At 51.0% G+C, this 51,764-nt stretch overlaps 1 protein-coding gene across 1 annotated transcript; it reads right to left on the reverse strand.

Annotated features, from left to right (window-relative positions):
• Positions 1 to 12,257: 12,257 nt before the first annotated feature.
• Positions 12,258 to 39,074, reverse strand: LOC123345970 (butyrophilin subfamily 1 member A1-like). The gene is made up of 7 exons (XM_044983109.1): positions 38,969 to 39,074; positions 37,019 to 37,366; positions 29,119 to 29,400; positions 26,696 to 26,827; positions 20,791 to 20,811; positions 20,661 to 20,687; positions 12,258 to 12,820 (listed from the first exon to the last, which is right to left on the reverse strand). Exons 1-7 carry the CDS (start codon positions 39,072 to 39,074, stop codon positions 12,258 to 12,260), a joined length of 1,479 nt encoding a protein of 492 aa, XP_044839044.1.
• Between the last annotated feature and the right edge of the window lie 12,690 nt (positions 39,075 to 51,764).

Raw genomic sequence — 51,764 nt, forward strand, 5'->3', positions numbered from 1 at the left:
ATCACTCAATTATGAATCTTTTCTGTACCCTCTCCAATTTTTTTAACATAATCTTCAAAATGTGGACACAAGAACTGGATTCATCATTCCAGTATCAGTCTCCCCAATGCTGGATCACTTCCCTTTCCATACTCACTGCTCTATTCATCCAAGAATGGCTTTAACCTTTTTTACCACAGTTTCACATGGACAGGTTATGTTGAGCAGCTTGTCCACTATTGCCCTGAAATCCTTTTCAGTGTCACTGCTTTCCAGCAGACTGTCCCCCACTCTGTAGGGTGCTGCCTGGCTCCTTTGTGACTGAAAGTATGGGTTTGCATATGGCTTTATTAAAACCTAATTATTCAGTAAGTATTTTAGAAGAACTAGCCCCTTAGAGAGAGAATCATGAATTACTCAAAGACAATGAATGGAGAAAAGCGGCAAGAGCAATCAAACACATGTTTGGTTATGGCTTATTTCCTTGGTCTTAAAAGCGAGTAACCTGAGTCTCTTCCCTCACAATAGCACCATGCTCGCCCAATCAGCGTCGATACTCTGAGGCCTTGTCTACACTACACGTTTATACCGAATTTAGCAGCGTTAAACCGATTTAACCCTGCACCAATCCACACAACGAAGCCCTTTATATCAATATAAAGGGCTCTTAAAACCGATTTCTGTACTCCTCCCCGACCAGGGGAGTAGCGCTCAAATCGGTATTGCCATGTCGGATTAGGGTTAGTGTGGCCACAATTCGATGGCCTCCGGGCGGTATCCCACAGTGCACCATTGTGACCGCTCTGGAAAGCCATCTGAAGTCGGATGCACTGGTCAGGTAGACAGGAAAAGCCCCGCGAACTTTTGAGTTTCATTTCCTGTTTGGCCAGCATGGAGAGCTCACCAGCACAGGTGACCACACAGAGCTTATCAGCACAGGTAACAATGCAGTCTCCGGAGAATCGAAAAAGAGCTCCAGTATGGACTGCACGGGAGGTACTGGATCTGATCTCTGTATGGGGAGAGTATTCCGTGCTAACAGAACTCCATTCCAAAAGACGAAATGAAAAAACATTTGAAAAAATGTCCAGTGCCATGATGCAGAGAGGCCACACCAGGGACTCAGTACAGTGCCGTGTGAAAGTTAAGGAGCTCAGACAAGCCTACCAGAAAACCAAAGAAGCAAACGGAAGGTCCGGGGCAGGGCCGAAAACATGCCGCTTCTACGCTGAGCTGCATGCAATTCTAGGGGGGTCCGCCACCACTACCCCATCCCTGTCCGTGGATTCCGAGGTGGGGGTGGTAATCTCAGCCATGCCTGAGGATTCTGCGGATGAGGAAGATGAGGAGGAGGAAGAGGACAAGCTTGCAGAGAGCACACAGCACCCGTTCTCCCCAACAGCCAGGAGCTTTTTCTCACCCTGATGGAATTACCCTCCCAGCCCTCCCAAGCCACTATCCCAGACAATGAAGCCATGGAAGAGACCTCTGGTGAATGTACCTTTGTAAATATAACACACGGTTTAAAAGCAAGCATTTTTTAATGATTAATTTGCCCTGAGGACTTGGGATGCATTCGTGGTCAGTACAGTTACTGGAAAAGTCTGTTTAACATGTCTGGGGATGGAGCAGAAATCCTCCAGGGACATCTCCATGAAACTCTCCTGGAGGTACTCCAAAAGCCTTTGCAGAAGGTTTCTGGGCAGGGCAGTCTTATTCTGTCCTCCATGGTAGGACACTTGACCACGCCATACATGTAGCAAGTAATCTGGTATCATTGCATGACAAAGCCTAGCTGCATATGGTCCCGGTGTTTGCTGGCATTCAAGCAACATTCATTCTTTATCTCGCTGTGTTATCCTCAGGAGAGTGATATCGTTCATGGTAACCTGGTTGAAATTCAGGAATTTAATTAAGGGGACAGAGATGGTTGGGCTGTTTGCCTATGGCTTAAAAGAAATCCTTCCCTGCATTTAGCCAAGCGGGGCGGGGTGGGGTGATTGGCGCTGAGCTTTTTCGCGTTTGGCTAGCTGGGATCTTCCCTGCTACCAGCCACGTGATGCGGGGGGGACGGTGGCTAGCAGCGATCTTCCATGATACCAGCAACGCGGTGGGGGGAGGGGTAAAGTGATCATCCTAGAGAATTGGATGGGGGCGGTTCTGGTGCTGCACGTTAACAGGAAAGAAGCAGCACTCAACGGGCTTTCCTTGCTATTTGGGAAAGGAGGGCGCTGGATATATGAAGGCTGCAGAAGCCGAAAGACAATGGCTTACCATGGCCACATGCAAGCCGAATTCTGCTGCCTGGACCTGCGTCTGTGATCTCTTACACCAAAGCCTCAGGCACTCAATATTAAGATGCAAAATGCGACCTTGTAGTGAGATCACATGTGCTATGTAAGGTGAATAGTGTTGTTCACCGTGAAAGAGTATAACCATTGTTCTGTAAAATGTATCTTTTTAAATACTTCTCTCCCTTTTTCCCCTCCCTCCTGCAGCTACAAATTTTTCAAATCTCCCTCCTCCATCCTGAAAGCTATCTCAGATAAGGCGGCGGAAAAAAAAGATGCAAGACAAAATGTTCTCGGAAATCATGGAAGTGACCTGCAATGAAAGAGCTCATCTGAATGAGCGGAAGGACATGGTATCAAAGTACAGGAAAGATGCCAGTGACCGTGAGGACAGGAGGGACCAATGTGAGGATAGGAGGGATGAACGTGAGGAGAGGGTAGACGCTCGAGATGAGAGGTGGCGGCAGGAAGATCTGAGGGCTTGGCTACACTGGAGAGTTGCAGCGCTGGTGGAGGCTTTACAGCGCTGCAACTTAGTAACTGTCCATACCTGCAAGGCACATCCAGCGCTGCAACTCCCTTGCTGCAGGGCTGGCTGTAGACCTGGTCTGCTTGGGGTATAACGAGTGCAGCGCTGTTATTGGCCTCCAGGGTATTAGGAGATATCCCAGAATGCTTTTAACTAAATGACTCTTTGTTTTCTTGTGATGCCTCTCTTTGTTTTGTTGTGAACTCGGGGCTCCGGGAGCTGCTTATCTAAAAAACAAACACAGCTCCTGTTTGCTGTGATCAATCTGTAACTGACTGTGAACAATCAATTAAGATAACCCGCTACCTTGCTGTGAATGAGGCAGGCAGGGGGATGAGTGTTTGCTTGAGGAGAGAAACAGGGTCGGGGGGGAGAAAGGGAGTCCGTCGGAGCAGCTGCTTATCTGGTCTGCAGGCTATTTGCAGTTAAAAGTGAATGAGGGGTTGAGGAAATGTTCAGATTTTTGCAAGGCAAGGGAGCTGACACACAGTGTCGGCTCCAAAAATCCACTCTCTCTCTCTTCCCAGTTCCCTGTCACACTCCACCCCATCCCCCTCTTTTGAAAAACACGTTGCTGCCACTTGAACGCTGGGATAGCTGCCCATAATGCACCACTCCCAACAGCGCTGCAAATGCTGCAAATGTGGCCACACTGCAGCGCTGGTAGCTGTGAGTGTGGCCACACACCAGCGCTTTCCCTACACAGCTGTACGAAGACAGCTTTAACTCCCAGCGCTGCACATCTGTAAGTGTAGCCATGCCCTGAGGTGTCGGGATGCAACTCTGGGGCTGCTGAGTGATCAAACGGACATGCTCCGGCATCTGGTGGAGGTTCAGGAACGGCAGCAGGATCACAGAGTGCCGCTGCAGCCCCTGTATAACTGCTCTCCCCCCCTCACCATGTTCCTTAGCCTCCTCACCCACCAGATGACTAAAAACGCGTGGGGGGAGGCTCCCACCCCAGTGGACAGCCCAACCAAAAGGCTGTCATTATTTTGAAAAAATTTTAGTGGCCTTTTCCTTCCCTCCTATCCTCCTCCCAAACCCCACCCGGGCTACCTTGTCAGTTCTTGCCCTCTTTTTATAATTAATTAATAAAGAATACATGATTTTTAAACGAGAGTGATTTTATTTCCTTAGGAAGCAAGCGGTAATCGAAGGGGGAGGGTGGGTGGCTTACAGGGAATGAGTCAGTCAAGGGGGAGAGGGGTTTCATCAAGGAGAAACAAACACAACAGTCACACCGTACCCTGGCCCATGATGAAACTGGTTTTCAAAGCTTCTCTGATGCACACCACTTCCTGGTGTGCTCTTCTAATCGCCCTGGTGTCTGGCTGCGCGTAATTTGCCCCAGCCTCCCATCCTGTCATAAAGGTCTCCCCCTTACTCTCACAGAGATTGTGGAGCACACAGCAAGCAGCAATAACAATGGGGACATTGGTTTGGCTGAGGTCTGAGCGAGTCAGTAATGTGCGCCAGCATCCCTTTAAACGTCCAAATGCACATTCTACCACCATTCTGCACTTGTTTAGCCTGTAGTTGAACAGCTCCTGACCACTGTCCAGGCTGCCTGTGTATGGCTTCATGAGCCATGGCATCTAGGGGTAGGCTGGGTCCCTCAGGATAACTACAGGCATTTCAACATCCCCAACTGTTAATTTGTGCTCTGGGAAGTAATTCCCTTGCTGCAGCCATTTAAACAGAGTAGTGTTCCTGGAGATGTGAGTGTCATGAACCCTTCCCGGCCATCCCACGTGGATGTTGGTGAAACATCCTTTGTGATCCACCAGTGCTTGCAGCACCATGGAAAAGAACCCCTTGCGGTTTATGTAGTGGGTGCCCTGGTGCTACGGTGCCAAGATAGGGATATGGGTTCCATCTATCACCCCACCACAGTTAGGGAATCCCATTGCAGCAAAGCCATCCACTATGACCTGTACATTTCCCAGAGTCACAACCTTTCGTAGCAGCAGCTTAATGATTGCTTTGGCTACTTACATCACAGCAGCCCCCTACAGTAGATTTGCCCACTCCAAATTGATTCCCGACTGACCGGTAGCTGTCCAGCGTTGCAAGCTTCCAGAGGGCTATCGCCACTCGCTTCTCAACTGTGAGGGCTGCTCTCATCTTGGTATTCTGGCGTTTCAGGGCAGGGGAAAGCAAGTCACAAAGTTCCATGAAAGTGCCCTTACGCATGCGAAAGTTTCGCAGCCACTGGGAATTGTCCCACACCTGCAACACTATGCGGTCCCACCAGTCTGTGCTTGTTTCCTGGGCCCAAAATTGGCATTCAATGGCTAGAACCTGCCCCATTACCAGCATGATCTCCAAAGCGCAGGGGCCCGCGGTTTGAGAGAATTCTGTGTCCATGTCCTCATCACTCTCATCGCCGCGCTGCCGTAGCCGGCTCCTCCTTGCCTGGTTTTGCAGGTCCTGGTACAGCATTGACTGCACGAGAATGCGCGAGGTGTTTACAACGTCCATGATTGCTGTCTTGAGCTGAGCAGGCCGTGCTATGGCATCTGCACAGTTCACCCACGGAAAAAGGTGCGAAATGGTTGTCTGCTTCTTGCACGGAGGGAGGGATGAGGTTGTACCCAGAACCACCCGCGACAATGTATTTTGCCCCATCAGGCACTGGGATCTCAACCCAGCATTCCAATGGGAGGGGGAGACTGCGGGAACTATGGGATAGCTATGGGATAGCTACCCACAGTGCAACGCTCCGATAATCGACACTAGCCTCAGTACATGGACGCACACCGCCGAATTAATGTGCTTAGTGTGTTCGCGTGCACTCGACTTTATACAATCTGTTTTAAAAAACAGTTTCTGTAAAATTGGAATAATCCCGTAGTGTAGACATACCCTGAGAATCAGAAAGCTGAGAGTTCTCACCGGATGTCCCAGGTCACCACCGGAGGGAGTCAGTTTTAGAGCACTATTCCAGCCACATGTATTTGAGAGGGTCTCCTACAATGAGAGTTGGAGTGCAAAGCCCACTGCCCATCACTCCACATGCACAGACAGGTCCTGGTGGTGAAAGGAGAGCAGGGGAAAAGGACAAAGATGCAAGAGAAGAAGAGAAAGGAGGAAGAGACAGTAAAGGGGAAAACAAAAAGGAGAAATCCCAATGTCCCCAGTAATTCTAAGGGACAAAGTCCTAGGTCAGAAATAAAATGCTGCCCCCATAATCTAGTGTTTTCCTTTTCTAAAAATCAACCGGCACCTGATGGATCAGACTGAACAAGTGCCAAACCTATCGGAGGCTCTTACCTTCTATACAGGGACATCTGTTTTCTAGCAAAATCAATATAAGAAAAGGAGAAAACTTCAAAGAGGGTCCTCCTTGCGCTCACGTACGTGAAAGTGAATTCTCTCTCAGTTCTCAAGGAGAGAACCTGAGAAGGAGACGTACTGAAGCAAAGCCACAGGGATCTCCAAGGTTGCCCCTGTCCTGCACCCCTGTCCTGCCTGGCTGATGTCAAGATCTCTCTGTGAGATCATCGCCTCTCCACCACCTTTGTCCAATAGGCTGGGGTCCTGCCAAAGGCCCTTGTGATGTCACTGCCACACCCACCCCTCCCCTGCAGTGTTGATGTCCTGCCACTGTCCAGAGACATTGGATGTTTGAGCTGCTTCCCCTGGATCACCCCACTCAATGACTCTTCATTGTGGAATGACACCGACTACACAGTAGAACACGAGATGCTCTTCCCCGGGCTACGCTCAGTTTTTCATAAATTAGCAGACTTTATGGACAGAAGAGACAATTAGAGCATGTAATCAGACACCCTGCATATCACATGCTTTCTCTATAGCATAGTAGCTAGTTTTTCACTAAACACGTTCCAGAAAGGCATCTAGTCTTCATTAGAAGACATCAAGAAATGGGCAATTCCCACCACTTCCCTTTCTAGTTTATTCCTTTGCTGAGTCATCCTCACTGTTGAATATTTCTGCCCTATTTCTAATATGAATTGTTTTCTTTTGAGTTTCCAGCCACTGGGTCTTGTTATGCTTTTCTCTGCTAGATTAATGAGCCCTTTAATACCTAATATATTCTCTCCATGAAGTCAGTTCAACACTTCAGTGACGTCACCTCCTGATCTTTTCGATAATCTAAACAAGCTGAGCTCTTTCAATAGCTCACTAGCAGGCATTTTTCTCCAGCCCTCAAAATGTTTCATTGCTTCTTGCTGCCCCATCGCCAATATTTCAAAATCTTTTTCGAAGGTGGATGCCAAAACTGGATGCAGTATTCCAGGATCAGTCTCACTGATGGTGTGTCACCTCCCTGTGCTACTCACTGCTCTCTTCCTACATCTAATGATGGCGTTAGCCCTGTTCACCACAGCATCACACTGGGTTCTCATGTTGAATGGCTTGCCCAGCATGGCCCCTAAATTCTCTTCACAGTTAGTGCTTTCCTGGATACACGTTCCCATGCTGTAGGTGTGGCCTGCATGATTTGCTGCTAGGTATAGGACCTTTCATTTGGTTCTTTTCAAATTTGTTTTTTTTGAATGGGTCCAGCTTATCAAGGGATCCGATTGCTCTGTGTCACTGCCCTGTCCTCAGCATTAATTACCACTCTGCTAGTATTTTATCACCCACCAACGTTAGCGGCAGTGATTTTATATTGCGTGGCAGTTCATTGATATTTATTTTCAAGAATTAGTCCATGAGAGCCTCTTCATATCCCGAGTGCCCAGAACCTGCTCTGCAGAGCCCAGCGAGAAAAGGCCGCCCAGCCCAGCTGTTCCATAGGGGCTAAGCACAGAACAAACTTAGGAGCTTGTGTTATCCATAGGTTCTGAACAACATGTGGGGGTCATCAGCTTACAAAGACACTCTAGACTGGTAGCGTAGACAGGCCCCAAATGTATCTAAGTTTCCCGCCTTACAAAATAGGAGAGAGAAAAAACATAACCTTGATTAGCTTCATGTTATAATTGTGGAAACTGAGGCACACAGAAGCAAAGACATTGGCTCATGGTCAAAACGCCAGGAATAGAAAATGGCAGATCTGCTGATAGTCAGTCCTGGGCCCTAGCCGTGTTGATCCTGGCCTCTCTGCTTCAGCTCCAGTAACAACCCGAGTAGAGGTTTTCTTCTTCTCCATGTTCTTTAACTTCACATCACTGCAGAAGAACGATTTTTTCTTACCGGCTGGCTCTAATGCATGTAGATGTCTTTCCAGAAGATGTGCTCTGGAGGAAGCACTCGGTGATGTTCTAGGGCTGCGCCGTCCCTCCCCTCTGCTCCTTCTACCAGCTCTGCAGATGCCCCTCCCACAACCCCCAGGGCATATGCCCAGGTGGCAGCAACCCCCCCACCTGCCACTACATCATCTCCTCCGACCACCACCTCTGCTACCATCTATAGCGGCCAGGGCCCCTTCCCCACCTTGACCAGGGAGCACGGCATCCGTTGCCTCCTGGTGCCCACCTCGCCCTAAGTGGAGACCTACGTGCGGGCATTGGCAAGGGTAGTGGGGCCCACTGCCATCGAGGCGGCCTCCAAAATGTACGGAAAGGTCGTCTTCTTCCTAGCATCGGAGGTTACCGCTCAGGAGGCAGTGGAGAAGGGCCTGGTGGTGGGGGCGTGTTCAGCCCCCTGGAGCCATTGGAAGACCTGGGTGTCCTGTTAGTCCTGACCTCTGTCCCTCCCTTCCTGCCCAATGCCGCCCTGTGCCTGCACTTTCAGCCCTGGGGTGACCAATCTCTGTTATCAGCCCTCTTCCATTTGGCTGCAAAGACCCCACCCTCCATCACGTCCTCTCGTTTCACCAGCAGAGGCAGCTTCAACTGCCGCCGGCGGCGTGTGATGGAGAGGCACTCGAGGGGTTCTTCCTCATCCCCTACCATGGAGCCCACTACCAGGTGCATTATTCCACAGGGGAGGCCCAGTGCTACCTCTGCCGGGAGATGGGACACGTCCGGAGGGACTGCCCCTTGGCCCAGTACGGAGGGTGTAAAGAAACCATGTTCCAGGGCAGTCAGAAGGGTCTAATGATTATTGCACTGGACTAAGAATCAGGAGACCTGGGTTCTATTTCTGCCTTGCTGGGTAGGTCAGAAATTCTTAGTGCACAGACTGTAGATTAAAATAGGGTTGACATCTTCAGGGACAAGAAACTGTCCAGAGCTGTGGCATTTGAGGCCCTTTCCATTATCCTGTGCTGGTTCCATCAGGCAGTTTGTGTTTCCACTGCTTGGTCTGAGTCTCTCTTAGATCTCCAAAGAGACCTTTGAGTGCTCTGGGTAACGTTCTCTGGTTTCACTGGAAAGACAGCAGAGAACCCAGGGAGTTACAGAACGTTATGGTCACCCTGCTGTCTCTGTCATATGCTTTGCAGGAGTTCATACAGGATCTCATGCCAGGCAAATGTCCTGCTTGGATTGGACTTTACTTTACAACCCCTGCCATGAAGTGGACCTGAGCGGATGGCTCCCCATTAAATCAAACACTTTGCATCTTTCCCCATGTTAAATACATCTGAAGTGTTTTTAAACATTAGCATCATTATCTGTATTTATTATTGCTGCACAACAAAGCGTCTAATCATCTCTAATACAGTGCAGCAACAACTTCTATTGTCTGCTGTGCTGGCACAGTGACAGCGTATTTATGCAAGTTTTCAGTTGCAGAAGTTTGGCCTGTATTTATTTATGTCTGAAAAACACCAAAATTTAGATTCTGACTGTGTGGAGACATCAACTTTTTTAGAAACCATGTTATAACGTTTACTTTGCTTACTATAGATGGGATTATAATAAAAATGTCATAGGAAAGATCCAAATGAGAACTCCAGCCTGTGTTCTTTCACACGGGTTGTTAAAACCTGGGAACTGCTGAAAGCAAATTTAATCGGACAATATCCAGTACCACAGAAGCGATACCAGTATGTACTGACAACAACAGATGATTTTTCAAAAGTGGTAGAAGAATTTCCACTTCAAACTCTGACAGCACATGAGGTGGAGAAGACAACATGTAAAATTATATATCCACATGGCTCTGCAGAGCAGACACTGGCAGATCTAGGTTCTGAATTGAATAAGGAGGTAACAGTTTACATTTTCACTATATGGTCAATTACACAATCATGGCTGTGTGACAGGGGCTGTTAGCAGCTAGAAACTGAGCCCTTTGGAAGCCGGCACCCTGGTCACTGAGAACACCCAGGGCACCGGGTGCAGTTAGAGTAGGAGGGACTGAGTAGTTTGGGTTTGGAAGGGCAGAGGGGATCACTTGCACCTGTAGGGAGCCTGATGAGATCAATAGCTCAGTGCTGAGAAGAAATCAGCAGCATAAAATTCTCAATTGGAGCAGGAAGGGGGCTCCTCGTAACTGCTGCTATGTTGTGATGCAGCATAAAAAGTCATAAAGACGCTTGGTGGAGGTTCCCTGGCAGACTGCCTGTTGCTTCATACACTCAGAGGTCTGCCAGCCAGGGGTTGCAGGAACTGATGGGGGAGCCCATTCAGAGTTAGAAATTTAAAAATGAACATTGCCTGCAATCTCTTCATGACACTTCATGCTGTAAATTGTGAGTGACAACACATTTTTGTGTCTTGTCAGATAGTAAAAACCATGTTGTATATTAACCTATTTGCCAACATATTTCCCCATGTAATAACACAATAAGATTGGATAAGGGAACACAGTAATTACACATAATTCAGTGAGAACTAGGGAAAGGAACACAGATATTTCTGAAGGAAATTTTAAGGAAAAATTATCTATTTTTAGATTAATATTTCCCTGTGTTAAAAATTAGGAAAAAGACAAAGCTTCAGGGGCCCATGCCACCTAGACACCAGTGGACTGGATAAAAAGCACAAATGACTCAATTAAAAGATAATTTTAGGGTATTTATTTTCAAATAATCAAGGTACGTTTAGGGCACTCTGCCATGGATGGCATATTATGAATAAATCTTCAAAACTGAATTATTACATTGAAAATGTTCATAACACATCAAGTTTAAAACAAAAAGGAGTCCTAGCAATGCCATGTGATGTGTCTCCCCTCAGACTCTGCTCAGCTAGATCTTCAATAAATTAGGTTCAATAGCTAATTTCAAGGAATTAGATCAATCAGTCACTATTTTTACAGAGCTTTAGAGAAAGTGGTGGACAGAACCCAGAGGAAGTGTGATGAATTTCCTGGAGAATCTTTATTTTCTTTGTACTCTAAACCTCACATGACAACAAAAATATCACTCTTTCCACTGATTTATGGCCGAAAAGGAAGGTTTGCCAAAAAGCTTCACCAAATTTCATGTTATGTGTCATTAAGTGCCGGCGTCTTTAATACAGTTAAGTTAATGTGTGATGATTGAGTAAAGGAACACAACTCCTTCTCTATTTCTTTATCAAACTACATTTGTTGTGCCCTTATAACCAAGAACATGAAGAGCCTGGCAGTACATTGAAATCAACAGTGCACAGTGACAGTACATTATCTGCAAATAATAGGTCTAAAAAAAAAATAAACTAAAAACTGGAGATTGTAGAAGAGATTTCTATCAATAGGAAGAGAGCATTTGAGGTCGGGGACCGTGTTTTGTTAATCGATGTAAGAAAAAGAAAGGAAGGGTCATATCTTGATTACCAATTAGATGTAGCTAGAAAGTTAAAAACCACATGAATTAATGCTGACAGAAGTTCAAAGATTATTATATGATCTTGTGTGAGTTAACTTAAATATATTGCTTAATTATTCCTATTATTTTTTCAACTATTAATTTTCAAAGGTGTAGTGCAGGAGGTGGGTGTATGTGTCCTGCCATCCAGAGAGAACCAGTCACGACAATGAAGAGTGGGGGAGAGAGAGAGAGAGAGAGAGAGCAGCTGCACATGTGTGTAGTTGTGATGTCTATAACACATGTACATTGTAACTGAACAACCCAGTCTGACAATTTAATGTTTATTTTGTTAAGATAAATATTTTGGACTTCTTGAAATTCCACAATTGAAATACAAATGACGTTATTTAGAGAAGTTAAACTTCACTATAGATTTAAGGGAAAGAAAAAAAATGTAAATAATTCCACTTCTACAAATATATTTATATGCTTGCTTTTGAGATACTGTTGAAATGTAAATTAAAATATTCTTGTATTTACACCTTGTTACAATAATATTTTCTAAATTAAAATAATATTTTTTCTTTCATATTTTACACTGCGATTTCACAGGAGTAGAAAATTCTGACAGGAGTGAATGACCCCAATCCCACCATCTGCTACCCCTGAGGCAGGGGACGGGAAAGGTGGGGGCTGGGGGTTCCCAGGTGTCCGGTTTTCGACTGGAACCTCCCATTGAAAAGGGAAACTGGCAGCGTCCAGTCAGCACAAAACGTCCAGTTGCTGCAGTAACTGGCCCCCACCACAGGGGCGGGAAGAGCAGCGGGGCTGGGAGGGGCCAGTCTGTGCCACGGGGTCACTGTCAGGGACAGAGATTCCCTCCGGCCTCAGCTGGGACCGGGCAGATTATCAGGGGAGCCGCGTTTGTACCCCCAATGTTGTTACAGGGACAGAAATAAGGGCGGAGCTCCCCGGAGAAGGTGCCAGTGAAAGTGAAGAGATGAGACCTGTCAGTCACATTGTAAAACGAGACCTCGCCCACCTCATAGTCCAGGAAAATCCCCACCCGGCTGGGCCTGACGCTTATGGGGAGGGGAGTCCAGGGGGAGGTGGAGACTGAGTATTTATCCCCATTCCTCAAACTCATGGCCCAGTAGCCCTGTTTGGTTGTTTGTGTGACCTGCCCCTTCCTGCTCACAGATTCCCTACAAACCCCCACGTCCCAGGCTGTCTTATCTCCCACCTCCACCTCCCAGTAACGCCTCCCGCCCCCGAAACCCTCAGCGCTCAGGACACAGGGACAAGGATCAAATCTCTCAGGGTTGTTGGGCAGATCCTGGCGTTTGTCTCCGAGTCTCACACGTTTCCGATCCTCAGACAGGACGAGGTTGGGATTTGCCGTGACTGGATCCAGAGTCACGTCCACTGGGGAGAGAGGCACAGAGTCAGGGCCGGGAGCAGGACCTCGTCACTGGGATCAAAGGGAAATTAACCTGCATCCCCATTAATCACTGGGGGGTGGGTTGTGGCCTGAGAGGAGTCAGGGCCCCTCTGCCTGTGAGGAGACAATGAGGGGAAAGGGCAGGAGGAGGGGGGAGGGATGAGAAGGTGTGGGGGGGGTGGGGGAGGGGAGGTGACAGACTGATGCTGGGAGAGGAAAGGGGAGGGGGAGGTTACAGGAGCAGAGGGCGTGGAGGAAGGGGCAGAGGGGTGGGGCAGGCACAAGGGTTATGGGGTGACAAGACAAGGAGCAGGCACCAGGAGTACAGAGTGCGGTTAGGGGAAGAGGAGGTTCCAGGTGGCTGCAGGGGGTGGGGGGAGGGGCACAAGGGCTATGGGGTGATAAGGGAAGGGAGGGGCACCAGGAGGACAGAGGGATGTGAAGGGAAGGGCAGGTTCCAGGGGCTGCAGGGGGAGAGGGGAGGGGTGGGCTCCATGGGAGAAGAAGGGGACGGACCCCAGGAGGCTGCAGGGGGCAAGGAAAGGGGCAGGCACCAGGGGGCAGAGGGGTGTGAGGGAATGGGGGGAGCTCCAATGGGGCAGGGCAAATCAATGGGAGGGTGAGCTGCCAGGGGGTGAGATGATGAGGAGTGGGGCAGGTGGAACCATGTGGGGGGAGCGAATGAACAGGCATTAGTGCAAAAGGGGCAGAATGGGGGGTGAGGGAGCAGGTGAGCAGAAGGGGGCAGAGAGAGGGGTGTGGAGAAGGGCAGGCCCTAGGGGGTCAGAGGCTGTGCAGGGAGATGTGGGCACCAGGGGGGCAGAGGGAAGATGAAGGGAGGGTGGGGCCCAGAGGTTAGAAGAGGGTGAGGGGAGGAGTGGGGCAGTGCTGAGGTGAGGGGAAGGGCTGAGACCAGGGGTCCCAAAGGGGGGCGAGGGAAGGAACTTGCACCAGGCAGGCAGAGGGGCGAGAGGAGAGCAGGGTCAGTGGGGCAGAGAGTGGGGAGGGGTATGGGCACCAGGAAGGAAGGGGACAAGGGGAGTGTCAGGTGTTGGGGGGCAGGGGGAGGGAAGGGGCAGGCAACAGAAGGGTGCAGGGGGGAGGGGAAGGGCAGGTGCCAGGGGATTGAGGGGTTGAGCAGAAGGGCAGGCACAGGGAGGGCAGAGGAGGGGAGGGAGAAGCACCAGGGGGCAGAGAGGGCTGAGAGGCAGGGCAGGTGGGTAGAGGGAGGTGTTAGGAGAGGGGATTGGGGAGAGGCAGGTGCCAGGGGGTCAGATTGGGGTTAGAGGAGGGGTGGGCACAGAGGGACAAGGGAAGGGGTGGGTCCCAGGGGTCAGAGAGGGTGGGGAGAGGGGCAGGTGCCAGGAGGGCTGAGGGGAGTAAGAAGGGTGAAAGTCAGGACAGCAGAAGAGGGTGAGGGATGGGGTGGGAGACATGGCACAGAGGAGGGAAAGGGGAGAGATGGATGCCAGGACATAGCGGGGGTGTGAAGTGATGGGAGGGCTCCAGGGTGCAGAGGATGTTTGGGGGAGAGGGGCAGATGCCAGGATGGCAGGGGGAGAAGGGATGGGCTGTTCCAGTGGGGCAGAGATGGGTGGAGGGCAGGGGCATGTGCCAGGGAGGCAAAGTGGGAGGAGAGGGGCAGGGGCCCAGGGGAGCAGAAAGGGAGTGAGAAGAGAGGGAGGGATGTTGGTGAGGGGTCAGAATAGACGCTGGGTCCCTCACAGGGGTGGGGGAAGGGTAAGGGAGGGGCAGGAGCCAGAGAAGGGGGAGAGAGAGGCAGGCCCCAGGGAATCTCTGTTGCTTTCAGGCCACGTGTGGTTGGTTTCTCTCAGAGCAGGTCAGTGCTGTCCCCACACACACTTGGGGTGCAGCCCTGTCCCAGGGGGAGCAGCTGGGACTCTCCATGCTGGCAGGCCCCACAGGCCCCACCTTCCAGCCAGGAAAACCTCACAGCCAGCACCTCCCCTCGCCAGGCCCAGCCCCACCCGCACGGGAGCAGTTGTCTGGATTGGGCTCACTGGGGGGGCATTACAGTGGAAGATTCAAGGGGGATATAAATGCGCACTAATGGGCTGTTGCTAATGAGGCCAGGGCAGTGGGGAGGGGAGGGGGCATTTCCCCACTTACTGCCCCCTCTATCTGGGAGAAGCTGCACTGGGGACCAGTCCCAGTTCACACCTGCACAGCACGTCTGCACTAGGGGTTTGCACCGGTGCAGCTACATCAGTGCAAGGAAACCCCGGCAGACATGGCAGAGACACTGCTGTGCCAGGGGCCGTAACCCCTCCCATCACCGGGGTTATGGATCAATAATTACAGGGTCACTGGAGCAGGGGAGCTGGACTCTAGGCTCCCAGGAGGGGGCCTAACTCACTGGGCTGCAGAGTCATTCTCACTCCCACGCTCTGGCCCAGTGCCCATGGCAGTGTTTAGACACAGGGGGACGTCATCAGACACCTGGAGCCTAGCGGTTCAAGCTCTCATGGCATCACACGGGGGGATTGAACCTGGGGCTCCCAGCTGAGGGCCCAGCCCCTGGGCTAAAGGCTACAAGGGAAGTGGCGGCACCTTTTTCTGTTCATTCAAACCCGACATGGATTCACGAATAGTTTCTATTGACCCAAAATATAATTTTGTAGCAAATAAACTATTTGTCCAAAACTTTTCACCCAGCTCCACTGCAAACCTGTCTGAGCAACTTAGGAGCCCCATTCCCAGTGACCTGCAATGAGAGACTGTCAACATCCCCAGAAACGCAGTTACAGGCAGGCCAGGCTCAGGACATCAGTGATGAAACACTCCAGAGCTGCTGTTTAATTTGCCCTTTGCAGACAAAAGCCCACTGGGCACCTGATCTCACCCCCACCAATCAGGCTGAAAATGGAGACTTGGCTCCAGCCTGAACTCTCTGCCCAGAGCGATTGCCCCATGGATGATGCTAGCAGCCCAGACCCTCTGCAGCTGCACCTGGGTATCTCCCAGAGTGGATAACAGTCACAGAGACCGTCTCAGAGCCCCAGGGGTTCAGGTGTCTCCATCTAACAACTGTGCCAGCCACCCCCCTCGCTCTCATTAACCAGCCCTGGGTCAGACACGTTGGGAACTTTCACACCCAGACTCTGGAGACACTTTGGGTCCTTCTACACAGCCTGCAGCAGCGATCTTGGAACGGGGTGGACAGATTCAGGCTTGCGGGGCTCCCTCTTTGGAATTAACAATAGCCGCACAGATTTTCAGGTTCTGGCTGGAGCTCAGGCTCTGAAGCCCAGGGAGGAGCCAGGTCTGCCCCTCACAGTGCAAGAGGGGACATTGTCTGTGTCCACATCCCCTTCACCCCCTTCCTGGGATGGGGAACAGCAGCCCCAGGGCCCCTCCCTTCACCCCCAGGGCAGGGGAGTGAGAGCCCTCAGCCTCCTGGGCAGTGGGGCCTCCCAGCACAGGTTCCTGGGTGAGCGTGAAAGTGTCTCCACACAGAGAGCTCTGTGCACCCGGCAAATACACAGATGTGCCTGTGGATCAGGATCCGGGATGGTGCTCTCCCCAGGAGTGATGGAAGCTCCCTCAAAGTACAGGGGTCACCCACTCATGCCAGCCCTTCTCCCTGAGCTCCTGTCCCCGCACCCCTGAACCCTCGCTCTCACACTGCCCCTCCTTCCTGAACCCCTGCCTTCACCCCAGCTCTTCCCCCCCAACACCCTGGTTGTTCCTCTCGGGCCCCTCCCCCATCCTCGCTCACTCGTACAGCTGATAAAAAGTGGGAGGGAACAGCCCTCCCATTGGTGAAAGTGATGGGGCCATGGCCCTCTGACCCCCCTCTTCCAGTGCCCCTTATCACCCCCCAGCCCCGGGAGAAGAGGAGCCTTGGGGTAGTGTCAGTGAGTTCAGTGCTGGGGGTACGAGTCGGGTTTAGACCCCGGCTGCTGGAGCTCTGTGTATCGAGGGTACGAGGACATCACAGCAGTCGTGTGAGCCCCTCACTGTCCTGTCAACATGGCTCAGCCCTGACATCTGCCGGAGCCTCTCCCTCAGGAGGAATCACCCCGGGGCCCATTCAGGCTTGGCCTCCCTGCAGAGGTGGCCGGTGAAGCTGCCGTTAAAGTGAGTTACGATGTGAGCTCCTGTCCGCTGGGAACCGGACTCTCAGCCTGGGCTGAGATTGGTGACTAGGGAGTGAAAGGCCCCAGCTGCAGGACTGGCTCCAGGGTTTTTGCTGCCACAAACCAAAAAAACAAAAAACAAGCCGCGATCCTGATCTATGGCACTTCCGCTGCGACTCTACCACCACCGCTTCTTCCGCATCAATTCGGCAGCAGGTCCTTCCCACCAAGAGGAAGTGAGGGACTCGCTGCCGAATTGCCGGACGTGCAGCCCCCTTCCATGCGTAGCTTGCTAAGCTGGTGCCTGGAGCAGGCCCTGCCCAGCTGCCCTCACTTCCGCCCTGAGCCAGCCCAGCACTCCCAGCCATTCAGTGCAATAACAGCGATGCTCAGGCTTGGTGACACTGCCAGTGTCCCCAGTGGGCAGGGCGAGGGCCTGTCCAAGGAGCAATGGGCACAATCTGCAGCAAGGGAGGTTGAGGCTGGAGAGGAGGAAACACTTGCTAATTCTCAGGGCCGTGAAGCTCTGGACCCGGCTCCAAGGGAGGTTGTGGGATCCCCGTCACTGGAGGTTTGTAAGAACAGGTTGGACAAATCCCTGCCAGGGATAGTCTAGTCCCTGACCTAGCGTGGGGGGCTGGACTAGGTGACCTCTCGAGGTCCCTTCCAGCCCTGCATTGCTCTGGTTCTAGGTTACAGCTGTTCCTGGGGCTGGGCCCAGGTGGCTCTAAGCCTGGTGAGTGGCACGTGACAGAGTTAACACTGTTAGTGACCATGGCAGCTGGCAGCTCGGTGTCCCTGCCAGGGGCCTGGGCTGGCATGTGGCTGCCTGTACCTGGCTCAGCAGGGTGTTACTGGGCCATGTGGACAGGACCTAGGGTTGGCACCTGTCCATAGGGTCGCCAGGCGTCTGTTTTTTTATTGGGACGCCTGGTTGAAAAGGGACCCTGGCGGCTCCGGTTGGCACCACCGACTGGGACATTAAAAGTCTGGTCAGTGGCGCAGCGGGGGCCCGGGGCTAAGGCAGGCTCCCTGCCTCCCTAGGTCCGGGCACCTCCTGGAAGCGTCCACCAATTTACTTCCCTGGAGTTTGAAACTTTTCTAGTAGAGAGGAACATTTTACAGAGAAGGTCACCCCTATATTACCCTCACGCCAATGGGGAAATCGAACAGTTTAACAGACGTTTGAACGAGAGTTTGCAAACGGCTGATCTGGAAGGGCAATTGTGGATACCCTTCACTACTGATTTCTTGCCAGCATTCCGGGCTACCCGACATGCCACAACGCAAAGATCACCTGCAGAGTTACTACATGGGAAACCGATGAATACTAAACTGAACATTGCTGGATTGTTAAAGGCACGACCTGAGGCCCCTACCGAGGATGATGTGAGAAAAAACAGTTGAATGGAACCAAGCAAAATATAAGACTTTCACAGACAAGCGGCAGGATGTTAAGGAACCAAAGTTTGAGTGTGGTTCCTTCATTAGAATACGAAAACCTGGAATTTTACGCAAAGGGGACCATAAATTCACAGCTCCTCTTAAAATCATAGAGAAGAAGGGACCGTACACCTATCGACTTTCTGATGGGCGGGTATGGAATGTTTATCTTGCACCTGCCTGTGCACCAAGAGGAGATTATGCCAACACCCAGTGTGCATTGGAGGACTTCACCATAGAACTAACACAACAAGACATTGCACTGGAACCGGGGCTTGAGAGACTGCCTATCAGACCCAGACGACCATCTGTCTGGACTAGAGACTATGTTATGTAATATCTACAGTGTTTTCAGTGTAATATTTCTGCCAACAGTATAGTGTCTTGTTTCCTATTTGTTCCTGTGGTTAGAACACCAATGTTTATTTTTATTGGGAGAGTTTCTTAAGAGAGGAGGGAATGTCGTGTTTAGATGTTTGTAATTATTAGAACTGGGAGCACTGGCTGTGGGGAGTCTGAAAGGACAGGAAACAGGAGGTGGGGGGAGGAGTTGAGGAGGCTGAGTGAGAGCTACCGAGGGTGCAGCAGCAGTTTGGTAAAGAGGTTTCCAGTTTAAAACTAAAGTCCTGTTGAAGTTTGTTAGTACCTTGCCTGGTCCTACAACACCGTGGTAAGTGCTGCCGGAACCCTGAACCCCCTCCCACACCCCCAACCCCCTGCCCCAGCCCTGAATCCCCTCCCGCACCCAAGCTCCCTCCTGGAGCCCACACTACTCATTCCCACCAACACCCCTGCCTCAACCCGGAGCCCCCTCCTTCACCCCAAACCCCTCATCCCTGGCCCCACCCCAGAGCCTGCACCCCCAGCTGGAGACCTAACCCCCCTCCCACACCCCAAATCCCTGCCCTGCCCCAGCCCAGTGAAAGTGACTGAGGGTGGGGGAGAGCAAGCGACAGAGGGAGTGGGGGGGATGGACTGGGCCTCAGAGAAGAGGAAGCGCAGGGGCAGGACCTCAGGGCAGGGGTGGGACAGGGGTGTTTGGTTTTGGGAGATTAGAAAGTTGGCAACCCGACCAGTCCAGGTTTTCTCAGGATTGTCCCTTTGTCTATGTCACTCTCCTGGTAAATCTGTGAGTCTGCCCAGGACATGACAAGTCCCAGGTGTGTCAGTGGCTGTAGCAGGGGAGTTGCGGGGTGGAGCAAAGGGACCTATGCAAAGGGACTTCTGGGTGCAGAGTGCCTGGGAGCTGCAGAGATGGGGCAGCTTGAAACACTGAGTGAGATCAGGAGCTCAGGGCCAGCAGGGGCCAGTCACCACCGTGCAGGTATCACCTGTGGGGGTCACCGCTGGGGGCAGCAGGGTAGATCTGGTGCCATGTCCCGCTGGGTGAGGTTGGTACTTGGGGCAGTCCAGGAGCAGGAGCCTCTGGGGGCTGGTGCCCTCTCCAGGGATTCGGATGGGGAGACAGTGCCCGGGTGAGGGGACAGGGGGTGTACATGAAGCAGGCAGGTTTCCTGTTTTGTTGCACCTCAGAGGTGGCGACCCTAACAGGACCCCCAGCGGTGTTTGTCTAACTGCCCTGGGTGCCCCCCTCCCTCCCAGCTCTGTGCAGTAGGAAACCCCGGAGTGCATGGCCCCTGGGCTCTCTGATCCCTGCTGGAGCTGTCCAGACTCTCCCAGCATGCACCAGGGCACACACACAGTCAGGCTGCAGGCTGGGTACAAACACACACACACCCCTCAGCCACGGCTGTGAGGCAGAAAAGCTGCCGCGTGGGCACAATTTGTTGCAACTGGGTCAGGGGAGCATCACAAGGTGGTTATAAAAACCTGTCTGCCCTGGCAGTGGGGACAGGGCCTTCCTCCCCCCAGATCCAGGGGGACACTGAACAGCTCCTGTCTGGGCCTGTTACGCTAGAAGGAAATTGTGGCTAAAGCCGGGTCTGAGCATAGAAACCCTGCTGCTGGGAAGAGAGAGCTGAGCAGTTCAGTTCAATTATGGCCAGATAAGAATGTCCATCCTGCAGAGCCCAGGTACCGCCCTGCAAAGGTGACACCAGGGGGCAGCATTTCATCACCAATCAGCCCTTTCCCAAGGGGGCAGGTCCCTGCTCTGCAATAAACCTGGGTTTTGTCTGCCCCTTTCCATCCACCCCAGTGACACTGCTGTTTCTAGCCCATTGAATGTCATAGGAAAATGCTCTGTGCAGGGAAAGGATCAGAGAGCTCCCGGGGGAGGTGGGTCTCACCATGGATAAAACACCATCGGTATGTACAGTACCTGAGTAGATCTGGGCGCGTCTCCACCCTGCAACCAAACACAGACAGAGGGGTGAGAACGCCCCTGAACACCGACACACTGAGCAGGAGACAATGTCACACAAGGTGATACTGGGGGGAATGGAACTTACTGAGCTCAGCCTGGAGTTTGTCTAAAAATAAAACCAAAAGAAATGAGTCAATACCACATAAAGTGACCAGATGTCCCGATTTTATAGGGACAGTCCTGATATTTGGGGCTTTGTCTTATATAGGTGCCTATTACCTCCCATCCCCTATCCCGATTTTTCACACTTGCTGTCTGGTCACCCTAATATCTCTTCTGCAAGATAATGTGAAGTGAGTCAAAAAGACCTTAAAGCAGGGAAGTTAAAATCCTTAGACTCAGCCTGGAGGCTACATCAGCAACCGGAGCGTGGCACCTCCTGAGCAGCAAAGGAATCAGCAAGGGGAGAAATATTGTAACCCCACCTGGCAAGGTGCAAGGGGTTGTTAGAGCCAAACAGGGATCCCTCAGCAAGAGGAAAATATTAACCCCGTGAAGCCTGCAGAAAGAGCATGCAGTACATAGGGTGAAGTGCATGATGGGAATTAGGAGGCTAAAATGGAATTAGGAGAGTGAACATCCAGAGAGATAAAACAAATACCAGGGAAATATTTCAGTCCATCAGTATCAGGAAGCCTGTGAGAGAATCGATGGGTCCCCTGGATCAGGAGGGGGGAAAGGGAGCAATTGAGGAGGGTAAGGACAATGCTGAGAGACTGACTGGTTTCTTTGCATCAGTTTCCACCACAGAGAATGTTGGGGAGAGACCTGCCCTGGAGCTGCTCTGTTCAGGAAATGAATATCAGGGATCAAGGTGCGAAGAGGAGGTATTGGAACAACTGATAAGTTAAAGAGCCAGCAGCCACCAAGAGCAGCGTAGATCCCTGCTAGGTGGCAAACGCCCAAGAGTTTTGAAATGACATCAGACGATATTGCTGAGCTGCTAATAATATGCATCTCTCATTAAAATCAGCTGCACTTCCAGAGATTCAGAGGGTTGGGAATGTTGTACCCAGCTTTAAAAATTTGTCCAGAGTAATTCTGAGAATTACAGTCCAGTGAGCCTTACCTCAGTGCCTGGTAAATTGGCTGAAACAAGAACTAAACCAGAATCATAAATCAGCTGTATGAGAATGATGGGAAAAAGTCCAACCAGCACAGCTGGAAAAGTAAACTGTGGGTATGTCTACACTTAAACCTCTACAGCAGTGCAGCTGCACCACTGCTGCTGGGGGGCTTCAGCATAGACCAGGAGTAGGCAACCTATGGCACACGTGCCAAATGCGGCACCCAAGATGATTTTCAGTGGCACTCTCACTGCCCGGGTCCTGGCCACCGGTCCGGGGGGCTCTGCATTTTAATTTAATTTTAAATGAAGATTCTTAAATATTTTAAAAACCTTATTTACTTTACATACAACAATAGTTTAGTTTCATATTATAGACTTATAGAAAGAGACCTTCTAAAAACATTAAAATGGCACATGAAACCTTAAATTAGAGTGAATAAATGAAGACTTGGCACAGCTCCTTCTGAAAGGTTGCCAACCCCTGGCATAGACACTACCTATGCTGAGGGGAGGGATTCTCCCATTGTCATAGGTAACCCACCTCCCCGCAACCCACCTTCCGTCGACCTAGCACTGTGTACACCAGGGGTTAGCTTGGTAAATATAAACTGCATCTCTCAGGGGTGTGGATTCACACTCCAGAAAAACGTAGCTATACCAGTATATAAATTCCTAGAGTAGACTAGGTTTGTTTGTCACTAATCGATTAAATGTCAGTGAGTTTGTCAGTCCAGTATGGTACAAAGGAGAACCCAATGACGTAACTGATGTGGCCTTTCAAAAAGTTTTTGAAAAAGTTCCTCACAAAAAGTTGTTAAGGAAACTAAGGCTGTCTACACTACCACTTATGGCTCCAAAACTTAAGTCACTCAGAAGTGTGAATATTCCCGCCCTGAGCGAAATAATTTACACCGGCATAAGCGTTAGTGTGCACAGCGCTATGTTGGTGGGAGAAACTCTCCTGCCCACATAGCTACCACCGCTGGACGTGAATCATTATGCCGATGGGAGAACTCTCTCCTATTGGCACAGAGTGGCTCCACTAGAGATCTTACAGTGGCCCAGCTGCATCGGTTCAGCTGTAGCGTTAGAAGCTCTGTAGTGCAGACATAGCCTAAGTCATCATGGGGTGAGGGGTAATGTATTGCACTGGATCAGAAACCAACTAAATGACAGAAAACATAGAACAGGAATAAATGGTCAATTTTCATCTGGAAAAAGGTTTGCAGTGGGGAGCCTCACAGTCAGGTATTAGGATGGGTCTTTAATCTATTTCAGCGGTTCTCAAGACCCCAAAGTGGGTTTTGACCCTATTTTAATGGGGTCGCCAGGGGTGGCTTAGTGTTGCTGGGGCCTGGGCCCGAAGCCCGAGTCCCACCACCTGGGGCTGAAGCTGAAGCCCGAGGGCTTCAGCCCTGGGCACTGGGGCTCAGATTACAGGCCCTGTCTGGGACGGATGCACTTGGGATTCAGCTTTGGCCCTGCCTTCCCACCCAGGGAGTGGGACTCGGGCAGGCTCAAGCTTCGGTCTCCTGTCCTGGGATCGTGTAGTAATTGTTGTTGTCAAAAGGGGGTCGCGGTGCAATGAAGTTTGAGAGCCCCTGGTCTATTTATCAGTGACTTGGAACAAAGGATAAGCCCTAAAGTGGCAAAATGTGCAGCTAACACACAATGATTTAGGTTACCAAAGACGTCTGAGTTATTTCAGAGGCACCAAGCTTGGATAACCTGATGACTGATGAAATTCAGTGTTGATGAATGGGAGGTAATGCACGTTACAAGGATAATCAGACCTGCGCATGCAGGTTACTGGCTTTAAAATACTCAGGAAAAAGACCTGGGCATCCCAGTGGACACCTCTGCTCAGTGTGATCTAAACTCTCAGGGTGAGATTCTGTGCTCAGAACCTACAGCCCAGGGGCATTTGAGGGCTCAGGCAGCTTTAAGTGCTGCCCCGTATCCTCTTGACCCTGGGTGCTCTGGATGCCGAAGCTGCCCCGGCTGTAACTCAGGGCTTGTCAGCAGGGCAAAGTAACACCAGTGTAAGCAGTCAGGATGAGCTCCACCCTGACATCTGGTGGTGAATTATGGGAGTGTGGAAAAGAATTTCAGGAGCTGATCTTGTTTGCATAGGCACACCCACCCTGCCTAGCATGAGCCCATGGCAGCCCTAAATGGTCACTTTGACAGCTGTGGGGTCCCCAATTTCTCTGTTATTGGGGAAGGAGGAATAAAGTGTTGTTATCCTGATTATGTGAATGAAGGACTATGAAACTGTTTCATGACAGAGGGTCTCACCATCAACTAAGTAGCACTTGCTAGACAAGGGACATGGGTTCCAAAACCAGTGAAGGGTGGGGGAGGGAATTGGTATGTGTTTTGGTAGGATTGGGAACATTAATTGTGTTTCCTCTCTCCACTGCTGAATAGCAGAGCTAATTTTGATCCTGTTAAGAGTTTAGCTAGAGGCTGCTAAGCTGGATTTGCTTTGGCTCATGGTGTACCAGCACTAGGACTCCCCTATTACAAGGATGGTTGGAGTGGTCTGTGGAACAGTGAGCAGAGTGTTTGTGGGACAGTTGGTATGGCACATGGAACAGTGAGTGAAGTGGTTTGCAGGGACAGCTGAAGCAACTCATGGGTCAGCTGGAGGAACAGAGTGACTGGTGGAGTGGAGCCATTTGTGGTGAAGGCTGCAGCAGAACTCTGCGGAGAAGTAGGACAGTCAGCCTCAAACCATGTAAGGTGCCCCTTAATACCCTGTGTGCTGCCCCTCCCCCCATTTCCACCCAGGCTTGGAGGGTAAAACTCTGTAGATAAACTTTTGAACTCTGGGGCGGCACTGACCAGGGACAGAGATTTTTGGGTTGTTGGACTTTGGGGTGATTGGACTTAAGATCCTAAGTGGAAAAAGACATTGCCAAAACTTACTTGGTGGGTCTTTTGCTCATGGTTTATGTTATGAATCCTGTTTGTGGTGTTTCCCTAACATGATGCTGTATTGTTTCCCTCCTTTATTAAAAGGATTTTGCTACACTCAGACTCCGTGCTTGCAAGAGGGGAAGTATTGCCTCTTAAATGTGCCCGGGGAGGATGGTATGTAATTGTCCCAGGTCACTGGGTGGGGGCTCGAGCCGGTTTCATATTGCGTTATTGAAACAGAACCCCTGGATATGAACCCGGCCCTTGTTGCTTCCAACTCAGAGGGGCAGAAGGGTTATACCAGTATAAAATAAGTTCAGCATTTAAACACTCATGTTATACCAGCGTAATGCTCCATATGATACACTTATTCAATAATAAGAATGAGTTTTTCTGGCTTAGCTTGTGCCTTTAGTTACAGCAGCCTTTCCCTGGGCGCATATGGACAGCAACACAGCCCAGAATCTCTGCAGCACCGTGCGCTGTGGCCCTGCCCCAACACCCCCCTCTTGGTCCCAGGCCCATCTTCCCTACACCCCTACAGCAGGGCTTGTGAGTGGGTCCTCAGAGGGCAGCCTGCAGCTGTTCTCTGCACTGCCTGGTGCCTTCCCCGCTGTGGAAGCCGGTGCGGTCCAGCACGGCGTACTGGTTCAAGCCGCTACGCTGGACCAGACCAGACCAGACCAGACCGGCTTGCTTTCACCTCTGGTCTCCAGCAATGAGCCTGTCCCATGCGGGCTGCTAGACAGAGCTGCTCAGCCCCTTCCCCTTCACAGCTCATCTGTGTCAGTGTGACAGAGAGAGAGAGAAAAGGGTGAGAGGTTGGATTTCATTCCATCACGTGTAGGGTGAGGTTCCTATTACTGTTTAACACAGCTCCGCTGTAGTTATGAGATGGAGAAACAAAGAGCCGGACAAATGGGTCACACAGATAGGTCTGTCTGTGTAGACCTCTGCCCTCTGCGTCCCTGCTGCCTGGGGCTGAACTGCAGCGATGGGTGGTTCAACCTGTCCCCACAGGCTGTGGCCTCTATGGGTCATAGCAGCCGACCCTGCTGCTTGAGTCCTAGACCCACTCACATCAGATATGGCTGTTGTGGGAAGGAAGGTCTCTGTTTATTGAGTTCCCTGTCTGGTGCCCTCTGTGCCCATCCCTTGAATGCCCCAGCTCCCGACTGTGGGGATGCGGGAGGGAAGAGAGCGATGGGAATGGGACTTCGACCTGTGCTGGATAAGGAACAGGGTCTTGCTGGCTCCATCCTAGGCCAGATCCTGATCTTGTGGATGGTGTCTGCCCCTTGGTCCTAGGGATAACAGGGAAGAGCTCCCCCTAGGAGCTTGGTAGACAGTGGGTGTCCCAGCAAAGAATGGGTTGGAGGTGCCCTTCAGTGTAGGAGGGGGCTCTTTATTCATTTATTTATAAATGGACACAAATCTGACATCAGGAATTATAACATTAAAAAACCAATAGGAGAACACTTCAATCTCCCTGGTCACTCAATAACAGACCTCAAAGTGGCAATTCTACAACAAAAAAACTTCAGAAACAGACTCCAACGAGAATCTGCAGAACTGGAATTAATTTGCAAACTGGACACCATCAGATTAGGCCTGAATAAAGACCGAGAGTGAATGGGTCATTACAAAACCTAATTTCCCCCTACCGTTACTCACACCTTCTTGTCAACCATTTGCAATGGGCCAATCTCATTACCCCTATAAAAGTGGTTTTTCCTCCCTTGGTATCCTGCTGTTAATTGAATTGTCTCGTTAGACTAACCTCCCACTTGGTAAGGCAACTCCCATCTTTTCATGTGCTGTGTATTTATACCTGCTCCTGTATTTTCACTCCATGCATCTGATGAAGTGGGTTTTAGCCCACGAAAGCTTATGCCCAAATAAATTTGTTAGTCTCTAAGGTGCCGCAAGGACTCCTTTTTTTTTTTTTTAAATCTCTGTTACTCTCTCTCTCGCTCTCTCTCTCTCACCAAGTTCCCACCTCTTGTTACTTCACCTTTTGCTCTGTGCTGCCTCCAGAAGCAGTAACTGGCCAGGGGAATGAGAACAGCCAGGAGAGCCAGGATCACCCCAAGAGCCACCATCCAGGGACTGACTCGTGGGAAAAACAGCTCTGCAAGAGAAAGTGCCATTGACTTAGGAGCAAACACACGCAGAATGAAGGCAGGACATTGACAAAGGTGACACTGTGACTAGTTAAAAGAATCTCACAGGGAAATACACAGGGAGATGTGGCTGCTTTGTGCTTTATTATTAAACCAGTGAGAGCCCAAGTTAGCTTGGTTACTGAACATGGTTAATTAATGGGAGGGGGCATGCTGGGGGTAGGGTGCAGCTCCATTATGCCACTCTATCCCCACTGACATACGTTCAGGCATTCCCTACGTTGCTCTAAGTGATCCCCAAGCTGCAGCCAGTGCAGAGTAGCCCTTAGAATCAGAGAGTTGTGACCAGCTTCCTGACACCCCCAACTCTCCTCAGCCACATGAAAGAATCTGGCCCAAAATATGTTAATGCAGGATCTTAATAAAAACAAAAATTGAGCCTGGAGATTCAGAGTCATAATTCCTCCAGATTCCTCTTCCCTGGGCTTGGAGCAATGGCTGTCTAGAGGGTCCTTGCTAAGTGATTAGTGTGATGTAATTTTTACCCAGTTTTCAATCAGGGGTGGCTGTAGCAATTTGGCCGCCCCAAGCACTCATGCGTGCGGGAAGTGCACCGGAGCCCCGGGAGCAGCGGACCTCCCGCAGGCATGACTGCGGAGGATCCGCTGGTCCCACGGCTCCAGTGGACCTCCCGCACCTGCGGAGGGTTCGCTGGTCCGGCGGCTCTGGTGGAGCTTCCGCAGTCATGCCTGCGGGAGGTCTACCCGAGCCGCGGGAGTAACTAACCGACCACAGTCATGCCTGCGGGAGGTCCACTGGAGCCGCGGGACGAGCGCACCCTCCGCAGGCATGACTGCGGCAGGTCCGCCGGACCCGCCTGCCGCCCTTCCGGGAAAATGCCGCCCCACGCGCGCACTTGGCGTGCTGGGGTCTGGAGCCGGCCCTGTTTTCAATACAAGCTGACACTTGAAATCCTGAAGGGATTCCTGGTCCTGCTTGCAGGCTAAGGGGCTCTGTAGGGATTGTACATCTGGGTCCTCTGCAGTCAGTCTGCAAAGAGCCTGCCTAGAGCAGGGTGGGTTTGGTTCTGCCTCTCTGCCTTAGGGAGCAGCCTGCTTTGTCTCTCTCTGTATTTGGCTGTGATGTGTTAGAGTTCTGGGTTCTTAGAAATTAAGCAGTGTGACATTGCAGCCTTTCAGGAACAGAATTTATGTTTTGTTTCTAACTCTCCATGTGTGCTGTGAACAGTCAGGTAATACTGGGCATATCATAGACTAACCAGAAGTGCAGCACTATGAGACCTCAAACAAATAATGCTTTACAAATACAACATTCTTACTCTTACAGTGATGAAATATTCATTCGATAGTAACCAAGTTATTTGGTAGATAACACATAAAATCAGGACCTTTTTTTCTAAAAATTAAGGTGCTCTTAGCTAAGATTTTGTTTCTGCATATTTGGGGCCTGAACTTTTATTGCTGGTATTTTCAGGTGTAATCTAAGTAGCAACGCTCAGGCCATATTCAGGGCTATCTTGTGCTAGTCAGGAAAAATGATTTTATGATTTTCATAAATATTTAGCACCCACAACTCTCACTGAGAACAAAGGAGAATTCCCTCTGCCACCCCCACAGAGAATTGTGATGTTCACAGTGCGCGCGCCCATACACTCACACACACACACACACACAGAATGCGATACAAGCATAAATACTCCTGCTGGAAGGCTGCAGTGTATCATGACTTTATTTCTTAGAATCCAGAATCTGAATGCACAAGAACCCCAGAACAGAGAGGGAGGCGTCTCCCTAAGGCAGCAGGCACAACTCACCCACCTTGCTCTATGGTGGTTCGTCTATAGGCACAGTTAGTGCGTGGCAGGCTGGGGTGTAAATCCACTGTGCACTGGCCTGCTGAGCTCTAACTGGCTGTGTGCACCCTGCTGCACTGCACTAAAAGTTCCCTGGTGCACTTTGATCTGTTCCTGTTTTAAAATGCGGTAGATCACAGCACAGCATGGAATTTTTAGTGCATGTAGCAGGGTCCAGCCCAAGCTCAGACATCTATTCCACAATTTAACAGGCCCCTAGCCTGAGCCAGCTGGCCTGGGTCACCAGCGGGTTTTGACTTGCAGTGGAGACATATCCAGAGAGAATTGAGGTTATTCAGGACTTTCCAAGACGTGCTCAGCACACTGAAGGTTCAGGCCAATAAACAGGAGACACAGTGATAAATACTCTCTGCCCATGTCTGGAATGTCTCAGTCTATCCATGTGCGGCACAGACGGGCACTGACCTGCTATGGAAATCGCTGACTCTCTCTCCTGGTTGAGTCGGGGGGTTCTGACACAGCAGGACACTTTCTGGTTGGACTCTTCAGTTATAACAGTGGCAATCTCTGTTTGAAACAGGCCATTGGCCTCTGGGGATATTTTTTCAGAGGCTGATGGTAAGAGCTGCCCCTGGAGATCTCTCCACTGAGCCTTGGGCTCTGGGTACCATCCGGCTGATCGACACACCACCCGGATCCCTCCGTCCTGATGTCCCTCCACAGAGATTACAGGAGCAGAGCCCAAACCTACAGAAGAAATAAATGAACTTGTGATAATCCTACAGTGCCCAGTAATGAGCCAAACATTTTATTACACAGTTATCAAAAGCCATTTCCTGTTAAACTGAGAATTGAGTGTGAGTCCACAAGTGCAGCTGGTCAGTTAATCTGGTCAGATTCCAATTTGATAGAATTAATCTTAATGTCAGGGCTGTTCTGTGCACAAACTTGCTCCAGTTTTGTTAAAGTTTGTTTTTTAAACCAGTGCAAACCCCTGGTGGACACTCTTAAATCAAGAAGGGATCGACTAAAGCTACATTAATATAAGCCATTTCCAAACCATTCAAGAGTGCCCATATAGGGTTTTGCACTACTTCATTGTAACCAGTTCATGTGTATGTATAGACCAGAGGAGGGAAAACTGGGGCCCCCGGGACCAGGGCCGGCTCCAGACCCCAGCGCGCCAAGCGTGCGCTTGGGGCGGCATTTTGCCGGGAGGGCGGCAGGCGGCTCCGGCGGACCTTCTGCAGTCATGACTGCGGAGGGTCCGTTGGTCCTGCGGCTCCGGTGGACCTCCCGCAGCCATGACTGCGGATGCTCCACCGGAGCCGCGGGACCAGCGGACCCTTCGCGGGCACGTCTGCAAGAGGTCCCGCAGAGCTGCGGGACCGGCAACCGCCAGTGTGCCCCCCACGGCGTGCCGCCATGCTTGGGGCGGCCAAATTCCTAGAGCCGCCCCTGCCCGGGACCCTCCTGCCCGGCAGGCTCGCCACCAGCCCTTCCCCTGCTGTTCCCCCTTCCCCACAGCCTCAGCTCACTGCACCACTGGTGCAATGCTCTGGGCGGTGGGGCTGTGAGCTCCTGGGGCAGCGCGCTCCTGGGGCGGCACACTCCTGGGGCAGCGCCGCTGCAGAGCCTGGTCTGACCCGGTGCTCTGTGCTGCGCGGTGCATGGCTGGCTCCAGCTGGGCGGCGCGGCTGCCTGTCCTGGTGCAGCCATGCTGCCAGCCACCGGTGCTCCAGGCAGCGCGATAAGGGGGAAAGAAGCGAGGGAGGAGGGTTGGATAGAGGGCAGGGGAGTTTGGGGGTGGTCAGGGGCCAGAGCAGTAAGAGGGCAGGGAACAGAGGGGTTGGATGGGGCAGAGATCCCAGGGGGGCAGTCAGGAAGGTGGGGGTGGATTGGACGGCGGGGAGCACTTAGGGGCAGGAGGTCTAGGGGCAGTCAAGGGACTGAGTTGGGGTGTGGATAGGGCAGGGGTTCCAGGGGGGCCATCAGGGAACAGGGGAATTTGGATTGGGCAGGAGTCCCGGGGAGGCAGTCAGGGGGCAAGAAGCAGGGGGGGGTAAGAATGGTGGCGGGGCACAACCTCCCCTAACAAGCCTTCCATTCAATTTTTGAGACCCGATGCAGTCCTCAGGCCAAAAAGTTTGCCCGTCCCTGGTATAGACAAAAGTTAAATTAATTCACTACCAAAAAACTTTGTTACTGGGGAGTTCAGGTTGCCTCGGCTGTGCCTTGTACCCTTCCAGAGCACAGAAGTTGGCAGCAGAAATCTGGACTTCACTGAGAGACAGGAAACACACCCACACTCACACCCACAAAATACAGACATTAGATAACAAAAAAAAAATGCAGGGTTAAGGTATTGCCTTCTGTACCAGGCCACACTTTTACTGATGAGCTAAACTGAAATAAAATGAACTTAATCTGAATTATCTTAATCCGGCTGGTGGGAGCAGCGACCCATCTTGCTGATACTTTTGAGTTCATGAATATCACTTGTGCTGTTTTCTCAGATTAATGCTAGGTTACTTTTATTAAAGAAACTATTTCTATCTCAGACTCTGTGCTTGCGAGAGGGGAAGAATTGCCCCTTAGAAGTGCCCAGAGGGTAGAGTGAAATTTTCCCACCTTACTGGGTGGAGGCTCAAGCCGGTTTTGTTTATATTGTTGAACAGGGAACCCCCTAGATATTGAACCCAGCCCTTCTTGCTGCCCACTCCAGCTGGCAGAAGGGTTACTTTATAATAGTGCTTTTTGATTGTCAGCGTAACTTTTATCAACAAAAGTTGGCAGCGTAGACAAGGCCTATTTTGAGGTGCGTGGATTTTTTGTTTTGATTTTCATTTTCTCTTTTGAGCTGTAATCTGTATCCAGGAGATAATTCACAAGGTGCTGAAACTATATTTGAAAAGAAAATAAATTACACCTGCAAACACTCACTGGGAGGGGTGATGGGGATGGAGGAGGAGATGAGAACAGGGGTCGGGTCTGCAGCAAGGCATGTGGGTATTATGGAGAGGGGGATAAATGGGAATGGGTGGTAGGGGAGGAAAAAAGGGTTGGAGCCTCCTCAGGTAAGGGGAAGGAGTGGGATGGGAGGGATTTGATATTGTGAGGGATGACAGTAAAAGTTGTGGGTTTAGGGGCAGAGAGTCCTGTCAGCCCCAAATTCTCCCCTTTCCTGATCTGGGGGAGCTCTACCCTTTTGCAGGGCTCTGAATTCCTTTTTCTTCCCACTGTATGTCCTGGGATCTGGGAGACCCTGTCACTCTTGGGGTGTCTAACCCCCTCATGTAATCTGTGATCAAGGGGGAGTGGGGTGGGGTCTGAATGTGGTGAAAATGTAAACGCCTGAAACACAGGAAATGAATAGTTAAAATACACATCGCCCCTGTGCGGGGTTGCCAGAGTGTGTGGGGGAGGGGGAGTTGGACTGGGTGGGCCTGCAACATGGCTGGGGTCCTGGGGAAGTCTGGCTGGACCAGGGGCAGGGGGCCCAGCTAGGTCTGGTAGTTGGGGTGAGGAGCCCAGCTCAGGCTACATAACCGAGGGAGTGTGGGGCTCACCAGTCAGCTGCTGCCGGTGATGTGGGCACCCAGAAACGCAGGGCAGAGGGGAGCTACATGTTGTGGGGGATGGTGGAGAAGGAGACAGACACACGAGTCTCCTCTCAAACGCTTAAAGTAGCCTCTGGGTAATAAAACTGTCCAGGTGTTGGGGCAGGGACCTGGGATGAGATTTCTCTCACCAGCCCTGTTACCAGCTACCCACTGCAAACACTGCAAAGCAGGACCATTATCCCCACTGCGCTATCACAGAACATACCGGGGGACGGGCAGTGAGCAATCACGGAGCAACTGAGTGGCCTAACAGAGAGTTCTCAGGACTGAGACTATTCCTCGCTCTGCCACTGACCTGCTGGGTGACCTTGGGCAACTCACTTCTCTTCTCTATGCCTAGTTTCCCATCTGTAAAATGGGGATAATGATGTGAGGCTCTTTCAGGTCTACTAATGGAAAAGCACCATACTATGCTTTTGGTTATTACCTAGGCACAGTTGTGTAGCAACTGCAAACCTAGGTGAGAACTACAATCACCTACATGGCCACTAACTCCCTTTCTGTTAAAAACAAAAAACACCCAGAAAAATCACTGACAAAACCCTCATTAGCACAGAGTTCAGGCTGCCTGGTGATATTATCTCCTGCCCTTCCATGGCACAGTGACAGCTCTGAGACCCTGTTCCCACTACTCTCTCCACTGGTCAGTACAGCTACACTGAACACAGGGAATGCAGCTGCACTGCAGGCAGATACATGCTGCAATTCAAATCTGTGGAACACAACACAAACAATGGTACCTTCCCGTAATCCTTCCTCATGTCCATTCACTGACAAAAAACTTAGTTGCCTCCAGGCAACCTTAACTCTGTATTATCTCCTACCCTTCCAGAATGCCTTTTTCAGCAAAACTCAGACCTCTAAAACCAGGAAATCCACTGTGAAGGTAAAAACCCAAACAACCTTAACTCTGCCCTTTTGGAGATGGTAATAACCACTGGGAATTGGCTGCATGCACTAAAGCTGCGTGCACTGTGCTTGGTGTAGCTGTAATGACTAGTGGAGGGGATTATTTGGAGTCTACTGGCAGAGCTATCACTGTGATATGCGGAGAGGTGCAGGTGTACCTTGAGGGATCGATCATGCCTCATTTCAGTGCTGAGTTGTGCAGGTTGTGTCAGTAGCAGGGCACAGACTCCTTGCCATGGGGATTGTCAGCAGTCTGGTGTCACATATGCCAGTGATCACCAGGGCTTGGTGAGGGGTAAGTGAAGGCAACGTCCCACAGGGAATCCTCAGGGCAAGGGAGACGAGGCGATAACATTTTGCAAGTCAGGGGCATAGGCGGCAGGTTTGTATAATTTTTGGTAGTGCCCAAAATGGTGGCGCCCCCCCCAGCTCTCGCCCTGTAAGCCTATATAAAATGAAGCTACAACGCGTCGGCACCACAAGATTACAAGCATCAATTAAAAGTGGAAAGTCAGAAGCAGCACTTGCCTGCTTCAATATACGGTATTATATTTTGTTGCACTTGTTGTGACAAAGTGGGAATGTTCTTAATGTTTTCTCTGAATACCGTGTGGGTGCCTCAGTTTCCCTTGCAAGGTGCCAACTGAAGGTGTTGGGGACAAAGAGATCAGGTGGCCTCCTTGTCCGGAAGAGACACAAAGGCTAGAGGAGGGAGTGTCAGTTTGGAGCTGGCTGGGGAAATGGGGAGAGGCCCAGAACTTGGGGTCTAGGCTCCCCACCCTCCAAGATGGACCTGACTGAGGGGTCCTGTTCTCTGTACCTACAAGCTTTATTTTAGACTGTGATCCTGTCGTCTAATAAACCACCTGTTTTTACCGGCTGGCTGAGAGTCATGTCTGACTGCAGAGTTGGGGTGCAGGGACCTCTGGTTGCCCCAGGACCTGCCTGGGCAGACTCGCTGCGGAAAGCGCATGGTGTGGAAGGGCTGAATGCTCCGAGGTCAGACCCAGGAAGGTGGAAGCTTCTTGCCCTGGAGACAGTCTGCTCAGAGAGAGGAAGCTCCCCCAGAGTCCTGACCAGCTTTGAAGGAGTGGTTCCAGAGCATCCCAGCATCCCCTTCCATCCCATGTGCTTCCCGGAAGTCTGCACAGGCACTGACACCCCCTCCTCTGGCCTTTGTCTCTTTTCCAGGCATTAGGAGGCCATCTGATCTCTTTGTTCTCCAACACCTTCAGTTGGCAGCTTGCAGGAGTGCGGCCCAGGCCATCAGTTGCCCGGAGACAGGGTTGCAGCCATTCTCTGTGCAGACGGCATCACACTGGCCCTCTAGGGCTCTACAACAATCACACCCCCTCATCCCACCATCTAGATCCTTGAGAAATGCATAGGGGAAACTGAGGCACCCACACAATATTCAGAGAAAACATTAAGAACATTCCCACTTTGTAACACCTGTATACGACTAGTTATATACTTTAAAGGGGTGTAAAATAATCAAGTATTGTGCTAAACACAATGATACTCCAAACTGACCACCAAATTTAAGTTGCACGTTTTCCCCCTCAGGTGAGGGCTCTGGGGTGGGGCTGGGGATGAGGGGTTCACAGTGCAGGAGGGTGCTCAGGGTTGGGGTGCTGGGGGCGCAGGCTCTGGGGTGGGGCAGGGCTGGGGATAAGGAACTTGGGATGCAGACAGGCTGCCCCAGGGCTAGGGCCAGAGAGGACTCCCCCCCACACCCCATTACCGGCTGCAGCAAGCTCCAGGGGAGGGACCCCTCCTCTCCCCTCCGCAGCACATTCACTCTGCACCACAGTCACTGCACATGCTCCTAGGGACTCTCTCAGGTCCAGAAAGCCCACTCGCCTCCCCTGTGGTGGGTACCGGGTGTCACGGAGTCCCTGGGCGCTGCTCTGGAACTGCTCCTCACAAAGCCAGTCAGGACTTTGCGGAGCCTCCTCTCCCTCGGAGCAGACTTTTTCAGGGCAAGAAGCTCACACGTCTTCACCTCCTGGGTATCTCCTTGGAGCATTCAGCATCCTCTGCCCCTCCGTGCACTTCCCACAGCGAGCCCGCCCCGGCAGGGTCCTGGGGAAGCCACAGGGTCCTGCACCCCCACTTTGCAGTCAGACGTGACTCTCAGCCAGCCAGTAACACAGAGGTTTATTTGATGACAGGAACAGGGTCTAAAACAGAGCTTGTAGGTACAGTGAACCGGACCCCTCGGCCGGGTCCATTCTGGGGGCAGTGAGCCAGACCCCCCCTGTCTGCACTTCACTCCCCGTCCACAGCCAGCTCCAGACTCCCAAACCCCCTCCAGCCCCTCCTCCTCTGCTCAGTTCCTTTCCCGGGCCAGGAGGTCACCTGATCTCTTTGTCTCCAACACCTTCAGCTGGCACCTTTGCAGAGAAGGGGCCTAGGCCATCAGTTGCTAGGAGACAGAGTGCCAGGCATTTAGGTGCACTGGCCCTTTGCTCTGTAGCAATCACACACCCTTATTCCACCACCTAGATACTTAAGAACTGCACAGGGGACACTGAGGCACCAACACAGTATTGAGAGAAAACATTAAGAACATTCCCAGTTCGTCACACCGGGGCGGGGGGTTGCCATCATGTGTGGCCTCCCCACCCCTGCTGCTGCCCCTGGGTGCCGGGGGGGGGGGAGCGGGGGAGAGAGCTCCCAAGCACCTGTGTGCCTCCTTTCTCCTCCTCTCTCCCTCTTCCCCTCCCCCGGTGCTCCAAGAGGCTGCCCCCCGCTGATCTCTATAGCCTTAGGCAGAAGCAGCACAAACAAAGGAGAGAGGCACTGGCTGTTTTCTTTCAGGCAGGGAAGCTCCGAGGCGGGGGCAGGGGAGAAACCCAGCTCCAAATATTGGTGGAGCAGAGCCCTCTGCCTTGAATATTCCTGGTGCTTAAGCACCTGGAGCCTATATAAGCTGCCACCCCTGGTGCAGCAGGCTCAGTGTTTGAATGGAGACCAGGAGTTCACTATATCTGACCTAAACCTCATGTCATGGTTACAGAACTAGCTGCATCTCTGTCCCCTTGCTGGTCTCTCTGACAGCACCTTCAGGGGTCAGGTCTCCTGCCTCTATGTGTGCTGGGGGCGGGGAATTTCTCAATTCTCCCACTCTTAGACCAGGGTCTGGGCTACAGGGCCCTGTGTATCAATCACTGTTACCCTGAAGGGGCCAGACACGAGCCGAGATCAATTCCAGCTGGTGGCATCAGTTTGGGGAGGATCAGAGTCATTGTTCAGCCCCAGATGTGCACAAAATAGTTGTAATAACCACAACATGTTAATGCCACCTGACTGTTTAGGGGTGTTTGTGTGTCTCATTAATTCCTTGTTCTAAAGACCTCAGATATGGGCCACTAACCGGACCCAAGACTCCAATGAGTCACAGCAGTTTTCAAAACAATCTGAGTCTGCGTGTGAATTATATAGAACTTAGAAAAAATGTCAAGTATCAGAGGGGTAGCCATGTTAGTCTGGATCTGTAAAAGCAGCAAAGAGTCCTGTGGCACCTTACAGACTAACAGACGTATTGGAGCATGAGCTTTCATGGGTCAATACCCACTTCGTTAGATCCGACGAAGTGGGTATTCACCCACGAAAGCTCATGCTCCAATACGTCTGTTAGTCTATAAGGTGCCACAGGACTCTTTGCTGCTTTTAGAAAAAATGGATCTTAAACAGCAAACTAGAATCAACCTTATCCAGAGCACAGTTACTGCCTCACTATAATGAGAAAAATAGTGTCATCTCACAATTAACCCTGTGACTCCACTTATTACCCCATTGAAGATATTAAATCATCAGAAGTTACTGACCTTCCACCTGCAGTTCCAATACAGCATTTTCATAAGAGACACCAGAATGAAAAAAACACACATATGGCCCATTATCAGAGGGTCGGATATCGCGTATTCTCAGGGAAACTCTCCCATTGGTGATGTTGTCTTTCAAGAGCTCAGTTCTTTCTCGATATTCCGGCATCTGCTCTCCATACTGATCCTGCCCATCACGGTACAGGTGCACAGCTGGAGAGAACTGGGATCGGAACCATCTCACCTCCATGTTCTCAGCGCTCATCCTGGGGGAGAGGTGGCAGGGCAGGACAGCTTCCCCACCTACGGAGGCAGTGACTGGGTGGTCAGGTCCAGTCACTGTGAATTGTGCTGTGAAATGTACGATGAAAAAAGGAAATTTAATTGGTGAGGGGCTGGGGGTAACATTAATTCAGCAGTAAGACACACAGTAAGAGAGCGCCCTGATTTAGAAGTGAGACCATTTAAAGACAAAAGCCTGACAGAGAAAAATTTACCATAAATCAATAAAAGGTCTGAATACACGTTACACTTATCCCAAAGAATTCTCATCTGGCACATGAGACTCTTTGGTAGATTCCAAAGTCTTTCCAACCTTTCTCTAAGGGTTTGTCCTCTTGGTTAACAGGTCCTGTCACTTTGCAGCCCAAGATCTCAGGCCTCTGGTCAGTTCAAATCCAGCTTTTATACCAACAATCTTTGTTCTCTTGGGCTTCTGGGACCTGGTCTAACCCAGTTTATGCAACTCTCCCGAGGGGTGGTACTTCTCTGGAGCTGTTACTTGTCCCTCAAGTAATTAACCCCCATGGTTTGCAAATTCTGAAGGAGATGGGGTAACCCTCCCCCATTGCATACATTACAATCCCGAACCCACAAAGATATATATACCGTGTATAGATACCATTGGTAAAGGGGACACAAATAAACAGAACATGCATAAGGTGAATTTGATAGTCCCCAAAATGCCGCATGTGGCTGCAATATCTGTCACACAGAGTTCACATGTGAGTGTCATACACTGGCCCTATTATCTCTGAATAAACCTCTAACTTCTCATAGGCACCCTGGGGCCTGGTTCTCTGATACACCAAGGCCTTTTCGCACTGCTCCAGCACAGGGGCCTCCTCATCTGCAGAAGGGGTGGTGTAAAGGCTGACAAGGTGTAAAGATATGAAAACAGATCATCACTATGCAGGCAATGGCTTTAAAGGTCAGAGGTCAGATAGTGGAGAGAGAGAAGGAGGCAGATAGAAAAGTGCAAGAAACAGAACTGGTCACTGTGGAACTGCACAGAATGTGGGGGTCTCAGTGCAGAGACTCACCATTAGGAGAGACCGAGAGAGCAGGTTAAATTAACAGGATGGAAACCACATCAGGGGGGAACCAAAATGCCCAAGTAGCTGTGGAGCCAGCCCCAGGGGTGGGTGGGACAATATAAGGGGTTCACTTAAGGCACAGAATGAAGAAGCCAGCAAATATCCTCACTGTGAGATGAGGTCTAGCTCTGAGCCCTAGTCAGATGTGCCTAGTGCAGCATGAATGACTTGTGGGTTGTTACTTCTAAACTGGCAAGTCTAGGATTCAGGACGCCTTCATGGCTGAAGAGTCTGACTTGTGACATATACGGTCTGTCAGTGCAGTGTATAGAATTGAGTAGTGTCCTTTTAAATAGTTTGTGAGCCCTGTAGTGGTGCTCACTGTGTTCTGTGTTTTAGAAGCTGCCAGAAATCAGCCACAGCAGTAGGATGGATGTAGTGTCTAGGCCTGACATGATGGTGTATGACAGTAACCATATTCCTGGGGACCCAGGTGTACCCTGTGATTTCTCCATGTTGCTGGTTGTGGGCGGGTTGAGCAGACATGGTTTACAAGACAAGACAGTGATGCGAGGTGAATGGTGATGACCAGCAATACAAGCAGCAGCAAACCCAGCGAGGAGACCGGAGCTCCTACCTGACGCCAGCCTGTGAACCTGTAGAGCGAGGCAGAGAGCAACGTAGCCGGGCAGAACGGAGCTCGCTGTGCAGCCAGGGGAGAACGAGGGAACCTTCCCTGTCATCGTAGCTGGGTCTGGGGAACAGGAGAAATAACAAACCAGACAGCGAGTGAGTGGGATGCAGTGACAGTGCCAGGTTGTCTGACTTTCATAGCGCTGGTCCATGGATCAGTTACATTTACATTAGCCCACTTCCCAATATTCATAGACTAAGTTCAGAGGGGACCATTAGATCATCCAGTCTATATGTGCCACAGGCCAAACACTCTCACCCATTTACCCCTGTACTGAGCCCAAACTTGTGTTTGCCTGAAGCATCTTCCAGAAAGTCACCAAGTCTTTGTCTGAAGACAGCAAGAGATGGACAATTCACCATTTCCCTGGGTAGTTTGTTCCAGTGATTAATCACCCTCAATGTTACAATTCTGTGCCTTAATCCTAATTAGAATTTGTCCATTTTTAACCTGCAGCCATTGGTTCTTGTTATGCCTTTCTCCACTGTATTAAAGAGGCATTTAGGGATGACTAACAGGAATTTTAGTTATAAGCTGGGGACGCACCAGTTGGAAGTAATGGAAGAGGAGAAGGACCTCAGAGTCCTGGTTGATCGCAGGATGACTATGAGTCGGCAATGTGATGTGGCTGTTAAAAAAGCTAATGCGGTCTTGGGATGCATTAGGCGAGGTATTTCTAGTAGAGATAAGGAGGTGCTAGTCCCGTTATACAAGGCATTGGTGAGACCTCATTTGGAGTACTGTGTGCAGTTTTGGTCTCCCATGTTTAAGAAGGATGAATTCAAACTGGAACGGGTACAAAGAAGGGCCACTAGAATGATCCGAGGAATGGAAAGCCTGTCGTATGAAAGGAGACTTGAGGAGCACGGTTTGTTTTCCTTAACCAAAAGAAGCTTGAGAGGAGATATGATTGCTCTCTTTAAATATATCAGAGGGATAAATACCAGCGAGGGAGAGGAATTATTTCAGCTCAGTACTAATGTGGACATGAGAACAAATGGATATAAATTGGCAGTCGGGAAGTTTAGGCTTGAAATTAGACGAAGGTTTCTAACTATCAGGGGAGTGAAATTCTGGAACAGCCTACCGAGGGAAACAGTGGGGGTGAAGGACCTCTCTGGCTTTAAGATTAAGCTTGATAAGTTTATGGATGGAATGGTTTGATAGGATAACGTGATTTAGCCAATAGGTCAATAACGTGCAACCACTGGTAATTAGTACCGAGGGTCAATGTTGGGATATTGAAAGTCTTTTTCCTGAGTGTCTGGCTGGAGAGTCTTGCCCGCATGCTCGGGGTTCAGCTGATCACCATATTTGGGGTCGGGAAGGAATTTTCCTCCAGGGTAGATTGGCAGTGGCCCTGGAGGTTTTTCGCCTTCCTCCGCAGCATGGGGCAGGGGTCGCTTGCTGGAGGATTATCTGCTACTTGAAGTCTTTAAATCAGGATTTGGGGACTTCAACAGCTGAGTCAAGGGAGAGAATTATTACAGGAGTGGGTGGGTCAGCTTTTGTGGCCTGCATCTTGCGGGAGGTCAGACTAGATGATCATAATGGTCCCTTCTGATCTTAAGTTCTATGATTCTATGATTCTATGAAAGAGCCCTTTAGTACCCTGTGTTTTCTCCATGAAGGTGTGACAGGTGGGGAATTTTACTGAAATATTTTTATGAACTATCGGTAGGACTCTGTACCGATCCCCTTGGCATCGCTGCTGCTTTGGGGAAAAGCATTGCTTCTCTCGCTGGGACGTGGCCGAACAGGCTAGGTGTCTGAGACGTAGAGCCACTCTGACTGTCTGGGCTGGAATCAACCCATATCTATGGAGGATTTTGAAAAGACAATGGGAAGCCTCAATGATTAAGCATCAACCCCCTACACCAAGTTTCTTCCCTCCTCCTCTCTGCAGGGAAGATGAGCAATAGCCCAGAGCTGGAGCACAAAGGGCGAAGGTGTCAGGTGTCTGTGTTAAGGGACTGGGCTGAAAGAGACACAGGAACTCACTTGGGACTGAGAGAGAAAAAAGGGACAGGGAGAGAGTGAGCCAAGCTGGGCCCTCCAGCAGCACGGCTCGGCAGAGCCCCAGCTCTGGCCAGTGGCCAGGCTGAACCCGCTCTTGAATTTTGCTTCTCTGTGCTGACCTAGGGACTTTCAGACTCTATAGGCCAGGGGACTAACACATTGTTATTTGGTGTGGAAAAGGCTGCCTGGTGTCTCTGCAGATACTCATTATCTTCGCTGGAAATACCTCACCTGATGCATCCTAAAACTGCATTAGCTTTTTTAACGGCCATATCACATTGGCAGCTCATAGTCATCCTGTGATCAACCAATACTCCGAGGTCCTTCTCCTCCTCTGTTACTTCCAACTGATGCGTCCCCAATTTATAACTAAAATTCTTGTTATTAATCCCTAAATGCATGACCTTGCACTTTTCACTATTAAATTTCATTCTATTACTATTACTCCAGTTTACAAGGTCATCCAGATCTTCCTGTATGATATCCCGGTCCTTCTCGGTGTTAGCAATACTTCCCAGCTTTGTGTCATCCGCAAACTTTATTAGCACATTCCCGCTTTTTGTGCCAAGGTCAGTAATAAAAAGGTTAAATAAGATTGGTCCCAAAACTGATCCCTGAGGAACTCCACTAGTAACCTCCTTCTAGCCTGACAGTTCACCTTTCAGTACGACCCGTTGTAGTCTCCCCTTTAACCAGTTCCTTATCCACCTTTCAATTTTCATATTGACCCCCATCTTTTCCAATTTAACTAATAATTGCCCATGTGGAATCGTATCGAATGCCTTACTGAAACTGAGGTAAGTTAGATCCACTGCATGTCCTTTGTCTAAACAATCTGTTACCTTCTCAAAGAAGGAGATCAGGGTGGTTTGGCACGATCTACCTTTTGTAAAACCATGTTGTATTTTGTCCCAATTACCATTGACCTCAATGTCCTTAAATACTTTCTCCTTCAAAATTTTTTCCAAGACCCTTACATACTACAGATGTCAAACTAACAGCCCTATAGTTACTACTTTTTTTCCATTTCTTAAAAATAGGAACTATGTTAGCAATTCTCCAGTCGTACGGTACAACCCCTGAGTTTACTGATTCATTAAAAATTCTTGCTAATGGGTTTGCAATTTCATGTGCCAGTTCCTTCAATATTCTTGGATGAAGATTATCTGGGCCCTCTGATTTTGTCCCATTAAGCTGTTCTAGTTTGGCTTCTACCTTGGATGTGGTAATATCTACCTCCATATCCTCATTCCCATTTGTCATCCTTGCATTATCCCTAAGATCCTCATAAACCTTAGTAAAAACTAAGGCAAAGTATTTATTTAGATATTGGGCCATGCCTAGATTATCCTTAACCTCCATTCCGTCCTCAGGCCTCGTCTACACTACGCATTTAAACCGATTTTAGCAGCGTTAAACCGATTTAACGCTGCACCTGTCCACACAACGAGGCCCTTTATATCAATATAAAGGGCTCTTTAAACCGGTTTCTGTACTCCTCCCCGACGAGAGGAGTAGCGCTGAAATCGGTATTACCATATCAGATTAGGGTTAGTGTGGCCGCAAATCGATGGTATTGGCCTCTGGGCGGTATCCCACAGTGCACCATTGTGACTGCTCTGGACAGCAATTTGAACTCGGATGCACTGGCCAGGCAGACAGGAAAAGCTCCGCGAACTTTTGAATTTCATTTCCTGTTTGCCCAGCGTGGAGCTCTGATCAGCACAGGTGGCGATGCAGTCCCAAATCCAAAGAGAGCTCCAGCATGGACCGTATGGGAGATACTGGATCTGATCGCTGTATGGGGAGGCAAATCTGTTCTATCACAGCTCTGTTACAGAAGACGAAATGCCAAAGCATTTGAAAAAATCTCCAGAGGCCACAGCAGGGACTCAGCTCAGCACAGCGCTGCGTGACAAGCGTAACGGAAAGCCAAAGAATCAAATGGACACTCATGGAGGGAGGGAGGGAGGGGGGACTGAGGACTCCAGCTATTCCACAGTCCCCACAGTCTCCGAAAAGCATTTGCATACTTGGTTGGGCTCCAAGTGCCTGAAGGGTCAAAAACATTTTCCCGGGTGTTTCAGGGTGTATGTCATCAATTTACATCCTTCACCCCTCCCCCACCCCCCGCCAAGAGAAATGGGAAAAAATAGTTTCTTGCCTTTTTTCAATGTCACCCTATGTCTCCTGCATGCTGCTGGTCGACGGGGTGCTGGAGAGCTAAACAGCAGCATCCTCTCCTCTCCTTGGTGGCAGATGGTATAGTACAGAAGGACTGGTATCCATTCTCGTCATCAGCCCGTGAGTGCTCCTGGCTGGCCTCGGTGAGGTCAGCCGGGGGCTCCTGGGTAAAAATAGGAATGACTCCTGGTCATTCCCAGCAGATGGTACAGAATGGCTGGTAACCATCCTCATCATAGCAACTGGGGGCTGAGCTCCATCAGCCCCCCCCCACCCCCCATCATGTATAAAGAAAAGATTCTGTACTGCCTGGACTATCATAGCAGCAGAAGGCTGATCTCCTCTCCCCCCTACCCTTTAATGTCCTGCCTGGACTATCATAGCAGCTGGAGGCTTCCTCCCCCTCATTTTATCTCACTAAAAAGTCTGTGTTTCTTATTCCTGCATTCTTTATTACTTCATCACACAAATGGGGGGACATTGCCACGGTAGCCCAGGAGGGTTGGGGGAGGAGGGAAGCAATGGGTGGGGTTGTTGCAGGGGCACTCCCTAGGATGGCATGCAGATCATCATTTCTATGGGATCTCTGGGGCTCTGACACGGAGCAGCTGTGCTCTCTGGTCCTCTAGTACACTTGCTCCATATTCTAGGCAGGACTGACTATTTTTAGACAAAACATAGGAAGGGAATGACCCAGGGGGTCATTCCCATTTTTGCCTATGTGCCCCCAGCCGACCTGAGTGAGGCCAGCCAGGAGCACCCATGATAGCAGCAGACTGTACAGAACGACTGATAACTGTCATCTCATCGCCAACTTACAATGGCATGGTAGACAGTACAATATGACTGGTAACCATCTCTGCTATCTTGCAAAGGCAAATGAATGCTGCTGTGTAGCAGTGCAGTACCGCGTCTGTCAGCAGCATCCAGTACACATACGGTGACAGTGACAAAAGGCAAAACGGGCTCCATGACTGCCATGCTATGGCGTCTGCCAGGGCAATCCAGGGCAAAAGGGTGCAAAATGATTGTCGGCCGTTGCTTTCCTGGAGAAAGGATTGAGTGACGACATTTACCCAGAATCACCCATGACACTGTTTTTGCATTGGGATCTCAACCCAGAATTCCAATGGGCAGAGGAGACTGCAGGAACTATGGGATAGCTACGGGATAGCTACCCACAGTGCAACGCTCTGGAAATCGACACTAGCCTTGGTACATGGACGCACACTGCCGAATTAATGTGCTTAGTGTGGCCGCGTGCACTCGACTTTATACAATCTGTTTTACAAAACCGGTTTATGTAAAATCGGAATAATCCCGTAGTGTAGACGTACCCAGTGTTTAGCGGTCCCACCTCTTTCTTTGTTTTCTTCTTATTTATATGGCTATAGAACCTATTACTATTGGTTTTAATTCCCTTTGCAAGGTCCAACTCCACATGGCTTTTAGCCTTTCTCACTTCATCCCTACGTGTTCTGACCTCAATCAGGTAGCTTCCTTGCTAATCCCGCCCATCTTCCACTCCTTGGAGGCTTTCTGCTTTTTCTTAATCACCTCTTTGAGATGCTTGCTCATTCAGCTTGGTCTACAACTCCTGCCAGGGCCGGCTCCAGGTACCACCTGCAGCTTGGGGCGGCACCTTGGGAGGGGGCGGCGATTGGGGTTTGTTTTTGTTATTTTTAGTTTGGCCAGGTGGCGCTGGGAGGGGGCGGGGACTTGGGCAGCACGACACGGGGCTCGGGGAGGGGTCGGGTGGTGCTCTTTTTTTTTTTTGCTTGGGCGGCAAAAATGTTAGAGCCAGCCCTGACTCCTGGCTATGATTTTTTTCCCCTCCAAATCTTAGTTGGGGCATTCAGACACTACTGTGAACGGGACATCTTAAGGAAAACAAGCCAGTGTGGTATGAATGGCCACTGATTGCTGGGGTAAAGTGGCTCCATCACCTGACCACACCTGTCCCAGGTGAGGGCTCTCTGGGGATCTCCCAGATCAGTCACCAGCCGGGGGGGAGGGGGGTTACATATCATTGATCCACCCTCATTGCCTCCAGCCTTGGTACAAATCTGAGCAGGGCTGGCTTTAGGAAGTGCGGGACCCATTTCGAACAGTTTCGACAGGGCCCCAGCAGGGATGAAGGGGGGGGGGGGGAATGTAAAAAAACCACATGGGGCTTGTACTGACTGGGTGGTGCTCCGAGTCTTTGGCGGCACTTCAGCAGTGGGTCCTTCACTCGCTCCAGGTCTTCAGCTGTACTGAAGGACCCACCGCCGAAGTGCCACCAAAGACCCAGAGCAAGCGAAGGACTCACTGCTGAAGTGCCACCGAAGACCCGGAGCGAGCGAAGGACCCATTGCCAAAGTGCTGCTGAAGACCCCAAGCGCCGCCAGGTGAGTAACAATTAAAAAGGCGCCTCTAGCCAGGGAAGGGATTCTCACTGGGCACGGGGCCCTCTTAGGCATGGGACCCGATTTGGGGGAATTGGTGGAATAGGCCTAAAGCCGGCCCTGAATGTGAGGGATAAATTCTGAACAGGGTCACCCCAGCTCTGTGCCCCCTGGGATCTGTAACATTTAAACCTCTCTCAGGGTACATCTACACCGCAGCTGGGAGTGAGCTTCCCTGTGGGGTAGGTAGACATGTGCTAGCTCTGCTGTAGCTAGCACACCTCAAGCAGCATGTAGCACTAGCTGGGGTAGCAGAGCCAGCAGCTCGGGTTACGTGCCTGAGAACAAACCCACCTTAGGTATGTACTTGGGTGGCTAGTTTAAGTTTGAGCCCCCTCCCCCCGCTAACACCACTACTTTTATTGCACTAGCTTGAGCAGCGGAAGCACAGGTCTCTCTGCCTGTGGTGGGAATCGTGCTGTAAAATCCTCCCAGGAACTAGAAGGTGCCTGGAACTTCCCCTACAGCCGCCAGGGCCTGTGTTACCCACAGAACGGCCAGCGGTGGCCAGGAAGGGGCCTGACCAGGGCACAGACTCGCGGCCTCCCCAGTGACAGAGCTCGGGGGGGAGGTGAAGCGCCCCCTGCCCTGGCAGGCACCTGTAGTAACAGCACCTGCCCTGCCCCGGGCAATGGCCCTGCAGACTGGGGTGGGGCTGGGAGGGATTCACTGACTCTGGAAATAACAAAGGGGGTGGGGGGAGAACCCGGCCATTCCCGGGGGGAGTTTGCACCATAAATCCCCAGGTCACTCACCGAAGCTGCTGCACCCGCTCCGCACACGGGTCACGGAGCCGGAGGGTTTGAGACCGGACCCCTCGACGTTACTGGTGTTACATTTGTAGCTGAATTGAGGGGGTCGAGCCCCCCCGGCCTGGGCCTTCCGCGCGCTTCAAACTGAAAGTACCAAAGTAGGAAAGTGAAAGTACCGGTCCGTGTCCCGCGCTGCTTGGGGCGGAGCAAATTCCTGTGAAATAAATAAAGGAAGGAACTAAAGCAGCAGCACCAGCAAAAAGCGTCATCCCGTTTGCAGCACTCGGCCCCTGCCCTGAGGGAGGCAGAAGGAGGAAGGGGAAGGGGAAGGGGGAGGGGGAGGGGGAGGGGGAGATGCTGCGGGGGGAGCTGAAATCCAGAGGGACTGAGGCGAGAAACAACAGCTGATCAATGGGGGGGGGGGGGGTCAGAACGGACTGAATGTGACCCAGGCGCTGCCCGGCTGTAGCTGCTCCCTCCTTGGAGGGAGTTTTCATGGGCAAGTCTGAGTTTCACTGAAATCTCGGAGGGGGGCTCAGAGCTGGTGCCGAAGGCGGGGGCTGGGAGAAGGCGCTGGGGGGGTCCCCTCCTCACTGTTGTGCTGTAACCAGCAGCCCGGAGAGGAGGAGTCCGTGGGATTCCCCGGGCGCTGAGCCCACGGGCCGGGGATTCTGATAAACCACGAGTCCCACCCCCCACCCCCTCCTCCAGCCCCGCTCCTTCCAAACAGGAGCAGGCGGGGAGCATCGCCCAGATCTGGTGCCGTGTCCTTGCTGCTCAGCCCAGATGTTCCCAGTGATCGACACCCCCTGCAACCCCCATCTCCCCACCAGCCCTTAGTCACAGCAGTAGAGACTCCAACATATGGTTACAGAGCTGCAGTAAGGTGGAACAATTTTCAGCTGGTGTGATTGGAGGATATCTCTGGATGCATATTATAAGACTGTCCTCCATAAATGAGGAAAAGTTGAGGTGCCTTTATTATTCTTTTGTTCCACTCTTTCTTTCTATGGGGAATTTGCCAAAGCAATATCACTGTCTTCCTTTTAAACAAAGAAACAAAAAAGGCAGTGGCTGTTGAAAATAGCAATTCCAGTCCTAATAACTAGGAAGCGTTTCTTGCTCAATTTTATCCTACTTTTTCTACAGCAAGTTACAGTGGATCAGTATATTTGATTTGGGAGAAATGAAGTAACAGCTGCCCAAACTGAGCTTGAGCACTCTTGAATTTTGAGGTGTTCAAATCTGGAAGGCAGGTGCTGGGGGGGCAGGGAGCTGTGGCTTCGTGGAGGAGCACAGCAGCATGTATGCAGCAGCGTGTCTGGAGCTGCGTGGAGCCAGACATGCTGGTCTGAGTGGCACGGTAAGGGGGCTGGGGGGTTGGAGAAGGGGTATAGGGTTTCGGGGGGGGGCAGTCAAGGGACAGGGAGCAGGGGGGGTTGGATGGGGTGGAGGTTCGCGGGGGCAGTCAGGGGAAAGGAGAAGGGGGGTTAGATGGGTCAGGGGTTCAGGGGGGCAGTCAGAGGACACGCAGTGGTTGGATAGGCATGAGAGTCCGAGGGGTTTGTCAGGGGACAGGTAGGGGGTGGGGCCCTAGGGGGGAAGTTGGGGGGTGGGTCTCAGGAGGGGACAGTTGGGGACAGGGAAAGTTTGGTCCTGGCCTGGAGTCCTGTCAGTGTTTTAAGGAACTTACCTGCTTGTACCATCTGTTAGGGCAAGACATTGCTTGATTCAAGCTTGCTTAGTCTATTAAAGTCAGAATTTAGACTGCATTTCTATTTGTATTTCTTAGGTAACCAGCTTTGATCTCTGTGGCTGATACTTAGCACTTAAAACCTACCTTTCTGTAGGTAATCAATCTGTTTTATATTTTACCTACACCAGTGTGTGTTTGGTTGAAGTGCTTGGGGGAATCTCAGCTCAGATTACAAAGGCTGGAGCATGTCCACTTTCCTATGAAGAAGTGTCGAAGTAAGTAATGAATTGACATGGGCCAGGCTCCTGAGCAGTGCAAGGCAGTATAATTCTGGGGTGTAAGGCAGGGGAGCTGTGGGGAATTGGCTGGAGCCTCCCTATTGATGGTCCATGAGTAGCTGGAAGATCATTCATGTAACACAGCTGGGTGTGTCCCTGCCTGTGAGTGGCTGTGTATGTGCAGTGCCTGTCAAGGCTTGTAGGTTGACACCAGATTCACAGGGCGAAAGGCAGCCTCGGTTGGTGGGTTTGGAGGGCTCAGTGGTCCCACAGTCTAGGTTGTGCTGTGAGGACCCATCACACCCACCTCCTCCTCTCAGGTGAGCCCTCAATCTCTCTTCCCTCCCCTGTCATCCATTCCCATCTGTATAATCCCCCATCCCTCAATGCAGAACTAAACCCCTCTCCCCCGAACTGCCTACTTCTCTGCCCCCAACACCCCTCTTCATCCAGGCCAGCAGGCACACGTGTATTTTTTGTCTTACATTCAACTCAATGCATTTCACCTCTGTCTGTAACACAATAATGGTTCAATGCTGCATCTGATCAATTCCAATGCTTCAGCGAATGTTTTAGGTGTCGGCAGGCAGAACTGCACTGATTGTGTCAGAAATCTGGAAGCAGGAAATGGGAGACACTTGGGGCCCCTGGCACTGGGTGGGGTGGGCAAATGGGGGCCCTTGATGACAGAGTTGGGGGTAACTGCACCTTTAATCCCCTCTGTGGTCTATTGAGAAGCCACCTACAGCAATGGGAGCGACAATAACTCCTCGTGGGGAAGCGCCTGCCCCAGCCGGTTTGGTTCTGGTGAACAGGGCAGGGATTTAGCAGGAAGCCTCCACACACCCTGCCGGGACGGTGGACAGTGTTTACACCTGTCCATGAAAGTCTCCTTCTAACTCCTCCCAGCTGCGAGTGATGCAGACTCAGCAGAAATTCTGCCCACAATTCGAAATCGAGGCAGACCAGGCAGGTGAGAGCCTCCTAGAGACAGAGCAGGCTTGGGGCGGGGGCTGCAGCAGCCAGGGCACCTGGGAGAGGAACAGGGAGGGGAAATTCAGTCTCATTCATTCATTTCACAACCATGGGCCTCACCTCATGGAACGAGCTACAGGCAGAACACCCCAAAGCCCTGAGCCCTGGCACTTTAGGGCCTATGCACAATTGATTCTGCTTCCCCCAGGATCTCCCCTTAGACTCTCCCCTGTTGCACTGTGCGTTCCCGTGCGACTTACCAGGGGCTCTTGCTTAGGGGCCCTGGCCCTGCAGAGACCTGTCACCAGCAGGGGCAGCTCCTCCTTGGGGGAGGGTGGAGTGAAGTCCCAGCAGGAATGTAACTGCTGTGCAGTGCAGCTGACATGCTGTGGGGGGCAGCACCGCTTGCTGCCACTGGGGAATCCTGGAGGCTGCAATACACCAGGCTGCTACTGCTGCCTGTGCCTCACTTAGCCTGCAGGCAGCACAGGGAGGAGCCCAGAGTGGGGCACAGAGGTGGCTGTGGGGCTGTTTCAGCTCATATGCACTGTGAGGTCTCAGGGGGGTTGGTGATGCAGGGGTCCCAGAGGCAACATGGAATAATGGGGTGCCCAGAGCTGGCCCTGGGGGGATGGTTCCCCAACCCCACAGATCTCACTGCCAGGATGTTTCCCATGGGACTCAGCCTCACTTTCCCCTTGGTTAATTTCTCCCCATCCCCCTGCTGCTTTTCCCCCTAAATTCTTTATTTAAAAAAAAAACAACCAAAAGCAATAGAACCCCCCAGTTGGTGGCCACAGAAAATACTGACCCTCGGACCAGTTCTCCATCCACATCTCACACTGCCCATGAGACCTCCTGTTCTCAGACATAGCTCTGACCCCAGTCCTGCCTGTCTGGATGGGTCCCTCCACAGCTGGGATGGGCAAATCCCCTCATGCAGCCCCCTTCCTCCTCCCCCCCCCCCCGCTAGGATGGGGGACTCTGGAAAGTCTGGAGGATGCAGCCACATTAGCATTGGCCTCCCACCTCCTCAGACACAGTTGGTGGGGACAGAAGTGAGGATACCCCAGGCGGGGGTTCATACAGGATATCATGTGAGGCAAATGTCCTGCTTGGATTGGACCTAACTTTACAACCCCTGCAATGAAGTGGACCTGAGCAGATGGTTCCCTGTTAAATCAAACACTTTGCATCTCTCCCCATGATAAGTACATGCATCTGAAGTGTTTTTAAACATTAGCCAAGCTAATTGTTTATCATTCTCTGTATTTATTATTGCTGCACAATAAAGCCTCTAATCAGCTCTAACAAGTGCCCATGTAAACTAATGGATGACATAGTATAGCAATGACTTCTATTCACCATTGTGCTGGCAGTGTCAGGTGCAGCAGGTTTGTATAATTTTTGGTGGTGCCCAGAACAGGTCCATGTCCTGCCACCCCCTCCCCCGTGCCTTGTAAGCTGATCTATATTTTTTAAAATAATGTAAAAATGGACTGAAAACAGTAAGCGCTTAACAGTTTCCCTCTATTGCATAATATCACTATCGTAAGAAAAAAATATATAACTATCGACTTGATTAATACTGTTTTGAGTATGGAAACAACCCAGCACTCTTGGATCAATAACTCTCATAAGCAAATACTTTCTAAAACTAACACAAAATGTAGCCCCTTCTTTTTTGATGTTCTTCAGGGGGCAGCAAACACTTTCCATTGTTGTTCAGTGAGGGGTGGGGCTGCCCCTTTCCCAGCCTGGGGCAGGAGTGGTGACTGCGGCGAGAGGGGGACAGGGTGTCATAACACTCACCCAAGCTCCAGCTGCTCAGGTCCAGGAAGCCCCCTCACCTCCCTTGCGGTGGGTGCCAGAGTCAGGGGGTTGCCATCACGTGTGCGCCTCCTCCCCTGCTGCTGCCCCTCACCGTAGCCTCACGGGGTGGGGGATGGGGCTGCTCCTTGCCAAGCCTGAGGCAGGAGTGGTGACTGCAAGTGGTGGGGCAGGGTGTCATGAGTCCGACACTGACCCAAGCCCCAGCTGCTCAGGTCAGCAGGTTTAAAACAAATAAAAGGAAGTTCTTCTTCACACAGCGCACAGTCAGCCTGTGGAACTCCTTACCTGAGGAGGCTGTGAAGGCTAGGACTAAAACAGCGTTTAAAAGAGAACTGGATAAATTCATGGTGGTTAAGTCCATAAATGGCTATTAGCCAGGATGGGTAAGGAATGGTGTCCCTAGCCTCTGTTTGTCAAAGGGTGGAGATGGATGGCAGGAGAGAGATCACTTGATCATTGCCTGTTAGATTCACTCCCTCTGGGGCACCTGGCATTGGCCACTGTCAGAAGACAGATACTGGGCTGGATGGACCTTTGGTCTGACCCGGTACGGCC

Source organism: Mauremys mutica, chromosome 12 (assembly GCF_020497125.1).
Source record: "Mauremys mutica isolate MM-2020 ecotype Southern chromosome 12, ASM2049712v1, whole genome shotgun sequence".
In the NCBI taxonomy this organism is placed as follows: Eukaryota; Metazoa; Chordata; order Testudines; family Geoemydidae; genus Mauremys; species Mauremys mutica.

Excerpts from the sequence above, each read along its gene's own strand:
- LOC123345970 (XM_044983109.1), bottom strand. The coding sequence starts at position 39,074 with ATGACAGGGAAGGTTCCCTCGTTCTCCCCTGGCTGCACAGCGAGCTCC. Across the intron at positions 26,828-29,118 it reads GTCAGCGATTTCCATAGCAG|AGCTGTTTTTCCCACGAGTC; the intron begins GTCAGTGCCCGT and ends TTTCTCTTGCAG. Across the intron at positions 20,688-20,790 it reads CAAACTCCAGGCTGAGCTCA|GGTGGAGACGCGCCCAGATC; the intron begins GTAAGTTCCATT and ends GTTTGGTTGCAG.